The sequence below is a fragment of the Ctenopharyngodon idella genome, chromosome 21 (genome assembly GCF_019924925.1).
Source record: "Ctenopharyngodon idella isolate HZGC_01 chromosome 21, HZGC01, whole genome shotgun sequence".
Classification (NCBI taxonomy): Eukaryota; Metazoa; Chordata; class Actinopteri; order Cypriniformes; family Xenocyprididae; genus Ctenopharyngodon; species Ctenopharyngodon idella.
Window position 1 is genome coordinate 7,594,421 of NC_067240.1, and position 60,948 is coordinate 7,655,368.

At 37.3% G+C, this 60,948-nt stretch overlaps 4 protein-coding genes across 5 annotated transcripts in view; 3 read left to right on the forward strand and 1 right to left on the reverse strand.

Annotated features, from left to right (window-relative positions):
- LOC127504133 (neuroendocrine convertase 1-like) overlaps positions 1–3,321 on the forward strand; it is a 20,905-nt gene extending 17,584 nt beyond the window's left edge. Inside the window, exons 13-14 of one of the 2 annotated variants that reach the window (XM_051878574.1) lie at positions 1–89; positions 1,344–3,321. The exon at positions 1–89 is cut by the window's left edge and continues 73 nt beyond it. In XM_051878574.1, coding sequence (XP_051734534.1) covers positions 1–89; positions 1,344–1,739 — 485 coding nt within the window. In that variant the 3' untranslated portion in view covers positions 1,740–3,321. Of the gene's footprint in view, positions 90–1,340 lie in introns of both variants that reach the window. The other variant, XM_051878573.1, reaches the window with a different exon arrangement.
- An 11,298-nt stretch (positions 3,322–14,619) lies between these two features.
- LOC127503570 (RNA polymerase II elongation factor ELL2-like) lies at positions 14,620–32,316 on the forward strand. The gene is made up of 12 exons (XM_051877546.1): positions 14,620–14,805; positions 18,438–18,485; positions 20,270–20,391; positions 20,480–20,643; positions 24,515–24,774; positions 26,050–26,174; positions 26,298–26,364; positions 26,868–27,534; positions 28,011–28,074; positions 29,574–29,745; positions 29,882–29,926; positions 30,021–32,316. Exons 1-12 carry the CDS (start codon positions 14,674–14,676, stop codon positions 30,135–30,137), a joined length of 1,983 nt encoding a protein of 660 aa, XP_051733506.1. The 5' UTR covers positions 14,620–14,673; the 3' UTR covers positions 30,138–32,316.
- Positions 32,317–33,955: 1,639 nt separating this feature from the next.
- Positions 33,956–36,792, forward strand: glrx (glutaredoxin (thioltransferase)). Its single transcript, XM_051877553.1, has 3 exons — positions 33,956–34,277; positions 34,620–34,735; positions 36,387–36,792. The coding sequence occupies exons 1-2, from the start codon at positions 34,074–34,076 to the stop codon at positions 34,731–34,733; spliced, it is 318 nt and encodes a 105-aa protein (XP_051733513.1). The 5' UTR covers positions 33,956–34,073; the 3' UTR covers positions 34,734–34,735; positions 36,387–36,792.
- On the reverse strand, positions 36,402–60,279 carry LOC127503578 (rho-related BTB domain-containing protein 3-like). Its single transcript, XM_051877554.1, has 12 exons — positions 59,359–60,279; positions 57,966–58,206; positions 57,562–57,754; positions 53,892–54,049; positions 50,648–50,756; positions 48,295–48,681; positions 44,953–45,062; positions 42,064–42,166; positions 41,536–41,709; positions 40,909–41,075; positions 37,112–37,208; positions 36,402–36,520 (listed from the first exon to the last, which is right to left on the reverse strand). Coding segments are annotated over exons 1-12 (1,860 nt in total). The 5' UTR covers positions 59,361–60,279.
- Positions 60,280–60,948: the final 669 nt, after the last annotated feature.

The following is a 60,948-nucleotide window of genomic DNA, read 5'->3' on the forward strand; positions in this document are numbered from 1 at the left end:
AGCACATGAAGAAGGCGAGAGTGTACACGCCCTACAACGCTGTACAAAACGATCGCAGAGGAGTGGAACCGATGGAAGACATGATCAAGGTCAGAAAGGGAACCAAACTTTAGAAGATCGTCACCTTGGAATTATAAGGTTATATCTGACATTTTTGTCAAGATTGAGTTATTCACATATTCTTATTCTGTTTTTTTAAGTTGTGTACATTTTGGGACTTTTTTTTAAAAAACAAAGAGGGTCTAACCATAAAGGAGTATGGGATGCAAAAACTTTGAAGCTCAATATCTCAAAACTTCTCAGAATGCAGATAGAATCTTATAATTCCAAGGTGGCGAGATGCCGAGAAGAATGTTTGTTGAAATTTACATTTCAATAACGTATTTACAATGTGTCTACGGTTGCTATACTGAATGTTACAATTCAAGCAGTCTCTGGCAGTGTTGGGGTAACGCATTAAAAGTAACTTGAGTTATGTAATCAGATTACTTTTTTCAAGTAACTAGTAAAGTAACGTATTGCTTTTAAATTTACAACAAAATATCTGAGTTACTTTTTCAAATAAGTAACGCAAGTTACTTTTTTCCCATGTATTGACTGACAGCTCTCCTGTCCCCATGTTGAAAGAAATCGGGGGTAAGTTCAGAGGTGCTGTGTGAACATGATGGTTATTGTAGTTCTAGACTAAATGTGAGCATCTCGCACAAAAACTGATTCAGCATTCATCAAAATAAATAAAAACAGTGAAATGCAAACTAAAATTTTTTTTATTTTTAATGCAAAATAAAAAAATATTACACAAACCTGCAATAATTAAATATATTAAATTAAACAAATATACTTCATGTATTTAATCTCACTTTATTAATCAGTGTCTTTGCTGCTGACCTTCAATGATCTAATTCAACCATACTAATAAGCAAAAATTAATTTAGATAAACATTACATATGTGATCAGCCTGAAGCTTATTCATTTCACTTTTGGTGTGAAAGGGACTTTACATTTGCCAAAAATAGAATAACTGTTGTTATTAAAAAACTAACAAGCAAGCCCAGCCCAGGTGAGAAAAATAGGGACTTTCGTACCGAATAATTCTAAGAACTCAATTATAGGAACTAGCCACTAGGATAGTAACGCAATATTGTAGTGCATTACTTTTAAAAGTAACTTTCCCCAGCAGTGCTCTCTGGCCAAACATCAAACTTCAAAAATTGCATTAATTGCGTATGCATGCTTTTGTTGTCTTCTGTTATTTTCAACCATCTGATGGACCTGTTGGAAAGAAGTGGTATGCAATTCCTCCAGTCTTATCTCTTCAATTTCCTATCTCTCTGAATAGCAGGAACCCCCGACTCCAGCTCACAAACCTGAAATTTCAAGTCCGGTGGATCCAGACTCACTCCCTTCCGCTGCCTCTATCGGTGCCCCAGAGGAAAATCCCGCAGTTGCTCCAGGCCCTTCCACTGCCAATCTAGCCCTGCTGCGTCTCCTCCAGTCGGCCTTCAACAGGCAGACGCCGGCGGTTCCTCCGCACGCTCCTCCCAAAACCTTTCAGCATGAGAGGATCCCACCGCAGAAGCTGTACCAGGCCCTCGACCAGCTGAACCGCTACCGGGGCTCCGAGAACGGCCTGTTCAGTGACTACAGCGACAACTTCTACAGAGCCCAACCGTACAGGCACAGAGACGACCGGCTGCTGCAGGCGCTGTTTGACATGATCGGAGACGACCAGCAATGAGACCAGCGGAGGGACAGGAAGAGTAGGTAAAAGAAGCTGGATGCCCTGCTGAAAAGACCAGCTTAAGGCCTCGATATACTCACGGCGAGGTTCTTTTTCATTCTTCGCTTTGAGGTAAAAAAAAAGCTCAAAAAAACCTTTGCAGTGCTATACTGTTAGCGAACATCCTGATTGTAAGCAAACTCTAGATGTTCGTTTTGGCCTGATTTTGTTTGAAATGACATCACAGCAGTTTTTTGATTTCGTTTGAAGTATATCGGGGCCTTTAGGCTTTCCAGCAACATAGCCATGCTGTTCACCAGAAAAAAATGGATTGTGAAGGTTTTGTTGGTGAAACAGCATGTTAAACTGGTCTTGGTATTAAAGTTGAGCAAGTTATGCAGCGCAACTTCTAAAATGCAGCTGGTGAACCTGGCAAACTAGTCTTTTCAGCAGGGCGAAGAAGGGGCAAGATAGGAAGTAAGCTGGTACACAACTTCAGGGGGATGAAATGAGATTCCAAGAGAAATGTTGCATATTGTTCTCTTCCAGACAAGCTTGTTTTTATCTGCACATGTAGTTATCAAGTATAAGCATTCTACGGCCTGTGTCTGTCAGTGTGAGTGTTTGTATATCTGTGGTGAACAGCCAGCTGTATTTATCCCTCAGTTTTGAACCAGGTTGCTACGATATAAAACCAATGACAGGACCAATCATGGCATTTCTTGCCCTTTGCCCTCTTGATGATTTTTCTCATGTTGCCTTCACTGCCACCAACTTGCATGCTATTAAAACGTTTACATTTGGATGTTATGAGAATATTCTACTATAAAGATGATGATTGTGAATTGTAAAGATTTGGGAAAGTCTCATTCTTCACAGAATCAGTCCTTAAAAGTCGACGTGAAATCAAATCTGACCCGATTTACTTTCTTAATGCACGTTCTTTGTCTCATTGTGCACGATTTGTGAGTGCACACTATTCCAAATACATAAATGTTTGTCTTAATACTTTAGCAAAATATAATGACTTGCTTTCCGCCTCTAAAACGACTTACCTTTTTGACTGATGCCACAAATTTCTCTTTCTATTTCAGTTCGTCCCTAGTTCTTTTATGATGTAAAAAAAACACTTTTCACATGTCAAATTGATAGCTAAAATATTTATTTATTTATTTATTAAATACTGTTGTTTTTCTAGAGCAGGGTTTCCCAACCTTGGTTTGTGGACCTCTAGGGTGGTTAATGATGGAACTACAGGGAGTCTGTGAGATTGTAATAGAATTACCAAATAAAAGGTGCACGAAGTAGTAAAATACCTGTAAAAATATTTTAACCTAGTACTTAAAATGATTTACACTAACTTTATTCTAAATTGGGTGGATGATTAAAACATCATAACCATTCAAAATCACTAAATTTATTATTAAAGCTAATAATTATGTATTGTAGGGGATCAGTGTTTGTCTAAAATTCTGAAATTTGCTAAAAAGACTAAATTTGCTCCTGGGCTATTATCATTAACTAAAACTAAAAACTAAAAATTTGCTGCTTGAAAAAAAAAAATCAACTGAAATAAAACTAAAACATTCTTTAGTTAAACTTGAAGTACTAAAATTAAATAAACTAAAATTAATAAATAAACATCTATAAAAACTATATAGACATAAAAAAAATGAATAAAAATAACAAAACACAAAAAAATGTAAACTTTAAATAAAATTAAAGGGTTAGTTCACCCAAAAATGAAAATTCTGTCTTTAATTACCCTCATGTCGTTCCACACCCGTAAGACCTTCGTTTATCTTCGGAACACACAAATTAAGATATTTTTGATAAAATCCGATGGCTCATGAGGCCTGCACTGAGAGCAAGTTAACTTACACTTTCAAACACCCAGAATAGTTCAATAGTGACTACAGTGGTTCAACCTTAATTTTATGAAGCGACAAGAATACTTTTTATGCGGCAAAAAAACAAAAATAACAATTTTATTCAGCAATATCTAGCACTCGTCACTGAACTAAACACTGCTTCATGAAGCTCCGAAGCTTTATGAATCTTTTTTTTTTTTCGAATCAGTGGTTTGGAGCGCGTATCAAACTGCCAAAGTCACGTGAACCATTGAAATTTTGAAACACTTATGACGCAACGAAGCCTCATTTACTGAAATCACGTGGCTTTGGCAGTTTGAGATCGTTTGATACACACACTGAACCACTGATTTGAAACAAAAGATTCGTAATTTGTAGATTCGTGTTTAGTTCAGTGATGAGTAGATATTGTTTAATAAAGTCGTTATTTTGTTTTTTTGGCACACAAAAAGTATTCTCGTCGCTCCATAACATTAAGGATGAGCAACTGTAGTCACATGAACTGTTTTAAATATGTTTTTAGTAGCTTTCTGAATGTTTGAAAGTTAACTTGCTCTCAATGGAGGCCTCACAAGCCATCGGATTTCATCAAAAATATCTTAATTTGTGTTCTGAAGATGAACGAAGGTCTTACAGGTGTGGAACGACATGAGGGTGAGTAATAAATGACAGAATTTTCATTTTTGGGTGAACTAACCCTTTAAAGTGAAACGGAAAAAATAAAATCTAATACAAAATGTTAACAAAAACTGTAACTATATTTTACTAAATAAATATTAAAAATTTAGAATATTACTTAAAATCTCAAGTACTTCCAGTAAACAATTGAGTGTCATATAGGTGGTTTAGCAGACAGAAAAGGTTGGGAAACCTTGTTTTAGACTAAAAGACATCAGTAACACCTGGTTCCACTACTGAGTGTTTATAGATCACCGTAACACTCAGGATGACAGCATTTACATACTTAGAGAACTATCATCAGTAAACTGTACAGTACCGAGGACATATACCTGTGGGACACCTTGAAGCCTAAATTTCTCTGCCCTTTTTTTGCACAACTGTTACCATGTACCTCTCCCCTGCTCTCTCTAGTAACATCTGCTTTAGAAATAATCTCTAAATAGTTCAATTATGGTTTTAAAGCTCATGAAAAAAGTGAATTGTACATCCCAAGCAAATAAGTATGTATCAACAGGTTTTGTATTTTAAAATTCATAAAAACAAAGATAAAGTTTTATTTTTCTAAGAGTTCATAGTTTATGAGAGTACACAAAGTAATATCTATATAGAACCCTAATATATTAAATCACTATTTACCTCATAAGCCTAAATCGCAATTCCTACCTGTCTCTCATGAGTATGTTGTTGTACCTTTAGCCTGAATGTCTCTGGACTTATTTCCAATAAACTTTATCCAGCTGTTGTGATGATGCTCTGAAAGGGATTGTCTGTGATTCGCATTTGTAAAACAGGCTTGAATGTTCATGCTTTATTCTATTTTCGCACAACCTAGTGCAAAGGTTATCATTTTAAGTTAACTTTTAAGTTGAATGCAAAAGTAATTCAGAAACCACATTTCTGTTTTTATTTTTTAAAGGTATAATCTGAAATTGCCGGAAATGCCAGTTTGTCAAGAAGAAATGATTTAATAAATGTTTGTCATGGTTCAGCACATAATTTTTATTATTTTTATTTTTCAGAGTGAAGTCAATTATCAAAAGTTGAATATATTTAAAAGGCCAGGTTTGGTGGGCTGTAACTCTAGCCTGATCTACTGATCCAATAGAATGTGTTAAAGTGACAACAGAAATAGACCGTTTACACTCACACACCTTGTAATTATTCAATGTGGTTAGTGTTTATACCAATTTACACTTCTGTCCAAAGTTGTTTACAAAATATATAGTTTAATGTATATCGATATGAAATGACTTTTATCATAATAAACTGAACAGTAACATTGCAAGCAAACTTTTTGTTTATATATGCATGTGTAAGACTCAATAATCATTCTTAATTTTTAAAGTTCAAAAGATGCTTTTGTATGGATGCATAGCTTTCTTTCAATGACACATACAGTACATTACACACATACATGGAGAAAGAGAGTGAATACTTTGTTCGTTTCTTGCTACACTTCATTAATAATTCAAACACCTCTGGTTTGTGAGAGCTTTAACAGCTGTTCCTCAAGCATGTCCAAACATACCTCAATAAACTGTAAACTGGCCAATATATTCTTACTGAAGGCCATGCAATAACCCAATTACATAAAATCAGTAAATTACTATCGCAATTAGAGAACAAGTCACACCCTGAACTGTTATTGTGGTCATAACAGTGATTAAAACGTCAATTCAATCAAACGAACACTTAGATAGGCTTAATCAAGCAAGCTTTTTTTTAATTTGCTTTGATGGTCTGTCAGAATTTGTTTAGGTTTTGATTTAATATTCTCAATGCTTGTTTTAAAGACTGGTGATGTGTTTGATATTTCATAAAGAAACATAGCGCCATCTTGTGACGCAAAATGCACACTAAAAACAGCAAAGGTCAGGGCTGGAAAGTGGAAACGCGTTAGCTATTTGGATCACCGTTTTGCCTCTTCTGGTCTGAAAAAACATCTTTCCCTATTGATAGACCTGAGTAGGGTAGCGCCATATTTAATTTTTGATAGGAATGGAAACGAGACTGTGAGGGATACACTGCGTTCAATGGATTAATGTTGTTTACAACAACAACACGATCGTTCAGCTGACGAAACTATCCTAAAAAAACTTTAAGTAGACAAAAACTCCATAAAACAGTTTCAAAAGTTATGAGTTGTGAAAATTACGTGATCTAGGACCTTTATATAGTGCGTGTCATTGTAAAGACTACGTTCGTCTATCCCTCTCAGCCTCGTTTTAATCTGCGTTAAATTCAAAATGGCGACAGACCCAACGACAGCCATTCAAAACAGCTGTGTATTCTGAATTTTGTTTTGTTTTGTTTTGTAAGTAGCATATAAATACCAAATATTTCATTATATTGCAACATATAAATCCAAAATAGTTCAGTTATATTATAGTAGATTTTTGTATAGTATATTTTTTTTATTAAAATTATTTTTAATAAAAATTAATCTTTAACTGGCTTCACACATTTTGGACCTCCTTTTTGAATATATGTGACCCTGGACTACAAAACCAGTCATAAGGGTCCATTTTTTTAAATTAAGATTTATACATCATCTGAAAGCTGAATAAATAATCTTTCTATTGACGTATGATTTGTTAGGACAATACTTGGCAATATTTAATCACCTTTAAAGTTGTCCAAATGAAGTCCTTAGCAATGCATATCCACTCACAAAAATAAATTTTTGATATATTTACGGTAAGAAATTTACAAACTATCTTCATGGAACATGATTTTTACTTAATATCCTAATGATTTGTGGCATAAAAGAAAAATTTTGACCCATACAATGTATTGTTGGCTATTGCTACAAATATACCCGTGGGACTTCTGACTGGTTTTGTGGTCCAGGGTCACATATGCAATTGCACTCCAAATTACACACTTTACCTTTAACAAGCTCAAAATTTGCTTAATATGCAGTGGGATTTATGAAACATTAGCTACATTAACATAGTCTACTTTTTAAAAGAAACAGGTTACAATTTCATGTCTTTTAGACTCTCTCTTCATTTCTCTCATTCTCTTTTGCTCCTCGCTATCAATTGTCCTCCTGGAGTTTATTCCGCCCGGATTCCTTCCAAATCTGGCAGCTTTGGACGAGAGCCAGAGAAACAGATTCCACCGGTCAGATGATGAGAAAGAAGCAGAGATATTGTGTGAGAGAACCAGCAGAGAGGACAAAAAATAAAGAACAGGAAAAGTCAAGTTAAGAGTCTGAAAATGAAAAGAAAACATTAGGATAAAACTGATGGAACAGGTGTAGAAGAGACTTGGTGGGGATGAGAAATAAGAGGAAATGACGGAGGGAGGGCCTCTCTCTCTCTCTCTCAAACTGTAAATCTCATCTTCTGCTTTGCATTCAGAAGGAAGCATTTTGCATTTTTCTGGAATCATCAGAATGCTGTGGTATTCCGTCCAGCCTGAGGCGATGTGGAAGGTGTTTGGAAGTTATGAAAATGTGCTGAGATTGACTTTGCAAGATTATGAAGCTCCACAACAACAATATGCCAGGGAGATTATGGCCTTAAAATGAGTATTTCTCTCATACAGACAAACATACACTGGATATTTCAATAACCTGTGGACTTACTGCAAAAATTCAAGAACGATTTTAGCAAAATGCTTGACACAGCTCTCATTTAATTTGCTTGCTAAAACGATCACCATGCTACAGACATGAAAAATATCTCAAATCGTGTGAAGAAATGTGCTCTTGGACAATTCAATGAGTGAAAAATATGCATCGACTTTTATTGAAGAATGGACCTCAATATTACACAGATGGGCCAGTATTTTACTTTATTGAGAAGAGACCTGCCTCTGTTTTGAAACATGAGACCGGCCACGCCATCAGTGTCTGTTGGGAGATAAGTCTCATACGTTAGTGTTTTCATGTGATAAGAACCATTGCAGCTGGTGCCACTCGTATTTCCATATGATGGTCAAACATTAACAGGGCTTGCAGTATCAAGGCCTTTAAAAGAGAGGAACTGACAAGCAGTACAACAGCATCACCTGTATACTTAAACAACTCGTCATGTACTTCCTGAGAGACAGACTGTTCTGACATGGAGCATTCTGTGTGTCCTCGCATGGCACTTTGTGCGCATTGTACATACTGAGTGTGTTGACAGAGTAATAGACCTTATTCAGAGCACCGGCATGACAGGTATGAAAGTAAGGCTGTGAGGGATAGGCTTACCGTGTTTTTAATGGCATCCGCTTTATAAAAAGCTCCTAGAAGACAGCTCATGTTGTCTGGAGATTTTTGTCTACTGAAATTTCTTGAAAAGATATTTTTGCAGTGTTTCATCAACAGAACAATCAAAAAACACATTAAATAACAGTACAACCCACTATCCCTCACAGCCTCACTTTAATTCCTGTTAAAAATCGAAGATGGCGCTGCTGTGAATAAGGTCAATGAATTTTTATAGTTGCTAGATGGGTTTAGGGGCGGTCACAGTACACTTTTCATTATTGACTTCCATATGCATTACTGACTTCATATGCGTACGAATGCTAGAGACCGGAAACGCATGCTCATGCAAAGAAGTTTCACATTTCGGCAGTTTTGTGTGCTTGATCTAGTGTGACCACGGCCTTCAGGCTTTCAACCATAAAAGCAGTGGTTCTCGACTTTTTGTTAAAAAAAAAAAAAAAAATAGTTCACAGCTAGATTAAAATAACAACGGAGGGAACATTCTTAGAACTTTGGCAAAGTTCTTGCAAAGTTTTAGTTATAAAGAAACATTCTTCTATAATGTTAACAGATGGTTAGTTCAAAGTTATCTGATCTTTAATGATGTTCTCAAAATGTAGCACATTTATGGAATTTGTTTTTGAACATTTGACATTTGTCTAACATTTTTTAAATATTACTATTTGTTTCAGAATTTTTAGAGAACATTCAAAAGTATCATAATGTTTGCAAAATTATAAAATGGAATTTTCCCTTAAAGGTTCAATTTGTAAAATTTGGGAGGATCTATTGACAGATATGCAATATAATATACATAACTATGTTTTCAGTGGTCCATAAAGACCTTACATAATGAACTGTTATGTTTTTATTACCTTAGAATGAGTCATTTCTATCTACATACACCGCGGGTCCCCTTGCTTGTTAAGTCGCCATTATGCGTCGGCGTGTTTCTACAGCAGCCCTAAATGGACAAACTGCTCAACAGAGCGCGTTTACTCACTATGTTCTTCTTCTTCTAAATCGTTGGTGTTTTTAAAGGCAGCTTGCATCGTCACTACATTGAATACGCACGAAGAAGAAGTAGTAGTAGTAGTAGTCGTCTGGTTTATTAGAAGCAGAGACTGTTCTTTGTTAGAAGCAAGAAGAAACCTCATTGCTTGACTGGCTAACGTACTCTCTGCTGTCTCAGACGACAACATCTTTGACTTGTGTTGGCCAGACGGCCACCATAGCTTCTCTATTTTGCTTCAAAAGGGAGGGTGAGCTGCTGTTGGTTGCAGTTCGCAACCTCACCACTAGATGCCGCTAAAATTTACACACTGCACCTTTAATTCACCATTTTGCGCCGGCATGTTTCTACAGTAGCCCTAAACGGACAAACACTCTACAGTGCGCGTTTACTCACTATGTTGTTGTTCTTCTAAATCGTTTGTGTTTTTAGAGGCAGCTTGCATTGTCACTACATTGAATACGCACAAAATAGTAGTAGTAGCAGTAGTCATTTGGTTTATTAGAAGCAGAGACTGTTATTTGTTAGAAATAAGAAGAAACCTCATTGCTTCACTGGCTACTCTCTGCTGTCTCAGATGACGACATCTTTGTCTTGTATCGGCCAGATGGCCACCGTAGCTTCTCCGAAAGGGAGGGGTGAGCGCCGTTGGTTGCAGTTCGCAACCTCATCACTAGATGCTGCTAAAATGTACACATTGCACCTTTAACATATGCATTAGCAAGATTTTTTTTTAAAACATTTAAAAAACTGGACATCTGGAATGTTCAGAAATCATTCAGAAATAATGTTTTTATAACTTAATGGGAACGTTAGCAAAACGTTCACATATTATATAACATATTAATAAAAAATAATATATAACATGTTTTTAAATATATGTACATTTTTTTAATTACATAAAAATAACATTTTTGTTGGCTAGGAAAATACAACTAACATATCATGAACAGCTAGGATAGCAAAATAAATGGGAGGAAAAAACACTTTCTGTTTGTGTTATTGTCACAGACTGCATTTCCCATCATCCTCTCTGGCACCAAACCACGCACACCTGGAACTCATCTAGTCCTTGTCACCAGAACTATATAGAGCACACACACTCCTTCAGTCATGAGCTCATCTGACGCTAGAGACCACTCACCTTATTACTTACCAACTTTATGTTCCTGACTGCCTTGTTAGCTACAGCAGTACAAAGATGCAAAGTCAACAATACAATATATCATCTGCTAACGATCTCAAATATCTCAGAGAGGCTGCTCACTGCAGAGCCATGGGTGGAGCATGAAGTCCAGCTCCCCCTCTCTGGATGTCATTTGAGCATAATGGGTGGATCTAGAAGGTCAAACCACACCCTAACCCTAATCATAACTCAATCCCTCCACCCATTAGATCCAGAGAGGTGGAGCTGGATGTCATTTGTCTAATCAAATTCTTTGACATTTTGCAGACTGATGCCAGGTTGCATGCACTAGATAGAATATTTTGTGGGAAATTTTTTTTTTTTTTTTTTTTTTTTTAATCTTTAAAGTCGTCTAAATGGTCCATATGAGATGGAAATACTTTTCTAAAAGAATGAACTTCTGATTCATGTGTTACTGATGTGTTTCCTATGGGTGGAGTTTGCTCTAAGTAATGCACTTCCTTTGCTGTAGTGAAACTCATGAAATGAGTTGATTAGTTTCATGCTAACGCATAATATGCTTTTGTATTGCTTTTATTTAACCTGGAACATTAATTAATTTCATCTTTTTGTTTTTTAGAATATTGATGCTGTTTGTTTTCTTGCCTTCACAACAGCATTGGCATTATCTTGTGCTATGTTTATCCATTTTTCCTACCCTTTTCAACCCTGTCCAGGTGGGTTTCTCTCACATTTCCTGTGGACACAGACATGTGTCTCAGTCCCACATGAAGTACTAAGGCCAAAAGATCCACAATCTAACTGTAATCTAATGCAGGCAGCTAAAGTTAGCTCAAAGTGTTGAGGTGACTGCACACACACGCACAGATTCACACCCATTTGAACAATGTTAAATATCTGTTGATAAACACAACCAAAAACAAAGACTTCTTTGAGGACGATATGTTACGTTCACACTTGCAAAGCTTAATGGAATTTTTAGTTTAATTTAAGAATCAATGTTGTTTCAGATGTTTCTTGTAAAGTTTATGAAATAAAAATAGACGAAAATGATATGATTGTTGAGTCTTAAATGTTGTTTAATGTTATGTTGGCATTTACATGCTTGAAGACAATTTTTTTTTTTTTTTTTTTTTTTTTTTTTTTTTTTTTTTTAGTTGAAGCTCTACTAAGTCATGGTTTCTCTCATTAATCAGAGGTGACCAAGTTAATTGCTTCAATCTGTTCTGTATTCTGTGTTCCAGAGCGGAATGAGGTTTATGAAAAAGCAGTCCAGTCATGCAGGATTCAACCATGACAATGTGTCAACAATGCCATGGAAATCAGAGAAAATGTAATCAGATGCGGTGACTTTAATGTGCCTGAATATTTCCGCTCCTCAGCCATTGCGGTGATGATGCATCAGCATGATGAGAAACTAATTAACACCCACTTAATTAATACTCAAGCTGTTCAGCTAAAAATCACTTTAAGACTGTTCCCTTTACAAACACATCTTATATAATCCCATTACTTTGTCTGTGTAGCATTCTGGACCAGCATGCATTGCAGGGCTGCTTTTAAACACTAAATAAACTAGTTTTTAATCAAGGGTGTGGTAGGCTTTTTTTTATGCAGGCCTAATCTCAAGGATTCACAGTGGCTTCCCTGCACCCAGCCTAAAACTACTGCACCACACCAAAACACTCTGCATAATCACTCCGTCCCAGAGTGTGACTCTAAGACACAGCAGGTGTGCATGCTGGGGGAAAATAGCCAGAAGCTGCCAAACAAGTTTTACAATGAGCCAGGCTAACGAATAAGCGGTTGACCTTCTCAGCTGACACTTTGGCCGAATCCAGTCTAGGTGATCTATAAGTTCAGACTTAGTTCATTAAAATACTTGTTTAGACTTGGTTTGTTGAAATATGAATAATGCAATAGTACGTCACACCTACATGTAAAAATACCCAGTCTAGCGATCATTTCTGGAAACTTTTATTTCTTGTTCAACTTGTTCCTGGAGATTACTGTATGAGTGATGCAACCATGGACTAACTATGACTCATGATGACCCTAATGCAATTGACTGATGATTGCAGTCTAGTACTACTTACAAACACTGAGACATGTGCAATAATACACTTGCAGGTTGGACCCAACCAGCCAAATACTTGTTTGACATATAGCAGTGTTTTCAGGAATACAGTGGTAAACACAGGGAGCGGTATGTATGACGGCTGGCAAATAAAATCTTAGTTTTTGTGTTTAATAATCCTTCAAATTACAGGAAGGGTGCAGAAGAAGACGCAAGCAAATTCATCTGTAAACTTCATTATAATAATGAAGGGAAAACAGAAGCTTTCTTTAAGGGATATAGTAACCAGACAGTTGACGGCACCCATTAACTTCCATAGGATTTTTTTCCTGCTATGGAAGTCAGTGGGTGCCGTCAACTGTCTTGGGTACACTGTAAAAAAAATAAGTGTTGTTTTAACCTAAAAAAGTAAGTGTTCGTGCCGCCCTAAAATTTTAAGTTTAGTCAACTCAAATATCCAAGTTGTCACTTAGTACAACTTCACATTTCAAGTTGAATAAACTTAAAATTTTAAGGCAGCACAAATACTTTTTTACGGAGCCCTGCAAATGACATGCAGGGAAAAATAAATAAATCGTGCGCACGATATGCTAATTCGTTCCCTCGAATTGCTAAATCGTGCGCATGATTTGCTATTTAGCAAATTGAGGGAACGAATTAGCATATCGTGCACACGATTTATAAACTGAAGGAACGACTTAGAAAAGCCCATGCACAATTTAGTAAATTGAGGGAACGAATAAGTAAATCATGCGCACGATTTAGCCTACTATTTTTTTCCTGCATGTCATGTGCGGGGATCCGTACTTTTTTAAGTTGAAACAAACTTTTTTTTTTTTTTTACAGTGTACCAACATTCTTCAAAATAAGTGAATAAGTAATGACAAAATTTTCTTCAAGGTCCAGTGTGATATCTAGAAAGCACAATATAAACTGCATAATACAATTTAATGATAGTAAAAAAAATTTTTTTAAATCGCTGTAGTTAAATGAACGCGTATTATAGAATATTTATTGTAAGACTTAACAAATTCACAACAAAAAAAATCTGAAAACATAAAATGTTAATTAATTATTAATTGCCAAGACCGATTTTGAAACACAACACGTGCTGAATTCGTAACCGCATACTAATATATTACTCATACTATGTTTACCATATCTTTCTATGGCGGAAATAAAGTAGTATGCTAGTATACAGTTACGAATTCAGCAATGGTATACCACCACTACTGTTAATCATGGATATCGACCCATAATTAATCTCAAAATGGCCAAATATCAAGAGATTAATTGGTCTATAAATAATTAGGCCATTTCAAGATACGGTTTATATATATTTTTAATATTTTTGTATTTATAAAATAACAAGCATAGAGGAAATAAGCATAAACGTATGCAAGATTTGTCATAGACACGCACACACATGCACACAATACATAATACAATTTAAAGATACCAAATTAAATGCAAAGAATTACTGAATTTAAATGACAATTATTATATAATATTATATAATACATAATAAATGTAATACTGTAATACTGAATTAATGCTTAATAAAAACAAAAAAATGTTGATTATTAATTGATAAGCCTGATTTTGAAACTGACACAGGGTTAACTACCAATCAGCTAACTGGGCTTGGTTAATGACCCATAATTAAACTCAAAATGGCCAAAATTTTATATTTTTAATATATTTTTTATTTATCAAATATAAAGCATAGAGGAAATAACCAGCATAAATCTGATCATCATTATACTATGGGATACTTGCGGAACAGAAGAAGCATAGAGAGAAAAAATATCAAGGAAACCCCTCTAACATAAAAAAATACAGAGAGAAAAGAGAGGAAAGGAACTTACTTTTGCTAAGGTCCCTCCCTCTGTCCGCATTAGAGAGAGAGAGAGAGAGTTTGCACGTATGTCACAGAGACTATGGTGGAGGGCTGGTGAAGATGATGGCAGCTCTCTGCGAGGATGGCAGATATGGACTCAATTGTGGCCGCAAGAGCGACAGAATATCAGTTTTACATGTCAAACTGACAGAATCAGCCTTTAAAGCGCTAGAAAACTACCAAAACTGTAAGGTGAGTGCTGGAAAACTTACAGCTTTATGGAGAGAAATGGAAAGCCAGAGCTTGCTCGCCCAAAAAGGCATTCGATGTGTCAAATAATTGTTTTATTCCTCTCTAAACAACAGCTCTTAAAAGTTGACACATGTTTTCATTTGGTTGATGTCCTTGCAGAATTGATTGGAAAATGTTTTTAATAAAGAAAAAAAGACTCTACGGGGTGAACATTATGCCAACACACCATTACCTGCTATGAACTCTCTGCATGTAATTTGAGCACTAAAAATCACATTTAATGACTTTTAATACATTTTATGAAGTCTGAGTGATTGATAAAGCTTATATTAACTGGATAAAAGCTATATTGTTGTGTAGGTTGTATGTTTTATTGTGTTTTATCCTCGAAATATGAGCTACAATGCTAACGGATAGTTAAAACTTTCTCTACGAACGAATAACGTCTATTCAGCTGTCTGTCATTTCGACATCTTGATCATTTTAGTTAGTTTACATTCTCTTTAAAGTAAATATTTCGTGTTACATACGAAAAAGTCTTTGGGTTTGACGAAAATTAAAGTTTGCTGAGCTAGCTGATAGCATGGCTAATGTTACTAGCTGGCAGTCCTCCAACAATGATTAAGTTCATAAATGTGGCGATATTTTTGTTCTTTGTTTTTATAGTCATGGCTCTTAGTCCAAATAAACATGGTTTAGAATCACAATAAGACCAAATAACATCAAAGTTTGTTTAATTAACGTCTAAATATGGTTGCTGAGCTAGCTAGTTAGCTTAGAAGACTTATACACACACCTGAGGAGTTTAATGATTTATTAAGATAAACTGTGTCGTTTTATACCATAACCGTTGTGTATTATGTGCTAGGCAAACATATTTATCTTTAAAAAACACAGTAGAGAATTAATTCTTTTTCAGAAAGGAGTTTTTTTGCATTTGATGTGTGGCATGTGACTAAGTGGGGAAACCCATTACTTTGGCTTAAACATTTTAATAGGACATAAATCAGCTTCCTTCCATGTAATTTTAATGAACTTTCTAAACTAGTTTTGACCACAAATGATGTGTATAATTATTTCCATTTGGGTCATTTAAGAGAGTAGTAGTACAGTGTATGAGTTAGATGTGTACATCTGTTATGATTATGTCACTAAGATAAGGAAATTGATAAAACAAAAAAAAACCTTCTGGGCATTTCTATCATTTCAAAAGCCTGAAAGAGTTTCTATTGGCTTACTAGGAGAAATCAGGCAGCTTCAGTGAAGAGCTGCATTGTCTGGATTTTTTTTTTTAAAGCTCTACGCTGCTCAAAGTGCTTACGAGGCAGTGTTTGACTTAAAGCTACAGCTGGCCCGTTGTAAAAAAAGAAGGGAAAAAAAACTGTGCACCGGGTTCATAGAGATGGTTCGTTCGAACCCTGAAAGGCCAAATCCAGCTAAACATTTAGGCCCAAGATTTGCTTTGGGTTGTGGATGATTGGACATTCACCCATTGCATCTGATCTGGGCCACCTATTAAGTTAAAGTCAACCAATTTTGTTTGGAATTTCTCTCAAAAGAGGTAAGTTGAACCTTGAAGCCTGTTTGGGACTAAATTTAGCTTAGTAATCCATCAAGTTCCTGGCTGCTTTAGACTGGCACTGTTTGTCTTTGTTGATTAGGACTTGCAGTTTGGTTGACGCTCAAAATGTTACAACACACCATCGGTAAGGCCAAGTCTTAAGCGAAACGTGCCATTCTGTTGATTTTATCTTGCACTGTTAAAGTATTTATTAATATTTTGTTTTTATTTTAATTTTAGTTTAAGTAATTTTATGTGGTTTTGTCAATTTTATTATTTTATTTTTTTTTGTTAAATATTTTTATTTCAATATTCATTTAACTTTCCTAAATTAAATTTTTTCATCTAATATCTATATTTAGTATATAACTTTATTTCAGTTAACAAAAATGCTTTTTAATAATTTTAGTTTTTCGAGCAAATCACATGCTGTTCAGTTGACGATATCTAACGTGATTGAAAAAATGTTACGGCAAAATATTCAAAGGCTGCCGAAGGTTACATAACAATCGTGTTGTGTATTAAGTGTCACGTTAGTGTAAAGAATGTAGTGATCATATCCTGCAGGGCTTAGCGTCCTCCTATATTAATCGGATAGTAGTAAGGGATTACTTACTTCATCCGTACCATACCTGCTCTAGGTTTAGCATAATACTGCAAAATAGACATAATGCTTTAAGTGTCTCCAGCTAGCTTTCTTCACTGACCAGAATTTGGTGTTTACAGTGTCATGTTGTCATGTTCCAGATCTGTTTGTCTTCCAGCTACCGTTTTCAGCTGAGCTTGTGGTTAATCATTATTCATCTCTCGGCAATGGGACAAGACAGTCAGGGCAAAGACAGGGAATGTGTGAACCTCAGCGATGATCCTGGAGCCGTGCCTTATCTCTTGCATGGCACTAAATGTTGATAATAGATCTTAAGTTGCAAAAGTGCGTCTGTGTTTATTTTTAATGTTTAATTTACTAAGGAAGCTGATTTAATTACAATTCCTGTTTCTGTCGCTTGTGGTTATTTGTGGTTTAGGTTGTTTTTGCTGCAGAATTAATGTTGAACATCAAGTTGCGACTCAACGAAGCACCAAAAAGTTGTTCAAATCAGATTTTGAAATGTATTAAAATTAGACTGAACTGCATTGCCCAAAAATATGCAAATGTATGTCAAGGCTGAATTTTACTATCTTAATTATGCACGATTATATGGAAAGTGGAGTTTTATTATTTGCATTTTAGCATTAGACTCCACACAGATGTGCAACCCATTTTTAAGAGTTGAAAACCACTGGTTTAGGCTTCCAAATCATCAGAGAGCTTAATCGTACTTGTTCGTACTCCTGTGTAATGTGATCTGATCTAGTCTGTGTGCAAGTGTGCTTGGGGGGGTGGGGGCTTGTGAAACTTATCTGCTTAAACAAGCCTTTACAGATGGAGGAGGCTTTGGGCAGTATTTGAATATAACTAAAGGTGTATGGTTGCAGGGAAGTGAAGAGTTTGGTTTATGTATGTGCATCTGTTCTTTTAACAATGAAATGAATTCTGCACAGAATGAACTCTAAATATGGTACTGTAAAAAAAATCACGCCTGTTCCAGTGGAAATGGAAGTTCAAGTCGAGTGCATTGCATTGAGGGATATGGTATTTTGAGAGAAGTAGTAGGTCTTGCTGGTATCCTATGCATGCCGAAGTTGCATTATAGTTGCACTAACCTCATAGTTTTTCTTAATTTAAATGATCAGATACCCATATGGTTATCTATATTTAATGTTTTGGAGCATTAAATTACTTTTTAGTGGCCCCAGATAGCACACATGCGTCTGCAAGACGTAAAGAGCGCTTCATCTGGAAAGCATCTGCTGTGTACAAACATCTAAGAAACACCTTTTAAGATGTCAGTTTTACGTACATTCTAAATCATAAACATCTTAACACTTTCTAAATGTCTATTTAATGTCCAACTCCTAGAACGCTCTAAAAAATACGTCTTCAGGACGTAAACATCAAATAGACATCTCTGAGATGTACGTGTGCTGTCAGGGGCAAGTTTAATTTATGAATTTGTTTTATCTTTTCCAGAATGCACCATCCTCACAGGCGACGATACGTTTTCAGGGTCTTCAAGGGGTAAGTTGACTTTCCATTGCTTGTGGAATAGATGTGTTGATAGGAGTTTTACAGCATCTGAATGAGTATCATCACTGGCTGAATGTTGGGAGTTACTCATCAAAGCACCCTAAAATTGTGGACCTGGTGTCTTAAGAGCCCTTAGCCTTCTGTGGTTTTATTGGGAGGTGTCTCACTTTTCCACTGTGAAAGCGCCTGTTTAACCTCTGACCCTGCGCACCATGCTGTAGTTTACTTCAGACGCCGTGTGACTATAAATACTGGGTCGGCGAGTACGATTCCGGTTTTACGCTCATGAATACTCTCTCTAAATACAGAGTCTATTTAACTAGTGTCTGTGCTGCATTCTGGCTGTTCTGACACAATGAGTCTGTTCCAAAACTGCCTTGCTATGTAGGTAGCTATCTTTTTAGGCAACATCCATCAACGGTGAACGTGATTTTTACTAAGTACATCATGTAATGTTGACATGCATTCTCTGTAAAGCTGCTTTGAAACGATATGTATTGTGAAAAGCGCTATACAAATAAATGTGAATGTTTTAAACATTCCAATCCCACATTGGAACAACATTCCAATCAACCAGTCAGATTTGAGGGAAAAGTTTACAGTTTATGTCAAGTTTAGGCTTACAACCAGGGTTAGGTGCTTCTACGTCAGTGTTATTCACCTATCATTTCCCTCTGATTTTAGGAATAAATTATGGGTAGGGTTAGGTTTAGGGGTAGGAATAGGGTTAGGACTAAATTTTTAGACAAGAATGTTGTTCCAGGATCAACAAAATTTGCTGATCCAGGAACATGTCTGTCTTGGCAAAATCACTGTGACCATCCATCAACAGTGATGGATCCTCATAGGTGATAGGTAATTTATAACGCTCTACATGGGCGGCAGTTCCTTTAACTGTCAGTCAAGCATATCGCAAATAGTTCTCTTCGTGAGAACCGCACAGAAGACTTGACTAATGCTAACCATTGATTCCAATAGTTTGGCATAAGCATGTTGATATTCTAAAAACTCTTAAAAACACAAAAAATAAATAAATATATGAAATTACTAGGTGATTAGAAGTGTTGTTGTAGTATTATTTATATACTATTGTAGTATTTGTTAATATTTTGAATTCACTTTTTTTTAAATTTTAGTTTACATTTTAGTTATTTTATTGTGGTGGTTATGTGCTTTTGTCATTTTTATTCGTTTTTCTTGTTTTGTTTAATATTTCTATTTGGCTCCAATTTATTTTAATTTTAGTTTCACAATCAATTTAATTTTAGTACATCAACTTAAACTTATCTGAGTTAGTTGCCAGAAACAGCTCTAATTTGTTTAATTTAAGCTTACATTTTTTATGTATTATTTATATTTTATTTCAGCTTTTACAATGTAATTAAAAATGTTTTTAATAGTTTTAGATTACACTAACAACACTGGTGATTAGTAATCAGGCATGACTATTTTTGTCAATAGTTATTGGTAAGTGAAAAATAAAATAATTTATAACCGTAATTTCTCTCAACTCCATCTGCCATCTTGGCATTGTGGAATTGCCTACTTGATAAAGGATACATGCAATGCTACCTTAAAATTTATCCAAAACTAGGTATAAGGCAGCATAATTGCTGCTTTTTGAAACAGCCAAAAAAAAAAAAAACTATGATGCCTTAAATTACTGTTTAGGTAGCTCACTTGTGTTTTGACAAGCTAGTATTAGTATTTTTTTTTAATGATTACCCATATTAGCACTCAAGTAATTAAACTTGGTCTTATCTCTGCCCCTTCAGCGCATTAAAATCCCAACGACAGATGCTTCTGATGGCTCTCATAACTTCGACTTTTATCTGTCCAACTTCGGCAAAGACAATCCTCAAGGAAGCTTTGAGTGTATCCACCAGTACATATCTAAGTAAGGGCAGAGTGAATTTCTTGTGTCAAAAACTACTTCTCATTTTGCTGTTGTTTCTTATTTTTAACCACTCTTTTGTGCTTGTTAGCTCTGGAGTCCCCCATCTGTCCTCCCAGGGAACGATTCAAGACAAAATCACAGTATGTGCCACCAATGACTCCTACCAGGTGACCAAAGTACGCGTGACCAAAGCAGAGGAGGATAAAGGCAAGAACAGCACCAAATTCATCAAACCCGGAGGACCATTCAGAGGTTTGATATTCATCCAATGCATTTATATCTCCTGTAACATGCACACACAAACGCATTCTGGTCACTTAAGATAAGGGGAGTACCCAGTATTACATTAATCCAAAGTTAAAAATGACCCTAGGTTAACAGTTGAGCTTGTGAAAAGCCCATAAAGGATTTTCTCACTGGATTTTTTTTTAGATGTCTGTCCAGTTTAAATTAGCATTTCAAGCATTTCCGTTTAATTTCTGGCTATAGTTTCAATCGAGATGTTTCTGTTTCAAAGAATCTTTCTGCACACCTGATAATTATCTACACAGGATGCGGTTTTCTTTTCGGTTTCTGTTATCATTTCCATTTTAGATCTGCGTGTAATACGTTACATAAATGTGCTCATTTTCAGATTGAAATAGATTAATAAACATGTAATTTTGTGATCTCCCATCATGCAGATCTCCTCATTTTTCTCACAGACCTGTAACACTCGGCCAGTTGGTCAGTTCAGTTGTCCCTGGTCACATAACCGTGTGCGTTAAACCAATTGGAAGCTTTACAGGTAGTGATGTATGGATTAGGGTCAAGAGAAAAAGCAAGTAAAAGTTCATCCTATTTATCTGACGTGGCTAAGTCGTGGTGCACCTATGTCTCCAAGATTACCAGTGTGTCCCAGTGTTTATTGCAAAATGGAAAGTGACAGACTGAATCGTTCAAATCTTATATAGTTATTGTCACCTGCAAAGACACCTGCTTAGGTTGTTAAATGAAAGCAGTGTTTTAAAAACTGCAGGGGGAAGACATTGCCACAACTCTAGAGACACGTTTTATCTCATGTTTCAAAAAAGATATCATCATTTAGGAAAAAAGGAGAACCCTTGAGGGTTTTAGAGTGTCTTTAACGAACACTTAAATGCAGCTCATTACGTTTCACCCCTTCCAGACAAAACCTGTCTCTCAGCACCTGTTCAGCTGTCACTCCCCTCTGGGAGCCCCCGATCTCCGGACCACAGCTGGCTTCTACTGCAAAACTGGAAAAGTCAGTTTCACTCCCCTCCCTTGGCACTGAGCCGCAGGGGAGGAGTGATCGGCTGCGTTTGCATTTTAAACGGCAAAAGGATGTGCAAGAAAAGGAAGGCTTTGCAGCAGCTGGTGCTCAGGAAGCCTAGTCATACTCTTGTTTGTGTGGTTAACCTGAGAGACACAAGCAACAGTTCGAAATTGTGCAGATTTGCCATATTATTAAAGTTAAAAAGATCTTCCCTTCCTTGATTCCTCCCAGTCTGCTGTACGTAGTTACATGTGTGATGGCCAAAGCTTATTATCCATTGACGCAAGAGTTTCACCTGACTGGCAGGAGGTGAGACAGTGAAAGTTCGCATCTGGATGTCGTCCAGTCATCAGCACATGTTCGGGCAAACCGAGGGAGTGTCTGTATAAGAAGACAGTAGGATGGTTAAGGAGCCACTACCCTTAATCTTTAAAATAGCTCTTGAGGAATTTCATAATTAAGGAAACTTTTCTTAGGCACATGTAGGTACTTCAGTATTGTTTGGAGAGTGTGTACTTTTGAGTATAGATCCTAACTTTAAAGGGGACCTATAATGCCCCTTTTACAAGATGTAATACAAGTCTCTGGTGTCCCCAGAATGTGTCTGTGAAGTTTCAGCTCATTTTTTTGTGTCCCTTTAAATGCAAATGAGCTGCTGTGGAGCTTTAACAGCTTGCACTTCGGTTATTTGACCACAACAAAGCTGGAGAATCTCATGCAGCCAAAATGATGATTGACAGTAATGGTGTTCAGCCTTACATTGTTCAAACCGGAGTCAGACACTGATGGAGAAACTCAGGAAGAAGTTACAACTTTTAGAATGCAACTGGACATTTCTGAACGGTTAGTGGGTAAATTTAGGTAGTTTCTGTGGAGTTGATTCAACTCCTCGACTAGCATGTGCCGTCATGTTAATCTTTTGTGCAAATCCAGCGTTGAATTGACACTCGTTTGTGAAGCAGTCCGGCGTGGCATGGTAACAACACTTTATTACAACAACTCTTCCTTTTCCTCTTCTTTTCAGACTATTTTCAAATAGTATGAAAAAACTCAAGATATAATTCATTAAAATGAATTTTGCAAGATTAATTTTGCACGATTAAAATTAAATGTGCAATTCAGTCTTGTAATCCTTGGTTCTCTTTTGACCTTTTCAGTAGACAAATTGAGCAGTATTAGACTGTTTTCCCCACCAATGGAAATAGCATCTAGACCAGGGATGGGCAACTTCGATAGTGACGAGGGCCAACATTTTTTCTCCTTAATACCAGAGGGCCAGATTACTAATCCACACTCGCACTGTCTTACTCAGTTTACTTTTTATTAAGGGAAATCAATGTACAATTAATGTAATTTTTTTTTTTTTTAAGATTTTATGAACTGTTAAACTTGTGCAATTTTGCTAATACAAATGGGAAACTTTGTTTTCAGTTGACAAGCAATATTATCCCAACAAGCAAATGTAAACATCTCAATTGCATTATCTGTAAATTTGCAACAAACAAATGTACAGAAGTCCTATTTTTGATTACAAGCCTAGAGAACATTTTCAACTCAGCCTCATTAAAAAGTGCTTATTTAAAAAAAAAAGTTGTTCCATATGGCATTACCATAATCCACATCCACATATTACCATGAAAAATGCTATTTTTAAAAATGTATAAGAACATAATTTAGTGCATACATTTCTGTCATTCATTTGGCAAAAAATGGTTTTGTTGACTATGCATTTTTACCTTTGAAATCTAAGACGAGTGCAACTCTGCGTCACGTGTATCTTTCATACTTCTCGTTAGCTGCTTTTCCACCATCGGGCCAAACCGTTCTCTTTGCTTTACCGTTCTATTCTGTGCCAATCCGATCCGAGCCAGCCGGTACGGATATGCTTTCGTTTTCCACTGTGGGGCTGATAACGGAGCTCTTCAGTCGTTGCCTTACTAACGCAAGAGTTTACACACGATATGCGATGTAAATAGTGACCGCATTATGTAGGATGATCAGTTATTTCTTTTCATTGTATGATTAATTTGTGTTCATGTTGCTCAAATATCATGTTTAGCAAGCTGCGGAGAAACTGGCAACCATGCAACAGACATGTGACCGATCCTGAGTGACGACATCACTACTCGCATTCTAGCAGAACGGTTTGGCACGGGTGGCTAATTCCGGGCGGAGAACAGTTTGTAATTGTGCCGTGCCGTACCGGGCTCAATTGAAAATACAACTGGAACCATTCCTTACCATTCATCCATTCGGCCCGATGGTGGAAAGTGGATTTTGTGAGCAGTGCAGTGGTGTAATGGCAAAATACAATAAAATCTTTCATTACAGATTTCGTTTCCAAACAAATCCCCTTGTGATCCCTTGAACTTGGTAAAAAGATAATCCGTTAACCATCCTGATTGGATGGTGAAAACACGTTTTTTTTTGTCAATTTTTCATTTATTTTTGCTAATTTTAGTAAACTTTCACATTAGCGTGCACATCCTACGCTGTTATTAATACGGGGATCGGCTGGAAATGGCAACCTCTCCTCGATTGATTTAGTATTAACATTATAATCTGAATGCAATCTTTACATTACTTGGTTTTCAAATGTCCAGCAGGCCGTATTTAAAGACATTGTGGGCCGCAGTTGCCCATCCCTGATCTAGACACTTTGGTGTAATCCTAATCTTGCACTCTTTATTGAATGGGATAGTGTGCGAATTAGCCCTCGAGTACATGGTCCACCACGTATAATTTATCATAAGGAATTCCGTGAAAGTATTTAAGCGATTTACTTTGATATGTCACTGTTTTAATTACTACTCTTATTGGCCATCTCTTTGTGAATGTTTTGCATAGACAAAAAAGTCCAGCACCGAAAACCGGCCCCCTCAGCCCCTGACCCGGTTCCAGAGAGGAAGCAGACCACTCCCCTCAATCCAGCCAACACCATCCGCAAGTGCCTTACCAACAACCCCGTATCGCAGCGGCCGTACCGGGACCGCGTCATTCACCTCCTTGCCCTGCGCTCCTACAAGAAGCTAGAGGTGCTCGCCAGACTGCAAAGAGACGGCGTCAGCCAGAAAGACCGCAACTCTTTGGGTACTACACTACATCAGGTGAGACACCAGGCATAATGTTATTCACCAATTCATCAATTCATTTCCACTTTCCTTTGACATATAAAGAAGTTTAGGATGTTTTTTTTAATGTTTTTGAATGATGTCTCTTATGCTCACCAAGGCTGTATTTATATTATCAAAATATAGTAAAACAGTAATACTGTGAAATATTATTACAGTTTAAAATAACAGTTTTTAATATATCCAATGGCACTTGACTTGCTGTGCAAGTTCTCTGAATGCAACTTGAGGAGTGTCATAATCAGGAATATTATTTCCGGACAGAGACTTGACGCATAGATAGCTGCGATTTGATGCTGCAATCTAATGGGCTACAGACTCGCAGCACTTTTGCAGAAGCACAGTGTCCCGTAATGCAAGTCACCATTTAACAGCCCAAACACAAAGACTTGCATTCACCACAGCTTAATGTATAGCACGTGGCAAATTAGTCAACCATAAATTAACCTTATTAGTGTAATTATGCACATGCATTCTCGCTCAAACAGCTCACATGCTGAAGAGAACGGTGTAGTTCATTTCAGTTGATCTTGGTCATGTTGTTGACTAGTCATATTTGAATGGCTTTTGTCTTCAAAAGGGGTAGAAGTAGCAATTTCGGTTCTCCCCACTAGTTTCAAAGGAGAAACATCATGGTTCACAACCTTTTCTGTCAAGTATAGAAGGAATTTATTCAAGCTTTGAAAAGGGAAGTATGAAACAAGCTTCTCTCCTTCTTTGGAAATGAAGGAAGGACTGAGAATCTGAAACGGTCCCCTCGCTGAGTTGTAACGTAAGAAGTAACACTATATCCCTTTGCCTAACTGTCCATTTGCATTACTATTTATAGTGTTTGTGTATCTGTTGCTCTTAAGTATGCCGACTTAAGAGTACACAATATTTCATTGTGTAAGTATTCATTGTGTTCATTCTCCTTCCTATCTAATGTGTATAAGTAGTTTAGTTGCTAAAAATAAAATATGATGAACAAATACATCATTAAAAACAAAATGGTTTTGGTCATTTAAATTTAACATTAAATGAGTATTTTACTACAGTGCAAGATGAGCTAGATTAATACTTTGTTCAATGTTCGTTCAAAATCCAAGCTAGCCTTGGCAAGCACCGCTAATTAAATTAAACTTATTACTTATTTTTCTATTTTTATTCATTTAAAAATATTAAAAGAGGTCCTTTTAATAAAACATTTTATGTCCTGTATTTTAATCAAAGAATCAAGAGCAATCAACGCAATATTTTCCATTTCTATAGGTGGCCAATCTAAACCCTAAGGATAACTCGTATTCGCTGAAGGACTTTATCTTCCGTGAGGTCCAGAGGGACTGGCCGGGCTATACGGAGGATGAACGGGTTCAGGTTGACAGGATCCTGGCACGGTAAGATTCACTTGTCACATGCAATTAAAAGAAGAATGACTCTTTAATTGAACATGAATCATTTTTGAGATCCCAAGAGTATTTGGCAAAGCTGAATTAGTTTAATTTTTTTTCCTCCAACAGGAAATTGGGCTTGAATTCAGAGTCTGTCTCATCCAGCAGTCCAACCAAAGAGCCAACATCCCCACTGGTACGACACATATTTTATTGTCATTTATTAACCAAATAAACTGAAACGACTAAATAGTCTTTATTCACACATAATAACCAAAAAAGATATTTTTTTTATTTTTATTTTGTATGGCCTCCATTGGCCTTGACAACTGCTTGCATTCTTGCTGGCATTTTTTTTGTGTACTTTTCCACAGTCTCTGTTGTTATTGACTTCCAGATATTCTCTAGTTGTTCCCAAAGACTTAGTTTTGGTGAAACTTTTGTGTGATATATCTTTGAATCCATTAAATCACAACAATAATTATATTTTAGCATTAGAAGCAGTACTGTGAGGTTTCAGAGGAACTCTGAGAGCACACTGCATGTCTACCCTACAGCAAACACCAAACCTATTTAAACATTGAGCAAGCAATCTCATTGGCTGCAGGATCAGCAGAGCATATATCATACAAAAAGTGACGATTTGCACATCCATGAATTTGCATACACAAGAATCATGTTTTGTTCCTTGCTTTTCAGAAACGCCAACCTGAGATAGACTTCATCGACCCTCTGATGCCTAAGAAGCCCCGAATCTCCCACCTCAGTAACCGAGGACCTTCCTCCTCATCTGGTCGTCATCCTTCGGAAGCTGAGGACAAAAAAAACGCACCCAAGGCCGCCTGCCCTGGACCCTCTTTTCACCCTCCCCCTGTCACCGGCTCTAGTTCAAACTCCCCCAGCACGCCGGAGGGCCGGGGGTCACAGGATCTGCCCCTGGACCAGAGCTCTATATGTGGGAACTCCGCGGAGAGCTACGCGCCCCGCAGCCACACGCCTAGCCCACCCAGCCAACCAGTTTCCACAACTTCCCCCTCATCCTTCTCCACTTGTACTGTCTCGACAACCACCATCACCTCCACCACTACCACCAGCAGTGGCCACCACGTTTCCTCTGCCGCGTCTCCTACAGCCAGCCGTGACGGCAATGGCAGCAAAAAGCCCAAGAAGTCCAAGAAGCACAAAGATAAAGAGAGGAAGCGAGAAGGAGAGCGAGAGATGGATAAGGATAAGGACCGGAAGAGGGATAGAGCGCATCGCAGGGAGGATCACTGCGACAAGGAAGCACAGCCTAGAAAGAAACACCGGAATGAGGCGGAACATAAACACATTCCTGCCAACATCAGCCACGAATCAGACAAAGAAGGTTTGTTTTGCACTTCATGTGGTATTTGCCATCCTCCATATGCATTTTTTGGGATTAACATTGATGATTAATTGATGGTTGATTTTAATGACAACCTGTCATTAGTTGAATGAGTTATTGAATTAATAAATCATTGAATCAAATTGCAACAGCGCTTTACCTGATGCAGCTAATTTGCAACCAGTTTGTTTACTGAGGATTTGTAAACCATACCACTAAGTAGAATAACAGCCAAAAATTTCAAAGAAAAGATCCAAAAATTATTAGCAGCATGCCAGCAGTTGTGAATTAAACATTTGTTAAGCTTATTGTCAGGCCTGATGGATAACTTTAATGTTACATTTGCCTTTGAACCATGAACTTTGGTTCACAACATCAAGTTATTCTGTTCCTAAAGACCCAAAGATCATGTGTTACGTGTTCTTGTAAAATGGCAGATTTCCATGTTTGTACATGATTGGTGTGTCTCTTTACAGCTGGCAAAGACAAGCCTGTCAACAGCACTGAACTTCCAGTCCCAACAAAGCCTGATTACATAGTGTGAGTGAACTTTGACTGCTTTATAGTGCATGTTTCTGCATAAACCCTCTGCATTCAATTTTAAGTGTGTGCGTGTGTGTGCTTGTATTTATTACTTTGTATGAAAGATATGGAATCTTTGACTTAGTGGGGTCCTTTAATTGGACCCCACAAGGACAAAATCTTTTATGAGACTAAATGTTGACTCAATTTACTATCCTTCATCCCTACACTATACCTAAACCTACCCATCACAGGAACATAATTTTAACATTCTTTATTTATTTATATATATAATATAATATATAATATAATATTACACACACACACTCTCACTCTACCGGTCAAAAGTTTGGAAACATTACTATTTTTAATGTTTTTTTTCTGTTATGCTCATTAAGGCTGCATTTATTTCATAATAAATACAGAAAAAAACAATAATATTGTGAAATCTTAATACAATTTAAAATTATGGTTTTCTATTTTAATATACTTTAAAAATATAATTTATTTCTGTGATGCAAAGCTGAATTTTCAGCATCATTACTCCATTTGGACCCCACAAAGTAGTATAAACAAGGATGTGTGTGTGTGTGTGAGTGTATACACACACAAACGCGCATCCAATTAAAATTTAATGCAGAGGGTGCTATTAATCACACATTTCTGTAATTAATCATGATTAATTGCACCTAACATTTTTAATAGATTTTTTTTATTACAGAAATTTCACATTTAATATCCAAATTAATGTAGAAACAACATAGACAGTGTGTGTGTGTGTGTGTGTGTGTGTGTGTGTGTGTGTATTAGTATATTAGTATATTTTAAATATTTCATCAGGTAGGAAATTGAACCGAAATTGAATAAAGTTCTCAAACACTTCAGTCTTCACTGCATAAATTATACATTAAATATGGATTAATCCTTATTAAAGCTACAAAAGTAATTCAGTCAAGAGCAATGAGTGATTTTTCTCTTTGTCTTGTTTGCTTAACATTAATGACAGACATCACAGCAGCAGGTTTACTAGGCTACTGTCACTTTAAGATCTGACACACATCTGATGTTCTCACAACTCTTTACAGTCATTTAAGTCTTTAGTTAACTCATTTAAGACTGTGCTTATGAGGAACATAGTTTAGCATAGTTTTGTGTGTTTTTGTCTGTTCAAGCGTGAAAGAGAACTCAGTGTGGCCGGCACGCTGTCTGAAGCGAATTTCTGTGCGCATGAGTTGTGTGTGTCTTGTCACATGGACAGGAGATTCACAGACAGCGTGCCAGTACAGATTTAAGTTCTTTTTTTTTTTTTTTTTTTCTCTTTTCCCTCTCTTGCATCTTATCGCGCTTGAATGGTTTAATAGCACTTGAATGAATGATAGCATGATCATATAATGTAACTCTAGCAAAAGAATGAGGAAAAGCGGATGCTGCGTTAATTCTCAAATATTTTTAACGTGTTAAATTGAAAAAATTAATCGTCATGCATTAATATTGACTTTCTTTTTTTCTTATCGCAGTAAGTACACTGCAGTGATATCTATGGATCAGAGGCAGCACTATAAGGATGACTTCAATGCAGAATATGATGAATATCGTATCCTTCATGCCCGCGTTGAGAGCGTTACGCGTCGTTTTACAAAACTGGACGCCCAGTGTAGGCGGCTAGCACCAGGAACTAAAGAGTACCAGGTAAAAGAACAAGACTTCATTTTTGTTTTATGTACTTACTGCGTGACACTTTCTTTATACGAAGAACTATATGTATACGTTTTATTTGTATTTTATGCAGTGAGTGTGTTTTTTTTTTTTTTTCCCTTCCTAACAGGAAGTACATGAACAGGTGCTGCAAGAATACAAAAAAATTAAACAAGTAAGTGTAACTGAGCATGTCTAACCCATCTGGGTCCATCAGTAAACATACTGTCAAATGAAAATAGTATGTTGATACACAGTTTGTTTTACAGCACAGCCCAAAATACTATGAAGAAAAACAGCGCTGCGAGTACCTGCACAACAAACTGGCCCACATCAAAAGGCTCATTGCTGACTTCGACCAGCGGAGGGCGCAGTCCTGGCTGTAGGGCACGGGACCAAGCAAACACCTCGGCCAATTGGTGCGCTGCTCAGCCGGAGTACCATATTTAGGGGAGTGTGGGGATCAAACAGCTCCTTATTTATTCTATTTACAGATTCCCCACTTGCCTGTTTCCCATACCTGGCCTTCTTCATCACTCTTTTTCTTCTTTTCTCCCTTGTTCATCCTTTCCCATACCCTTTATTCTTCAGTCTTTATTTTTGAAGGACTTTTTGAAAGAAAAAATGGACAACAAAGAAAAATTAAACATTTTTGAATGCAAAAAGAAAAGTTACGCAATGCAAAACCGTGGGCCTTACAGCGCATATTTCTTGACGCCTTTTGCACAGGGGTGATTGAGCCAGTACATGTGAAAAAATGGCCATAGAGGAGGGTGTTTCCAAGAGCCTCGAGACTTCATTTCTCCCAGTGGCCCCGTTTTTTTTCTTTTTGAACAGCATCAGTATTCACACCCACAGTGCAAATGATGCCTTAAGGTATTAATACAGACTTGCAAGCACCCGGGGCAGTGGGGAGAAGTTATTATGACCTGGTCGCAGGTCCACCGCACATTCGTGGAAGGTGTGAGTGATGTTCGTTTGTGTGAGTGAGTGAAAAGCGAGAAAGTGGCGAGTGTAAATTGTCAGTGTTTTTGTTCATTCTTGGGAAGGTCAGAAACTACAGGAAGAGAGAGGCTCGGGGAGGAGGGTTGGATATAGACTTTAAAAGGAAAAAAAAAAAAAACAGAAAACAAAAATCCCCAAAAAAAAGCTGCTATATAAATATTTTTCTTTGATCAGCCAGAGCCTTCGGGATCAACCTGGCTCATGTTACATGTTCTTAATTTGGGCCTGCTCTGTTTAAGTAAATGATCGAACCATCTTGAAGGCAAAGGTGCTACTGATTTATAAAGGAAATGCATCGAGCAGAGGCAGACCTGTATATCCATTTCAAATGTATTCATTAATTATTGCAAGAGTTATTTATAAAATATGAATAGCAATATATATATTATTTGTTTTTGTTTTTTTTGTTTTGAATTAAAAGGAATTGCTGGAATTGAGTATTGAAAAAGATACTGATCAAATTTATGAAAAAGTAAAGTCTTTATTTCACGGTGATAAACTTCTTAAAGATTAAGGGAAACGTTATGTTTACAAAACCTGTGTGGTAGGAAGTTTTGCCAAAAAAAAGTAATAAAAAGGAAACAAAAATCCTTTCAATCCTATGTTGATAGTCTGGAATAAGACACGTTTCTCTGAGTGACACTTTGGTATCTAAAAGGAGATGGTGGTTGAACAGTGTCCTCGTATATATTTATTTTCTTTGGTCTTTGTTTCGGGAAAATATTCAGAATGCAGCTTTGTGAATCAGCCTTGAAAATAACATTGCTTGCAATTATGGAAATTCTCACTAGTCAAATAGCTCCGTGGTGGATTCTGATTGGCTAGTTGATTCTTGAGGCTTGCTGCATCGTATTTGCACATTTTAAGATGTCGTTTTGAGATCTGAAAACAAATTCTCTCTCTCGTCTTAGAATCACATTTATTCCATTATTTTCCAGTGTTGTAAATTGAAATTTAAAAACCTTGAGTGAGCCATTCTCAAAATAACCATTGACAAATGTTGGTTCTCAGTATTTGGGTCGGCAGATGGCATCTTATCTGCTTCTTTAAGGGACTTGCGTGTTATCAAACTCACCAAGATGTTCTGTTGTGTGAGCTTCTGTTCATTTTAGTCCCTGTTTATAGACTGATCGCAATGTTTGATGACAACCAAATACAAGTCATGGGTATTTAACAGAGAAATTTAGCAGCACTTTACTTCTCAGATGCTTATTTCCTCAGCATTCAAATAGCCACCACACTGAACCCTAAAGATTTGGGATGACACTAAGAAGTGTTGCTTGGAACGGAGAATGTGCATCTACACATAGAACTTGGTATCATTGTAATTTGGGTTGGGTGGGGAAGTATTTGGTGGTGTGTGTGTGTGTGTGACCAACACCTGTTTTCTCTGACACCACTAATGAGAGATGTTAATGTTGGATAATAAGCCAAGAATCTCATAACACTGTCATCTCTTGTTTTAAAGGTGGGATGGGGGTTTCAGACTGTAAGAGAATTCCTGACCTGTCCACCTAAAAATATATTAAATCAGTTCAATAAAATGTGAACTTGACAATGTATCTGCAGCCTTGATTTTTTTTTTGTATTTCTACAGCATTGCTTTTGTACAGTTGTTCATTGAAACACCCATGCCTCAAAGATTTAAATTAATAAATTAAAAGATGATAAATGTATGTTTTGCAGTCATCTAACTGGTTTTAACAAGACCAGGACAACTTGAACACTGTCACTCTTCTCAACATTGTTCAATGATAATTGTTATCCTCATTATAGAAGTGTTGTTTAGATATATTCATATATATTTCGCATTTTATTCAATTTGTGTAAAATGAACATTTTTGCATTTTGTTGAAGAAAGACCGTAGGGTGTCCCATTTGTCAATTTTAGGCTTCAAAAGGGTGCTCACAAGCGCCCCCCTTTGATTTGTAGGAAGGCCGCGAGTGTTTAGGATGCCATTTGGGATTCATCCATAGAATAGTAAAGTCAAGTGTCCATCATATGCACACTCCAGAACCTCGTAGGCAACCCAGGTAGCCTACTTTTTGCCTACTCTTTTATAAGTACTGTGAATTCAGCCATACAACATACTGGTTTTTTTTTTTTTTTTTTTTGCCTACTATATAGTAGGGAAGTACTATATTTCGGAAGCAGCCATTGAATCATTCGCCCAAACGATTCGTTAACACAGAGTCGTTCACAACCAAAACGAGTCTTATGTTAAAGGGTTAAGTTCACCCAAAAATGAAACAAACAGGGCTGTGCAACAAAGTCAAGCTCCCCTTCTCTTATATCGAAATCCTCTGACATTTCTCTTTAAAATTTCTCATTTTGGACTTCTAATTCGTGACCGGTGTTTTGTTTTGCTCTATTATCTGCGCTTCTGCGTTCATCATTGCGTCATGAGTCGGGTCAAAGGTTACTCTTCCGCCGCAAATCGATGCGTATTATAGTTAATAACGTTTTAAATATGGGAATTTTTCTTACAAAAACCCATCGCTTCGCTTCAGAAGGCCTTTATTAACCCCCTGGAGCCGTATGGATTATATTTATGATTGATGGATGCATTTTTTTGGGCTTCAAAATCATGCCCCACTTTCACTACCATTATAAAGCTTGGAAGAGCCAGAATATTTTTTAAATATATTTCCGACTGTGTTCATCTGAAAGGTCATATACACCTAGGATGGCTTGAGGGTGAGTAAATCATGGGATATTTTTCATTTTTGGGTGAACTATCCCTTTTAAAAAAAAATCTACATCTGATTTTTTCCAGCTGAGTTTTATCAAGGCATAAAATATATGAAAATAACAGTCTAAATAAATTGCGAGTTTCAACAATGTCCTTGCGTATTTTATTTTATATAAACAGTCATTTTTTACATTGATCGTTCAGTGCCGCTCCGACTTTTGTACAGACTCAAAACACCTGTTCACAGTGAAGGGGGCGTATCGGTTCATATACCCAAATTATATATTCGTTCACAGTCCACTCCACACTCGAATCCTGTTGGTTCATGCCTTCGTCAGTCTTTGAAGTCAGGGGAGCGGTCATATGGTCTAAAAGGAGACATCCGTGAACAAAAGTGAAAGAATACGATCGCTACACATAACTCCACCCAGAGCCGTTGAAAATATTTAACGGCTCTGACTCCACCCATTAGGTCCACAGAGGTGGAGCTGGACGTCATATGGCTCTGCGGTTGCGGTAAGCACCACTTCAAGGAAAGCGATTCACAAATCCCGGAAAGAATAGTTTCTTTTTCAACGAGGCTGACTCTAGTGGTGAACAGCTGTACTTTTTACGTCACGAACAATGGCAGAATTTGTTAAAGCTCAAATTAAGGGTGATAAAGTAGTTGTGTTTTTGAAGCCGTCTTGTCCTTACTGCGTACTGGCGAAGGATGTTTTGTCGAAGTATAGATTCAAAGATGGACAGCTGAACTTGGTCGATATCAGCGGACGCAGTGACACGGGCAGTATACAAGACTATCTGCAACAGATCACAGGCGCGCGCACCGTGAGTACTTTTTACATTTGAGCATTTGTGTTATATTATTAGACCGTCAGTCATTATGTAACAACCTACATTACATCTAAGTGTAATAAAAAGTGTAATGTGCGACTCTACATATGAACTTAAAATAACCCTTTTTTTTAAAAAAAACGGAACGTTTAGACGAGTCACCAAAGCGCATGACCAGCAGACGTGGCCATGATCATTGCAGACATTAATGAATTAATAAATATAAAGTAATTATTACAACTTAAAAAAATGCTTTATGAGTATCTACATGTTTATATTGTCATTTAAATTACGTTTATTTACACCTAGGCTTTTTTCTCCATGTAAAATGTGCAGGTTCCTCGAGTCTTCATAGGGGAAAAGTGTATTGGAGGAGGAAGTGATGTCGAAAGTCTTGACCGTTCTGGAGCTCTGGAAGGCATGTTGCAGGCAATCGGATCTCTGCAGTGAGGGTATACTTCACAGTTCTTCTATTGTAAACAATATACAACATAATTATACCAGTGCTTCTCAACTGGTTTTGCTTTAGGGCCAAGATTTGACATTGGACGTGGCCATTGTGCCAAAATTGTGTATTGTACACAAAAATATCCTTAAAATGTTTTCAAGAACTGCCTTTTCCCTCACCAGCCAGTAATTATGTTTCACTAAACACATCATGGTCAGCACAAAACATATTTGTCCATGCAGTCTGGCTCCAGTGTTATGAGATTATGGTTATTAGTATTTTGAAAAAACCTGTCTGGCTCATAGTGTCTTTTAGCCTTCATCTACAGTAGCATTGTTTTTCTGATCTATATAAAATACATTTAATGACACATTATTACATTATTAATGTCATTTATATAGATCAGTGGTCACCACCCACCCGTTGAGAACAGCTGGTTAAGATTTAAAGGGATAGTTCAGCCAAAAATGAAAATTATCCCATCTTTTTTCAGACGAACACAATTGAAGGTATATTTTAAAAATATCCTGGCTCTTCCAAGCCTTATTATGGTAGTGAATGGGGGGTGAGATTTTGAAGCTCAAAAAAATGCATCCATCCATCATAAAAATAATTCATACGGCTGCTGGAAGCTAGTTATTTTAGTTTATAAAGTTTTAAATATGGATATTTTTCTTACAAAACCCATCGCTTCACTTCAGAAGGCCTTAATTAACCCCCTGGAGCAGTATGGATTATTTTTATGATTGATGGATGCATTTTTTGGGGCTTCAAAATCTCGCCCCCCATTCACTACCATTATAAAGCTTGGAAGAGCCAGGATATTTTTGAATATATCTTCGATTGTGTTTGTCTGAGAGAAGATAGTCATATACACCTAGGATAGCTTGAGGGTGAGTAAATCATGGGATAATTTTCATTTTTTGGCTGAACTATCCATTTAAGTCACAGACTCTGAGAACAAACACGCATCCTTCTAAAATGTCTTTATTCAGCATAAGATGAGGGTCAACAGAACTGGATTAGACTAAAGACAGCCAGAATCTACGTCGACCACACCAACTGCACTAACAGGCGATCCACATGCTGGATGCGTACTTTGTACGTTATTAGTTGAAATAAAAATCTCAGATGTAAATGTTACAAAAATAGTTGCATCAAATTCAAATCAATCTCATGGGGGGAGGGGAAAATAAATATTTGAAGTTTATTCAAGTCATATTGCTGGAGTAACCACTGAATTCATAAAGAAAGAAATCTCACCATGACAAAACATGGCTGACCATGAGAGTGAAATATCAATCTCTGTAATATAGAGAGTATAAGGTTGACCCTACCCTGTTTAATACTTTGGGGTTTAATCCATCGCAGAGGAAGTTTATTGCACCAATCAGGTGTAATCGTTCGTACAGAAGATACAGTATCCACATAGAAGAGATCTATATGACAATGTCGCATAGGATCCGCTCAAATCCAGTGAGAATTCACAGCTGTCCGCTTTATATCACAGGGTCACTGGTCAAAGTTCATGTGTAAATACAGTACATCAGAATCCACCTTTAACCCAGAGGTCAAACAAAGGTCTCTTTCATCCTGTATGTAAATACATCTCCAATTTGCATCCTCTGTTTTTCGCCCTCCCTTCCGGTCCGTAGGGCGTCAAGAAGGGGTCACATGATGCTACAGCGAGACTTGCGGATCTGCCGCCTGCGTTGCTGGTACTCACTGAGCTCCTGTAGGTAGCCTCTTGATGGCCAGCGCAGCCGCTCCACCTGCTCACGCTCCTCATCTGTCAAAAAAGCATCATCGGGACTTAGAAAGTACTGCAACAACATCTCCTGCAACCCACTTATTCAACGCATTTAAACGGAGCATTATATCCGTCCACCATATATCTCGCACTTCAACTGAAATTTAGGCTGAAAATAATGTAATTGTCTCTATAATGTCTATATGTGTTTCTTGTTAAGTGTAAAAAAAGATAATGCATGAAGAAATTATAAGGCTGCTTAAAAAACCTAAAGGGAGCTCGATGAAAAATAAAATGTTCCTGTCACTGTTTGCTTGTTGTATTCATTGACTCACAAATCTATACACAATTCATATTTGCCAAGTGTGTGTGCAAGGGCAGGATGTACTAATTGGGTGTTAAAATGATTCATTCGTTTCAAAAGTGACCTTACATTTGCTCTCAGTGTTTCATAATAAAGCTTTTGACAGAAGCCGGTAGTGATTTGCATGGGCTTGTCTGAAGCACCAGCTGTTCGGAGTGCTCACAGGGTGCTGGTAACTGGTTTTTGTAACAGTCAGAGATAATTGTGTGGGCATGTATTCTAATGTGCTTGAACATCCTTTCCAGGTGGTCAAGCGGGTGGCTCACCTGATAGCTCCAAGAAGTCAGGCTTGTGGCTGAAGATCAGGTAGTTATTGGCAATGAAATGGAGGAGCCAGACATATAGCTGGTCAGCGTTGTGACACTGTATGAGAGAGAGAGATCAGATAGAATGTTAACTAACAAACATGTTGGAAGTATGACAGAAGGTATTTTTGAAATGGCATACTACCATACAAATACTATTTTTAGCAAATTTGTAAGAAAATATTTTCTTCGGCAAAACCCAGTGACCAAATAAAAAAAAACAATGAACTAATATAGTTGATAAAATGTGTAATTTACGTTCTTAGCTAAAAATAACAAAAAGCTGAAATAAAATAGAAATATTAGGGGCCATTTACACGACACTGTTTTTAACTAAAATGGTTTTGGCCGTTCATTTACACAACAACAGCTTTTTCAAGGCCTGAAAATGCAAACTTTTGAAAACGGGTTTCAAAATGCAAGTTTTTGAAAGCGATACCGTTATCATTGCCGTGTAAACTACAAAAACACACATTTGTGAAAACGGTGATGTCATGTGCATGAGTATTACCAAAGTCCCTTTAAGACAAGTCATTTCACCCGGCGGCCATCTTTGAAACGGCTATTGGGCATGCAAGTGCAGCTCCTATCTCTTTAAATGGGGAAACATCAAATTCTCCAAAGCTTTTTGCCAAGCTTTCGATTAAATTTAATATTTGAAATCACCAATGAAATCTGACAACAACTGTCTCATACATTTTGTTTCTAGATGCTCAAATCATGACAAAAAAATGGTATTTTCGAGGCTGGATCAACCTAATGCACATGCGCTAAATGCGCGTCTCTTGTGTCTCATTTCGGAGGTGCACGTCTGACTGTTTCTATAGGAACCGGAGCTTCTAACGGCCGCTGCAGTGATGTGATGACTTTACCAATCGGCGATTGGCTCTTATTTAGAAGGCGGGACTTATTCCGCCATATTGCGCGTTTCACTTTCTCCCATTCATAATAATACGAGTGACGTGTCTTGTGTTATTCTATAGTCTTTGGTATTACGTTTTCAGTCTAGACCAATTTAGAGCAGACGTCACAGTTACGTCACTTGCAGCTGCGCACACATAGTGGTTGCAGAAAAATAGCGGTAGCAAGTGGAGGAAAATGTGAAAAATCCACAGAATAAGAGAAAAATGTTTTGTTGTGTCTTTGGATGTCAGAATCGGAATGCAAAAGATATAGACTTAATTTTTATAAAATACCGTCGTTTGAAGCTAAATGGAGACGTTTATGTTGCAAGTCACAGACTGGACTGATGAAACCTGCAATGATTAATCTACTATTAAAGCATGAATTTGATGTAAACAGTTAAGGCAGGAACACACCAAGCCGACGAACTAGTGGCGACGAAAACAGACTGCGGGGTTGGCTCACGTCGGCAGCGTCTGGGTCCAAAGTTGCCCTGACACACCAAACCGACGCTTGACACCCGACGGCCAAGTAGCACGTCCGTTCTGTGCCTGCGTAAGAAGAAATGCCCTTCTGTACCAGCAGGTGGCAGTAGCAGAACAGCCAATCAGAATGATCAGATGGCCCGACAGACTGACTGAGTTCCGACGCCGATTCAACGTGTTGAATCGGCCAAAAAAAAGCTGACGAGGACCAACTTCAGCCGACGGTGCGGAACACACTGAGATAACTTAGTTGACCGATGAACAAAAACTGCCCAGCGGCCAACCAATTGTGTTCCTTCCTTAAGTCTACATAATATTCACATATGCAGTTCATAGGGGAAATACATACATAGCAGTTACAGCATGAAATAATATTTAAACCTATAACATTTTACATAAATAACTTTTAAACATAGCCTTTAACATTTTTATTTCACAATCCTGACTTTTTTTCTTGCATTTGCATGTTTATATCTCTCCGTTCGGACTTTATAATTCGCAATTGTGAGTTTCTAACACAATTCTGAGGGGGGAAAAGTCAGAATTGTGGGATATAAACTTGCAATTCTGAGGAAAATAGACAGAATAACGAGTGAGATATAAACTCAGATTTGCGTGAAAAAAAGTCAGAATTGTGAGATATAAACTCGAAATGAACTTTTTCATTGTTTTACTCTGTGACTTCCATAGACTGCTACTGCAGAACTGTCATTTTCTGCAGCCAAGTAGGCTCCACCCACAAAAAAACGTCATCGGTGTTTGCGAACACATAATGGGTCTATAGGCGCGTAGTTTTTCTTTACAAAGTGACATCTCCAACTAGTGGCCTGGCATGAATAATACAGCGTTGTTAATCGTTTTCGCGGATCCGTGTGAACATGGATCGTTTTGACAACGTTGTTGTCTGTAAGCGAAAAAGCGTTTTTAGTATATCATTGTTGTGTAAACGTATACCCTTAGATGAAAAACTTAAAATTGGAAATGTTGCCTTGGGGGCTAATTGAAATAAGTTTTAAGTTGAAGCACGAAAATTAAATTGAAATAAAAACAAATTAAAAGTAAAAAAAAACTGAAAAAAGTGCAAAAAACTATAAAAGCACAAAACAAAATTACTAAAATTAAAATGAAAACTGAAAATATATAAATAAAAGCTAATTCAAAATATATATATATAAAAAAATACTATAATAGTATATAAATAATACTTTTAATAATAATTTTTTTTAAAAACTGGTAGAATATAACTGAAACACACTGCCCATATTGTATCCCATGTTGCATTGTCCTTACTTGGCTCAATGAATTGGACTGCCAAGGTTACAGCATTTTTACACAAAAATTGGATAAAAATGTAAAATATGCAACCATATTTATTTACAAGACGGTTCAAAAATGTATTGAATAAAGTACTAGCATACTACTTACTGAATACTGTTCAGTAAACAGGCATTATGCACTGATACATGTTTCAAACAGTAATATGCTTCATTGTACTGTATGACTTCACTACATACATTTGTCACATGACTTCATATTGTTGCATATATGAATTAGCAAGTGGCATCCAGTTAGCATCGCTGAAATTACAAATAATATTAGGTCTGAAAATTTACAGGTGTGAGTTCAGTTATAATATGTGGCTGTCACTACCGTAAATTAACTGTGAACGTAACGTATTAAAGGGTTAGTTCACCCAAAAATGAAAATTCTGTCATTTATTACTCACCCTCATGTCGTTTCAAACCCGTAAGATCTTCGTTCATCTCCGGAACACAAATTAAGATATTTTTTTATGAAACCCAAGTTTTTTTTTTATCCTCCATAGAAAGCAACGTAATTACCGTCATTCAAGGTCCAGAAAAGTAGTAAAGACATTGTTGATTTAGTCAATATGACTACAGTGGTTCAACCTTAATGTTATGAAGCAACAAGAATAATTTTTGTGTGTAAAAACAAAACAAAAATAACGACTTTATTCAACAATTCAAATGGCGGTAATTATGTTGCTTTCTATGTGGGATAAAAAAAAAACCTTTGATTTCAACAGAAATATCTTAATTTGTGTTCCAAAGATCAACAAAGGTCTTACGGGTGTGGAACGACATGAGGGTGAGTAATTAATGACAGAATTTTCATTTTTGGGTGAACTAACCCTTTAAGGACTTTAAGGACTCAAATACAGCACTGACAACCGCATTCTGCTTCTATGGCCTTTATAACATGCTTCCTTAAAAACAATAATGTTCATTTATCTTCCGTATATAGTTGTACTTTTATAGTGTTGTTATCAGTCCAAAGCACTCAAAGCAAATGAAACCTTCAAAAGGTAATCAAACACACCTCTGTTGACATAGAGATGCAAAGACTCACCTTTGCTCTCCTCAGTAAGCGAATCACGCTGATGCCCGTAGACGCTAGCTCTCGACTGGGCATGTTCTGAAGGTACGCGCACACGCATACCTCACACAGGTGCTGCAGCCGTTTCACTTGGTACATCTCTGCGCAGACGAGCACGGCCATGGCCTGCAACACACTGGCTGAACACACAGACACACACCACCGTCAATCACCTCTTGATTCTCCCTCCACCACCCATCCATCAACCTCGGCTCATATTCGCCCACTGTCAATCAAGCTGTCTTTATTTGCATATTTTTCTCAACAGTGTTTTTTAATGTCCTTGATATAAAGAGCAGAGCATCCATCACACTCTGATTGACAGAATGAGTGAAGCAATCTGACATACTAAACCTTCATTGTTATATGAATCACTACATGTCATTGTGATTGAAACACCTGGATTATGCCACACTATACAGTGAATATACACTTCATAACATTAAATATATTATTACTTAAAGCGGTCTTTGATTATGATTATGAATTTTTTAACTTTTTTAGTGTGTAATGTTGCTGTAATGGAAGGGCATGAGGGTAAGTAAATGATGACAATTTGCATTGTTATCCCTTTAAAATCCTTTAAAACCACATCCTTACCTGGACAGCAGGTGTCAGTGTAGAGGTACTCCAGAAAAGCTAGGAAGGTATCAGACGAGACTCCGTGGATTGGCACCACACGACTTCGTGCCTCTGCGTACTTTCCACTAAACATGGCAGCCATAACATCGCAGCGGGCCACAAGCACGGCTCTGTGCGCTGGCAGCACACTTCCTGAAACCAGACGCACAGATGACCTCTTGAACACATTTACACACATGGGGTCAAGCATTACAGAGGAGCTCTGACACTTACACAAGCCCTTCTCTTGTACTTACAGTACCACTTTAAACTCAGAATCAATGTGGCATTGTGTGTGTGTTTCAGGGTTGTTAAATAAAACTAAAATGATTAAAAATCATTATAAATGTTGCCTTAGCAACTAACTAAAATAAATGAATAAAAAGTTGAAGTACTAAAAAATAAAAGCTAATTCAAAATATTAAAAGCTACTATTATAGTGTATAAATAGCACTAAAATGACTGTTTACATGTCCATGAACATGCAGGGTTAGCATTGAATCTTGCCTTGCACCATGAAGATGACATCAGAGTACAGAGGAGAATTGAAGAGGCCTCCCAATGTCAAAGGACCTTGTTGAGAGCGGGGTGTGGGTGTGTCCCTGGGGGCCTGCAACCAGAACGAATCGACACTGCAGTGCACAATTTGAGGCGATGAATACCGTTAGTACCTTGAATATTTATAATTCAATAAACCAGGTCAGCCAGGAAAAATTAACAGTGGATTCACTACAGTAACACCAACTGCAGGTATGATATAATGAAAGAATGGTTGGGAGGGAGCATGAAGAATCATCTTCACACATGAATTGGCACCTGACCTTCGTGGAGTCCAGACTTTAAATTAATTGAAAGTCTTTGGGATGTGCTGGAGGAGACTTTACAGAGTGCTCACCTCTTGCATTTTCAATAGCCTACAAGATCTTGACCAAAAATTGATGCACCTCTTGATGGACATAACATCGATTCACAACATTTATTTCCACAATGCAAGAGTCAAGCACTCTGTAAAGTTCACTCCAGCACATCCCAAAGATTTTCAAAAATATGATTCTTCATGCTCCCTCCCAACCATTCTTTCACAGTTTGAGCCTGATTAATCTTGACATTGTCATCCTGGAAAACGGCCATGGTGTGTCTCCCAACATGGTTGTTTAAGAAATGAAAAGCTACACACTCCATCAATTAGGGTTAGAAGAACTGTTGCCAAACATATAACATGCTAGAAACATAATAATCACTGCAATAATGATCCAGACGTAGATATACACATAAATATACACATATATATATATATATAGGTAACACTTTATTTTACAGTGTCCTTGTTACATATGTTACATGTACTTACCATAGTAATAACAGTAAATTATGCATAATTACGTGCTACTAACCCTCAACCAAACCCCTATCCTACCCTAACCCTATAGTAAGTACATGTTGTTAATTAATATTAATCTAAACTTAAATATATAATTATACTGTAACAATGACACCTTAAAATAAAGTGTAACCTATAGATAGATAGATAGATAGATAGATAGATAGATAGATATACACACAACATAACACAAATTAACAACAAACAATAGTTTACATAATAAGTATTATTATTAGAATCGTTATAATAATATACTTATTTTATAATTATTTTATATTACACATTAAATATAATAATAATTAGGACTGGGCATTAAGACCATATATATACCATTATATAATGATATAAAGTGCCTATTGATAGATTTTGCTATTTGCGTATACTGCAGTGTGTAAATGTATCTGCTGCGCAGTGCAGGACTGCTTAAAGTTTTTGACACATTTGAAAAGGTAGAAATTTAATGTTTTAAACAACTAAGGAAAAAGAGAAAATTACACACTGATCTTGACTGAATAACTTCAGCAGCTTTAAAAAGGAATAACTGTAAAATTTAATAAATTCATGTAATGAAAACTCTCCAGTGTATTGTATTTACAGTTGATTTGATCATATCAACCACCTATAATAATATAAATTATATTTTAATTATAATATAATTATTTATAATGTATTAACATAGATTAACAAATGCTAATTTTTCTCAGTAACACACTTATTATTGGTTGCAGAATAAATTCAAAGGTGAAAAATACCAATAATAGTAATAAAATCCCAGAATAGAGAATTTCTGGCATTGGTAGGAACTATTGGATTTTTCTTAGTGCTGCAACCACACCAAAAAAGTGTCTTAAGACTAGTCTTGTATCAGCCAGCGAAACAAAAACAGCCAGCCAAACAAACTCAGACTGCATCCGAAATAACATACTCCCCTTCTATATAGTAGGCGGAAAACAGTATGTGACAGTTTTTGGATAAAAATCCAAAATACTTGGATAAAAAGTACCCGGATGACCTACTTCTTCCGGCAAGATTGCATACAATAGAGTACCTCAGAGATGACGTGTTTTTGTAGGCCAACCCGGAAGTTAGCGGCGCACGGGTTCCCTCGATCGAAAGCCTATGCATTTTTCCCACAGACTTTTGGAAAATCGCAAAAAATAAGCTCTGTGTTTAACAAAGGGTTATGACACTTACACGTTTTGTCTATCAAGATAATCTTTACAAGTTAACACAATATTTATACATTTTGAAGCCTAAATAAAGTCGTCAGATATAAAAAGCTAACAGTAGGCTATAAACGGACTACAGCACACCATGGTCGCGGATCAACGTCACCACCACCAAGCTTCCTCAAACTTTATTTAAAAAACAACTTTATTTAAAAACATGCTCGCTGATTATGATCTGCGCTGTGTATGAATACTTATCCACTTTTTCATGAGAAATGCTGTCCAAATGTCCTGTTTGTCATGATGACGTCTAAAGTCGCCGCCAAAGGAAGTAGTCCCTTTTAGTAACCGCCGTTTTTAAGACACAATAAAAAAAATCACAAGCGGGTTATAACTGGTGTGTTTTATTTAGAGGCTTTGTTAACCACAGACCTTATTTCAGGCAATTTAGCAAAAAACCCATTCAAAAAACCCATTGACTTTAGGGCGATGGAACCGGAAGTCCTAAAATGCTAACTCGCTTCCGGGTTTTGCCTACAAAAACACGTCATCCCTGAGGTACTCAATAGACACTTTACTATCCCTTGATGCCACGTGAGAGGATTTGTGAATGGCAGTGAAGCGACGCAACTGACGCTGGTAGGTCACGTGATAATGACAACATGATGAATGTATTACGTCCGGATTACATTCATACTACACACACTCATACTATAGAACATACTTTTTTAGTGGTCGCAAAGTAAGTACTTATTCAAAATAATTACCTACTCAAGAGAGTATGCGATTTCGGATGCAGCCTCAGTTCTATAGATCCAATCAGCGTCCTGTCTGTCAGAGTGATACCTTTTCTCTCCCAACAAATGAGCGTATCCTGTCCATCAGCTGAGCCACGGCCAAAGGGTTTTTCAGTTTTTCAGCGATGGCTTCCTCGAGGTATTCCCATTCCCAGGCCCCTGCGAAGAATACACATCACCAACACGCACTGACCCATGAACGCATCCTGCATTAACTGGCTGTTCGGCTGACTGTGGAGTAAATCTCGTCCTTTTACACTGGCTGCTCAGATCTGCTGGAGTTTAACTAACAGTTCAACCTCTCAAGGTTGGTGGATTCAGTTACAACTTTAAAAACAAGGCTGTCAGAGACTTTTCTCAGCATTCTCTTCTCGATATACTATAATATGATATAAAAGGCTACAAATAAGGTGATGGTAGCCTACAGCCGTTTTCCATAAAAATCAAATTGTAAAAAAAAAAAACTTTTCCCACCTTGGTGACAGCTAAGACAATGAAACCAATATTTAACTTGTTATATTAACTGTTATTTCACAGTGAAAACCACGTAAAAATTTTCATCCATCACAGTTCAGCAGATATAATATTAACCTAGCCTTATTCGTAAATCTGTCTAGACAGACTGAGCGGGGTTTGATCTGAAAGAAACCACGAACAACGAGTTTCCGTGTATCATTTCCGTTAATGTAACGACTGCCCTTGGCTCACTGGATGAAAATGGCCTCTGCAAAATCACACTATATATCAGCGGGGTGAGATGGTCTCATCAGTATGGGCCTCACCTTCTCACCTTCTGTGCATGGCCTATTCTGATAAATGAGTCTATAATATCCATTCCTGTTTTCTGAACTGTTAAAGCCTCCTGATTGAGATGCATGTCCATCCTTCCAGCCTCCATTTTGCATCGGAGGTCCCATAGAACGAGATACGGGAGGTAATATTCCCGGCTTGTGAGGAATGCATATTGTGGCAGGCTAATACGAGCATAGAATCGTAATTGTGTATTTGGGTGAATGTCATGAAAACATCCAGAACACCCTTCAGAAACGTACAGAATACACTTCAGCCCAAAATCAAAAGAAAAATATTTTTCATGCCATATGAAGGTGATTATCCCTCATTAAAAAGTCTGAAACATAGCAAAAGTAACATTACGTGTTTAAAATAACATGAGATGGCCTATAATAGGCTGTTCCAGTTCACATGGAGTGCATCACCTTTTGGAGGCAGCCATGTTGAGATCACATGACCAGCTGAATACTACTTGCTTTATCTTGGTAACCTCCCGACACTTCAGCTCACAGAATAAATTAGACATGGCTGACTGTGAATAGCACATTTCTAACACAGCATAATAAACTGAAAACGTTTGCTTATGCATGCATGATGCTGTATTCACACCACTAGGTGTCAGTAATATTGTATGTGTTGTGTAGCCTATACCCTGCCGTACCCTGGGATCGGTAAGATTCTTACTGTTTTTAAAATAAGTCTCTTATGCTCACCAAGGCTGCATTTATTTGATAAAAAAAAAACAGTAATATTGTGAAATATTATTACAATTTCAAATAACTGTTTTCTATGTGAATATATTTTAAAATGTAATTGACAAAGCTGAAGCAAATCATTCTAATAATAATGTTGAAAACAGTTGTGTACAATTTATCAGGATTCTTTGATGAATAGAAAGTTCAAAAGAACAGTATATTTGAAATAGAAATACTTTTACAATTAAAGTCACAGTTACAATAACTTAGGACGTTAAAGGGGACCGATAACAAGATGTAATATAAGTGAAGTATCTGTGAAGTTTCAGCTCAAAATACCCCACAGATCATTTATTATAGCTTGTCAAATTCGCCCCTATTTGGGTGTGAGCATAAACACGCCGTTTTTGTGTGTGTCCCTTTAAATGCAAATGAGCTGCTGCTCCTGGCCCGCTTTCCAGAAGAGGGAGGAGCTTTAACAGCTCGTGCTTCAGTTGCTCAACAACAACAAAGCTGGAGAATCTCACGCAGCCAAAATGATGATTGTCAGTAACGGTGTTCAACCTTACATTGTTCAAACCGGAGTCGGACACTGATGGAGAGAAGTTACAACTTTTAGAATGCATCTGGACGTTTTTGAATGGTTAGTGGATAAATGTATGTAGTTGCTGTGGAATTGATTCAAACCCATCGACTAGCATGTGCCGTCATGTTAATCTTTTGTGCAAATCCAGTGTTGAATTGACCCTCGTTTGTAAAGAAGTCCGGCGTAAAATGACGGCATGGCAACAACACTCTACTACAACAACTCTTTCTCTTCTCTAAAGCAGCCCAACATGGCCTCATTCCCTTTGTTGCGTGTTCCCTGGGGCAGGGTTTATGTAAATTTTAGGGACATGTTTTTATGTTCATACAAATATTTACACATTAAGAAATTGCTGAAAAAAAAAAGTGAGAGGACTTTTTTTTTTTTTTTTGCTGAGTATATATAATAATGTACATCTTCTGGTTTCTCTCTTTCATTTTCCTCATCTGCATGTACAGTCACACACACACTTAAGCAGAAAAACAAGCGCACACACACAAACACAGAGATCTCTCTGTCCTCCCAAGCATGGTAATCAGTCCCACAGCTCCAGGGTCTTATAGAGCGGACTGCCGTCATACAGGCACGTGTAGAGAACCATAAATCAGACAGGCCTTAGACACAAACAAATAGCCTCCAAACTAAAGTCATTTTAATTTTGAAAGCATCCTATAAAAATCCTCCTTTTCAAACAAAAGAAAACACAATTGCAGAGCTCAAGAGATAAGGCAGAGAATTGGAGAGAAAATTTTAACCGTAACTCAATTGAGATGCCTAAACCAGCAGAACCGAGGAAGAATTTTCACACTGTTTCCTTCAATAATGCTAATCTCGCTTCATATTTACGGTTGTGACAGGATTGAACATGGAAAAAGAAACATCGCCAGCACACCAGCAATAAAAGAAGCTCTACCCAGAGGACATTAGCTCTTTCATATCTCAGGAGAATTAGGTTCTCTAAAATGAAATGAAATGAAAAGAAATAAAATAAATGATTATTAGTCTTTTTTAATAGCTCAGGAAAATTAGGTACTCAGTAAATAAAAAAAATATTCACATTCACATTGATTACTAGTGTATTTTTAAAAAAAAAAAAAAAAAAAAATCAGGATCCTTGAGCAAAGGTCTCCATTTGCTCTTCATTTACTCTCATTTTAGTCTAACAGAAACAGCTGAGTTATTAAAGAGATCTCATCTGTGATCTCATCTTATGTAAATGAAAAGCTATAAACATCAATATATTGCAGCCTTTATCCAACAGTATTTGCCTTGAACAACATCAGCCGTAATATCGCAAGCAGTGCACGTTCTCTCTCACCTCTGTAAAGAAACATTAACGTCTCCCACAGGCATAAACACAGCAGAGGGTCCTTCACAACCAGCCGTGAGAGGTGTCCAGGAGGATGCCCGTCGGCTCTGGCTAGATCTTCTACACCTCCATCCCAGGTGGACAAAAGCGAGTGGGGGCCATCTCTTTCCCTACAGGTGCAGCGCGAGACGGGCCTTTCCCAGGCTTGCCGTCCCACCAACAGCTGTCTGAAGTATGGGCTGACGGCACACAGAACGGACGCATGTGCCCAGCCCAGCTCCTTCCCAGAGTCCCCCGCGTAGAACGCAACGTCTGCGAACTGAACGCCGCGTTCGAGAAGCCACTGCAGGTCCTGAGAGAAGCTGGACTCCTCCACTCTCACCGGGGGAAGACGCGCTGGAAGACATGGAGATGTTATAGAACAGCTTTAATGCTCAGATGTGGCTCTTTCATTGCTCATTCATATTCATTCATATATCAACTTCAGATCTCAGATGTTTCTGCTTAAAAACCTTCAAATAGACACAAATGAGACTAGGAGAGAGGAGAAATGAGTTCAAAGTGAAATCTCTGACTTTTGATTGCAGATGTAGGTGTCTTGGCTGTATTTTTTGATCAAACATACAGTAAAACAGCTATATTGTGAGTCAGTCAGATGTTCTTTATGTGTCAGTAAATCAAACCAGTGACTAAACGGTCAACTTCACATTGTTTCTCTTAGTAGGATGAAAATAATCTGTTATTTAAACTGTGCTTAAATTATATATAGAAAGCAATCAAAGAACGCTCCCTTTGCAATCGCTGGAGCTGTCAATCAAACAGCGGAGTTTATCAGTGACTGAGTTCTGGACTCGCGCCAAAACTCCTATTAAAATCAACAAAACTCTTATTTACATCATGTTTGCACTGTTATGATGAAAGCATTCGTGAGAGTGCAAGAATCGAGTTGCAACGACGAGATCGCTGCATTCATGCGCTCAACAACATGCCTGTAATCGGCTACAATGTTCATCACTGCAACCTTTCACAACACAATCTAAATATAATGCTATAGATCTAAATATATTACTATAATCAACACTTTTCATGATTAGTTAACCTTGAGAGCTGTAATAGTAAAAACGTACTAAAAGTTTTCGAGAGATTTCCACATGTAATACTTAGCTATTTCATATGCAAAGATGTTAGCCAATCACAGCAGTGGGCGTTTACACTGAAGTCTCACAGCAGACACGCCCCTTAAAACAGAGCGTTCAAATAAGAGCGCTAAAATCAGGGTAGGAAAAATACCTTTTATTTCTAAATTATGACCATTTTTGATGTAAAAATCATTCTAACATTATAAGTGCACCCCATGAAACATTATAAAACAATACAACAATGCAGTTCATGACCCCTTTAAAGTCCCTAATATTGCTCACAACTGTTCCATTGAATTTAAATGCTGTCTAGAGAAGCAACCAAACTGCTCTAATTTGTGGTTATTGTTTCCTGTAGAGAACTTCTGGAAGTACAAAAGGATGTGAGCGAGAGGAAGATAAAAGGAAGAGGTGAGAAAGAGGGAGAAACAAGGTGAGCTAAGCAGAGGAGGATGATGGGTAAGGAATTTTTTAGTATGATGGAAATAAGGTGGAGAAAGAGAATGATGAGACAAGCAAAGCAGACAAGACAGGATGAGTAAGGGATACTGTAATAAGACGGGAGCAAAAGGAAAAGTGACGTGAAAGCAAATCCAAAATGAGGGAAGAGCACATTAACACCAGATGTTAAAAAGAAATAGAACAAGTACAACAAACAGATGTTGTTTATTCATCATGTCTGTATTATAGGCACATTTTTGATATATTACTGCTGTACTTTTATGCACTCGTCCATAACCATTCATTTGAGGCCACACCAATGGTTTCCCAGCATTCAATACCCTTCATATTTTATGGGCTGTGCTCTATAAAAAGAGCCTAAGTGGTGCTGGAGCCACACCAGCAAACTACAGAAAGCTTTGGCTTCTCTTTCTAAGTGTCACTGCTGGTAGCAATGCTCATCTTGTGCAGAATGCTACTAGCCTTCATCAGACAATCCTTTTATCTAAATGTCAGACAAGTCAATTGACTCAGTTACTGATGAATATTGCCATTTTGTGCATATTGTGCTGCCCGACTGCTGTGCAGAGATTAAGATAAAATGCCCAGCAAATTGCAAGTCGTTATTAGTGAGATTAGCCAAAATTATACAGGTTTGAAGGGAAACAGAAAAATCTAAAGATGCCTAAATATCCTTTAGTAAAATGGGAGGTCGATTTCAAATACAAACACTAGACACAAAATGTACATAATAATGAGGAAAAATCTCAGCAGCCACTAACCTGGCTGGTCCAAATGAGGGGGGCGGGGCTCGTTAAGCCTGTGACCCCGCCGTTTGTCTGGCCGTTCTTTGGCTTTCTGCTTCAGACACTGAATCATGAAGTATTCCAGCTGTATGAAGATTCAAAAGAGAGCATGTAAATAACATTTAAATGTACCACAATCACACCAAGACCAAATATGGTGGGATATTTGTGGTTATTTAGATTAAGTGCACTGTCAGAAAAAAATTAGGGGTACAACAACTTGTCGCTGAGGCAATACCCTTAAAAGGACAACTTTGTACCTTAACTACCCCCCAGAAAGGTGCATAGGCCTATTAGTACCCAAATTTTGACAGTTTTTTGTTAGATGCTATGGGAATTGAGTGTGAATAGTGGTAGATACAGTTTGCCCCAAGTTTAAATAGCAACAAACAGCATTTTGTTTAGACTATGTGCAAATAGTGACTGATTAGCGATAAATGTTAAATAGGAGTGATATGTGCAATATGAGTAAATTGTCTGAACAGTGGTTCACGGAGTTCGCAATGTAAATAGACACTGTTGACATTTTAAATTCACAGAACATCAATAAAACAATCTGGATTTCATACATGTTCAATACAGCATCTGTGACGCACTCCTAATTACCACAGAAAATAATTTTCGGCTGGCAATATATAAAAAATGAACAAAAATTTACAGTTTTGCACTTACAGAGGAAGTCTATGGGGCAAGATTGGCAGATTAATGAAAGTAATCCACCTTGGTTGAGTTCCAAAACGTATAAACAGCCTTGTAAAACAAACTCGTGACTATGATGACATCAGTTACTGCTTTATTTATTTAGAAATTATTTTATCTTGTATTTTACATTGCATTAGTCAAAAAGTAAAGCGTTCCCAATAATTAAATTACTGTCAGATGTGTTACTGTCTGATAAAAGGTGTTTATGTAAAGATCCAGAGAAAACAATTTTTATTATGTCAAGATCACAAGAAAATTAAGACCACACAAAAAATAAATATTAAGTCATGAACATGAGAAAATAACTCATCAGAATATTAAGGTAAAAAAATAGAATATATTAATGGATGGTTTCTTAGAGCTTCATTCAAATTCTGCAAATTTGTGCGCATCTTAATTGGTATTATTAAATTGCAGGAATGCATGATACATCTGCACTACACCAGTTATCTGTTGAATTTTTTTTTTATTTAATATTTTGCCACCTTGGAATTATAAGGTTCCATCTGCATTCTGAGCGGTTTTGAGATAATGAGCTTCAACATTTTTGCATTCTGCGACAACATAAATATGTTATGCGCCCTCTAGTGGCCTAAAAGAACAAACTATATAAACTGAAACAAATGGCTCCTACACATTCCATTTGACTCTGTAGATAGAACCTTTTTGTTTTCTAAATAAAAGGTCTCAAAATGCACATATAATGTAAATCAGTTGTCACAGAATAAGAATATGTGAATCATATGTAAATAACGATTATGTGATTATAATAATATGTGAATAACGATTATTTATTGACCAATATTGGATATTTTGAGGTTTACATCATCATCTAGCACTAACATAAAGCGATAATGATATTATTACTAATATTTAACCCTTTAAAGGCACATTATGTAAGTTTCGCCGCTAAGTTTCACCGCTAAGTTTCAGGCACACTGAACGCACTCTAATACAGGGACACGAAAGTGGTGCATCTGTGTACAGGGAGTGTAAAGCACTGGACAAGGTCTGTTCCACATCAGAACTTAGTGATTCAGGCAATTAGGGCTCATATATTTGTTTCCTGTTCATTCCATTTTTATTCTTATGTATTTGTTTCCTTTTCATGTAAAGCACTTTGAATTACCATTGTGTATGAAATGTGCTATATAAATAAACTTGCCTTGCCTTGCCTTACGGGTGTGGAAGGACATGTGAGTGAGTAATTAATGACAGAATTTTCATTTTTGGGTGAACTAACCTTTTAAAGGTGCTGTATGTGATTTCTCAAATTCGTTGTTGAACACTGTTGATATTTGAAATCAACCCAAACAAACCAACCCCTCTCTTCATTGCTTCGCCTCCAAAACTCACACTCCAATACTAACCACCCTGCTCCGAGTCGGTCTTAAACCACAGCCCGATCGCTGCTGGCATGTGAGGCAAATGTACTACCAACGACGCTAAACACTTCATTCTCTAGCGGGCGTCAGTGTGCAGTAGTTTAACTGCAAAACTCTCACACACGCAATGCGAGTAGATGTGAGTGGATAGCTGTCGCTTCACGAAAAATAAAACGCAGATGATGAACAAACGACAAGGAAGCACAAAAATACAAACAAGTGTTTGTTGTTAGTCGCCAACAGCACAGCAGCTCCAGACCATCAAAACCCAGTGTACTCACATGAGAAGGAATCAAAGTAGCCTCCATGTCTGTTTTCAGGCCTTCCCGCTTAGCTCTTTCCAGCGCTGGAAAGCTTTTCTAATATAAACGCGGGTCCTAAAGCGCTTGCCCAATCATAAACCTTCATTCCAGTGATATTCTTTTGAGCTGTTTTGTATTGTGTCCCATCTCTCGTTCTGCAGTTATTTTCAAATCTCCCTCTTGCTCATTCTCTCTCCTCGATCGTCATACGCCCCCTAATGCTGATTGGTTAGACGTTTGTTGTTGGTATCGGCCCGACTAACTTCCAAACAGTGAAAAAATGTATACCCCACCTTTAAGGATAATGCAAGTACACAAGTCAACAAAATATATAACATTATTCTAGTGGTTTTTGGATATTTTAATCCAAAAATCTTACATATTATGTCTTTAAGCATTCTTTCTTTAATGCCTTGCCCCATAGACTTTAATTGTAAAAGCATTTCTGTAAACATGTTTTGCTTGTGTTTACAAGCATAAGAATGAGAAAATGATTGCCTCCTTATTGCATGTGATACAGTAGATACTGTTGAGAAACCTTAAACGCTCTCAAAATATAAATTCTAATTAGCCATTTAGCAGAAGCTTTTATCCAAAATGACTTACAGTCCACTTATTACAGTCCCTCTGGAGCAACCAGGGTTTAAGGTCTCAGTGGTGATGGATGGGTTTTATGTTTCACCCCAGACATGGAGTTTATAAATTACCCCTTACAAGGTTTGAACATCCAACCTGGTGGTTACCAGCCCGGAACCACTAAACCTCAAGTACAGTTCCTCTGCATGCTAATGACACTTCTTAACAATGATTAAGAGAGAAAGAGACACTTACCACACTGCCAAAGTAACGACCCACAAAAAAGTTGTTTAGAGAGGGCAGCTCTAGGTAAGTGGCCCCCAGGTCCCTGGACAGCTGGAGCCCCTCACTGTGGGGCACACAGCTGCTCCAGTCGGACGCACACAGAGGACATGTGCACGGCGGGCCTTCATCTGTGGATGATGACAGTGGGGAACACAACATAAAAGTGATATATGCATATGCAAACGAATTACTGATGCACAGTACAAATGACATTTGTAGAGCAAGGGGCCAAATAAAGCAGGCAAACATCTAGACCCGTACTGACAGAGAGAGAGAGCACATAACATTCAGAGCCATGTCAACAGGCAGGCATATGGAGCGACGGAATCAGAGTCTTTATTACGTAACAATGCATGCCAGCTCAAGTTTATACCAGCGTAAATTTAAACTCAGTATGTGTTTGTGCGGACGGGTGGAGAGAGTGGCAGTGACAGAATGAGAGAGCGGGATAGCTGGATAAAAACAAAGTGTGTGTGTGTGTGTGTGTTAGGAGGAGTTGGCCGGCTAGTAGGGTGAATGCCTCAGGGAAAAGAAGAGCCAATAACATGATAGAAAGGAAAGACAGCTAAATGGAGAGAGAGAGATAGATGGAGTGAGAATGGAAGAGTGGAAGAAAAAGACGTGAACAGGGCACGGGCAGGAAGAGGTATGAATCACTGTAGCCAATAAAAGAAAAACCCCGGAGAAATGGAAAAACATGTACTGTGTGAGTATGTGTGAGCCTTTTAGGCCATGTTTACAGTCTCATTTTACCTCAGGTCTCTCCACGGCCGAACAACAGGAAATACAGCACGATCATCATGGCATGAATTCATTAGCATAAATATTACTTTTGCTCACATTTAGAGTATTAGAAATAAACAAACCACTAAGTGTAAGTTCTAAAGGTATAGTTCACCCAAAAATGAAAATTCTCTCATTATTTACTCAACTCATGTTGTCCAAAACTGTATGACTTTATGTGGAACTCAAAAGAAGATATTTTGAAAGTCTGAACAACATTGGGCCCAACTGACTTTCATCGTGTTTTTTAAATATCTTCTTTTGTGTTCCTTAAGGTATGTTTACATGCACTAATTTTTCATTTTCAGAATGAATGTTCTGTTATGAACCCTAAATGTTGCAATCCGTTTCACCTATTCCTTTATCACATATTCCGCACATGGCATTACATGTATTCAGAACAAAATTTCAGTGCATGCGTAGTCGCTACCTTCAGAATTACGATAATGTCACCAGCGCTGCTGTGAGCATTTTTGCTTGAAGACATGTCAAAAAGAAAAAGAAGAGGTTTTTAGCAAATATGAAGTAAATATACAGTCTCTCTGACCAGTTCATAAGACATGAGATGAATAAACATACGAAATTCATCTTATGTAAAATGTATATAAACATAGGCTACGCATCACGAGACTGCACAGTGTGCAATGTAGCCTATTTTTGAATTTGATTAAGAAAATAGTCAAATTGAAATGTGTTTACATGCTTAAAGCTGCAGTCCGTAATGTTTGCCTCTTTGTCGCCATCTCTGTTTGAAACCTGCAATTGCAGTTGTTTGCGGAATTATCATCTTTACGTGGGTTGTGCCTCAGCACGACTTCTCAGCGCAGATGAATCTAATGTTTGCTGTCAGTCACCGCATTCGTGTGGATACTTTACTTCAGAATCACAGATTGTAGTCTTGAAGTATGACCAAAGTAAGAATTTTTACTGGAAAATGTCATCTGAACAAGTAAGTAACAAACCTGCCACTTTTGTTCCAACCAACTGAGGAAAAAAAAGCATCATGTCAAACCGAGCAAATAATTATTATTGTTATACTTTGTTCTCAAATTGTTAATGTTAACAACAGCATTGTGTGACTATGTGTATTTAGTGTGTGTTAGTGTTACCTGTAGATTTCAATTTCTGTACACAATCTAATAATTTGTCATACCATACATAAGTTTAATTATTGCAGCTGCTGTGAGAAAAGGCTATAAATGATCCGCTTCACATGCGATATAGCCTACTAGTTGGGACTCGTTCTTTATGTAAACAGATGTGACGTAATGACGCAAAGACGAACGGCGGCATGCTTGAATTTCCCGCGAAAACCCACCAGTATTACCCGAATTATAAAACATAATTACAAGCTTACTGTTGTGAACTGGGTAAGGTAAGAAAATAGTTTTGAACACTGGCTGGTTATGTACTTGCTCAAAAATTGATTTTGGATAATTTTTAAAGTTAAGGACAGCAGCTTTAATTTTTCCTGTTGATCGGATTATTTCAGATCTACACCACCCCTTTCAATCCGAAATTTCATTCATATCGAGCTTAATTGGATCAATTGAGGTGTTTACATGAAAGTCATCAATCTGATTATAAACAGAATATTTGTCATACAGGTTTAGAAGGACATGAGGTAGGCTAAATGATGACAGAATTTTCATTTCATTTCATTATCCCTTTAAACTTTGTGCATAATTTATTCTGCATCATTTGTAATACAGACATGCTTGTTGCTTTTCTAAGTGATTGAACGTATGATTCCCACCTGTACAAACCACCTACTGCATATCAACACCCTGTAGCATCAAACTCAGCTTTGCACAGGCAAGCAACACTCACATTATCATAAAATATAGTTATGACAAGCAAAACTTTACGGCAGTTTTGTCAGCTGAGCTCCCTTAACATTATTTTTTTCTGTAAATTACCAACACATTCACATGTTCGCAGTTCTCTAATGTTGGTTAATAATCACATGACATGCAGGTAAACCAAATATTTAAAATAAAAACAAATGAAATATTTCTGTCTTAGCAAGTGTTTTTATTTCAATTGTTTTAAATTTATATTTTTTATTATTTAATTAATTATTAGCTTTTCATCAACTTGCGAACCCCAGTTTGAGAAACCCTGCGCTACAGGAACTTTTTGCAAGTCTTAAACAAACCCATCGTATTCGTTTGTCCTCCATTATCCTTCAGGGATAAATGATGTAGCTGGATGGAATCACATCTTGATGAATTATACATCTCAAAGGTCATGCAGTGAGCAGAGAGCTGCCGCTTTCACAGCGAATGGAGCCAAATCTGTGGTCTAAGTGCTTTGAGTCTATAAATGTTTACCTATGAGCATATTCAACAAACGCTCACGGCGCAACCCTGCTCAGCACATCAAAAGAGCGCCAAATCTCTGCTCGATCAGACTTTCTCCTTTTCCTTGAAGTCAGAAGCTTCTCATATGCTGCGTTACTTTTGAAGATCAGTAATGGTTAACCAGTTCAACACCACAGTACCATAGTGTTCCTATACGTTTCATCCATTTTAATTAATTGAATGTTGCATTTTGTCATTTTAGGAATGTTTAAAAGTCAATTTAAGTGTCTAATACTTTGATTGACATGAAGTAATTAGGCTTAAATGCACACCATCATTATTACTTGACATTATTTCCTCTGCTTACAGTACTTAAGCTCACATTCCATAAGCAAAACCATATAAGCCAATTTTTAACTAGAGTTTAGTTAAATTGTTTCCATTAAGGCCATTATCTCCCACATCTGCACTGCAAAAGGCTTTTCTTTAAAACTTCATAATAGAGAAAAATACCTTAAACAAATGCAATGCAGAAACAGACAATCACGTCTCACCATTTAGTCTCGCCCCAATGGCTACCAGAATCACAGGAAGACCCCAGTGCCGAAGAAGAGGGCGAAGTCTTGGAGCATAGCCGTTTCTGACCTGCTGAAAGGCCAGTTTGTCGTTGACCGAGTACTTAATGACCACGATGTCGGCCTGCTCCAGAACGTTCCGCACGCTCGCCCAGTCACTGTCCAAGAGGTCCTGTGATTAAAACGAAGGATGAAATGACCTGGGATGCTAAGAGGGCATATCTCAGTAGCTCAGCATCTGTTCCACCAATCAGCTTATGGATATCATTAAATTCCTCTAAGTCTTCCAATCAGGCAGAAACAACTCCCTTGCAAGTGTCTGCAGAAACCCTAATCCTGCTTTTGAATTCCATCATCCCTCTCTCATTCACTCTGTTACTCACCCAGCTGGGACAATCTCGCACCATCACTCTGACATCCCCGAATACTCTAGACTGGTACTCCATAAACGCAGGATTCAGGGGATGCCTTGATGGTGTCATTGAGTTTGGATCCAATTCCCGAGCTCCGTGGCCCAGGTAACTCCACAACAAACCACCTTGGACCTGTCCCGGGCCGGCCGTCTCATCCCCAGCACCGACGCCCCCAGGACACTCACTACCCAGGGCGACTATGTGTATAGACCTGCAGCAGTTTAAATTACAATCCAACCATTTGTCTTTATATAAGCAGTCACAACCCACAGCTTTCACACAAAGTCATTCACTAACTCTCTCTACACTGTGAAAATGTTTGTAATTTTTACAGAAGAAACTCCAAAAATGCTACAGTAAAAACCTGTTAATTGGTTAACTGTAAGTTAACTGTGACCCTTGACCACAAAACCAGTCATAAGTCGCACGGGTATATTTGTAGCAATAGCCAACAATACATTGTATTGTTCAAAAACATCGATTTTTCTTATATGCCAAAAATCTATAAATATAGAAAAAATGTATTTTTGTGGCTAGATATGCATTGCTAAGGACTTGTATCTCAGCCAAATATTGTCCTATATCCTAACAAACCATACATCAATGGAAAACTTATTTATTCAGCTTTCAGATTATGTATAAATCTCAATTAAAAAAATTTACCCTTGTGACTGGTTTTGTGGTCCATGGTCACATATACGGTGAATAACTGGCTTAACATTGCATTAAATGTAATTTTAGCATAAAATACCTTCAAATGTATGGTTTTATATATATATAATATATATATATATATATATATATATACACACACACACACACACACACACACACACACACACATATAGTCTATAATATAGTCTATATTTTACTCATTTTACTGTTAAATACTGTTAAAGATTAAAAAAAGATGTAAAATAACAATTTAATGAGAATGTTTAGTATATAATACATCAGACAATACATTTTTATGGTAAAATATTACAAAGTTTTTTTTGTTTTGTTTTGTTTTTATGAGCATTTTTATTGCTAAAATATGTAGGTCCCGGGACAAAATGTAATAATATACAGTTAAGAGCCCAAAATGGCTTTTTATTATTATTGCATGTTATAGTGCATTAATATTTGCATGCACTATAGTAGGCACATACACGTTATTACAGTATACGTCTATTTATCTACCATTTTCTATATACATATATAATAATTGCTGTTATTAAGCTATTATTACTGCACACGCAACCTATGCATGCGTGCACAGTAACAGTGCATTGATATTTATGTCAGGGTACTGTAGCATACCTGTCATTTTGCGCTATTGGGGCTTCAGTCATGGCAAAGCAAGAGTCATATGCATACTTACATGATCACAACAGCCGTCCGCTGGAACAAGGCTCGTAGAGCACGTACTTCAGCGGCGGGCTTTCACATCAGTCTCCGGCTGTTTTCCGCAATGAAGGTCGGACACGGTACAATCCGTCAGCAGAATAAAAAAGCGAACGGTTCATTCATTAAACACGCGCTGTAAAAGTGAAAGAGTGTCAGGTGCGCAATGATCCGGCTGTAAACACACACATCCAGGCAGAAAAGATCCAGTGGATCCTGCGCTAGAAGAAACAAGTTCATACTCCACCGAAAACAGGGATCCGGCGCTTCCCGGGACGCATGGCACGATCTGAGCCCTGAAACCAGACGTCACTTGAGCATAACGTCAAAGCTCATGGGTCAATGAGATAAGAATCTAGAGGAAAACAAGAAAGAGCAGCGCGAGTGGGTGCCTCCTGACTCAGCAAACGATCGGACGGACGTGGACACTTGCTGTCCACACCGCACACATGGGCTGCGCACACAGGCTTTTCGTGTTAGTGCTGTGCCTCTGCTGTCTTGTCTGTTCAAACCAATGGCACTTTCAGTCATTAATACATGATATTAGAGAGTCTTTGACTGTTACTCCTAACAAATAAAAATGCAGTCTCACCGCAAGCTCAATCAAGTGCAAAACCAACTACATAGCCAGATTTTCACAAGCATATGACGCTCGCTGGTGCAAAACACATCGGTTTTGGGCCCCTGGGAGCCCCCCACAGTCCTTCAGTGCACTAGCCAAAGTCAAAAGAGCCCACCGCCATGCCTGAGCTGAGACATGGCAGGGGTCCGTAGGGGCATCCAGAGGCCCTTTGGGTGTGAGATAACAATATTTATGCTTCGCTTTCACAAGCAATACTAATTAGACATGCTGCATGCTGACACCACTGCATGACGTGACCCACACAACTGTACTACCTCTATATTATGGGCTTTCAAGGCACTGATCCTCTAATGAAAGGTTGCAGTGGTAATAATAGGCATTTATAAACAAATATACAAATAAACATTGATTAGACTCCATATCTGTGCATTACTTTGGCTGGAGGTTTATATATATATATATATATATACAGTATAAATATACTAAATATAAGAAAAGTCTTAATACAGTAATATTGTGAAATATTACAATTTAAAATAGCCTAACTATATTGTAAAATGTAATTTATTCCTATGATGGTAAAGCTGAATTTTCAGCATCATTACTCCAGTCTTCAGTGTCACATGATCCAGAGATCAGAAATCCAGAAATCATTCTAATATGCTGATTTGCTGCTCAAGAAATATTTCTTATATTATTAATGCTGAAAACAGTTGTGCAGCTTAATAATTTTGTCAGTTTTTAAATGTTTTTACTGTCACTTTTGATCAATTTAATGCATCCTTGTTTGATAAAAGCATTTTTTGTTCAAACAAAAAAAGATTGACCCCAAACTTGAACGGTAGTGCGTATATATATATATATATATACACACACACACGCACACACACAGTATATATATATATATATATATATATAAATATATACTGTAAAAAATATTTTCAACGATTTATCACATTTTTTCTTTCGTCAAATCAACTTCAC

Excerpts from the sequence above, each read along its gene's own strand:
- LOC127503570 (XM_051877546.1), top strand. The coding sequence starts at position 14,674 with ATGATGGCAGCTCTCTGCGAGGATGGCAGATATGGACTCAATTGTGGC. Across the intron at positions 18,486-20,269 it reads GTTTTCAGGGTCTTCAAGGG|CGCATTAAAATCCCAACGAC; the intron begins GTAAGTTGACTT and ends CTGCCCCTTCAG. Across the intron at positions 29,746-29,881 it reads CAGGAACTAAAGAGTACCAG|GAAGTACATGAACAGGTGCT; the intron begins GTAAAAGAACAA and ends CCTTCCTAACAG.
- glrx (XM_051877553.1), top strand. The coding sequence starts at position 34,074 with ATGGCAGAATTTGTTAAAGCTCAAATTAAGGGTGATAAAGTAGTTGTG. Across the intron at positions 34,278-34,619 it reads AGATCACAGGCGCGCGCACC|GTTCCTCGAGTCTTCATAGG; the intron begins GTGAGTACTTTT and ends TAAAATGTGCAG.
- LOC127503578 (XM_051877554.1), bottom strand. Across the intron at positions 42,167-44,952 it reads CATTTGTTGGGAGAGAAAAG|GCCCCCAGGGACACACCCAC; the intron begins GTATCACTCTGA and ends TTCTGGTTGCAG. Across the intron at positions 41,076-41,535 it reads CACTGACACCTGCTGTCCAG|CCAGTGTGTTGCAGGCCATG; the intron begins GTAAGGATGTGG and ends CTGTGTGTTCAG.